Source organism: Coloeus monedula, assembly GCF_965178545.1.
Source record: "Coloeus monedula genome assembly, chromosome: 1".
NCBI classification, from domain to species: domain Eukaryota; kingdom Metazoa; phylum Chordata; class Aves; order Passeriformes; family Corvidae; genus Coloeus; species Coloeus monedula.
In genome coordinates, this window is record NC_138781.1 from 18319179 (window position 1) to 18391267 (window position 72089).

General features: G+C 43.3%; 2 protein-coding genes across 3 annotated transcripts in view; both read right to left on the minus strand.

Moving 5' to 3' along the window:
* Positions 1–16674: 16674 nt before the first annotated feature.
* SPAG6 (sperm associated antigen 6) lies at positions 16675–50877 on the minus strand (the record flags this gene model as incomplete). Of its 2 annotated transcripts, XM_082286061.1 has the most annotated exons (11): positions 16675–16801; positions 19013–19158; positions 21917–22033; positions 23239–23430; positions 25733–25885; positions 28208–28381; positions 29228–29433; positions 36133–36316; positions 39701–39867; positions 50657–50752; positions 50853–50877. In XM_082286061.1, 11 exons carry the CDS (start codon positions 50875–50877, stop codon positions 16735–16737), a joined length of 1527 nt encoding a protein of 508 aa, XP_082142187.1. The 2 variants fall into 2 exon arrangements, with proteins under 2 accessions (XP_082142187.1, XP_082142188.1); XM_082286062.1 differs by lacking the exon at positions 19013–19158 and having other exon boundaries at positions 16778–16801.
* Positions 50878–61011: 10134 nt separating this feature from the next.
* LOC309581521 (uncharacterized protein) overlaps positions 61012–72089 on the minus strand; it is a 15718-nt gene continuing 4640 nt past the window's right edge. Inside the window, exons 10-19 of the mRNA XM_082296159.1 lie at positions 66369–66626; positions 66096–66229; positions 65592–65688; positions 64830–64885; positions 64657–64707; positions 64286–64394; positions 64147–64192; positions 63488–63586; positions 63078–63158; positions 61012–62992 (exon numbers count right to left, since the gene is read on the minus strand). Of these exons, the coding sequence (XP_082152285.1) occupies positions 62663–62992; positions 63078–63158; positions 63488–63586; positions 64147–64192; positions 64286–64394; positions 64657–64707; positions 64830–64885; positions 65592–65688; positions 66096–66229; positions 66369–66626 (1261 nt within the window). The 3' untranslated portion in view covers positions 61012–62662. The remainder of the gene's footprint in view (positions 62993–63077; positions 63159–63487; positions 63587–64146; positions 64193–64285; positions 64395–64656; positions 64708–64829; positions 64886–65591; positions 65689–66095; positions 66230–66368; positions 66627–72089) is intronic.

Sequence of the window (72089 nt, forward strand, 5' to 3'; positions counted from 1 at the left end):
TAAGGTATGATGCATCACCATTTCAGGAAAGAGATACAGCAATGTAAGAGTAACACACTAGCAGACCTATGTACCTCCAAGTAATTGTAGTGGTTTAAACTGAGCCATGCAGTTAAGGGAACACGCTGTGTACGTTCAAATAGGTTCTTGGAAAGTTAGAGCGATATTTTGAAGATAATAAGTCTTTTGCAATTACTTGTAGACATTAATAAAAAAGCAGTCTCAGAGACAGGATTTGCAGAATAAAAAAATCCAGAATTGATATTTGCATGAACAAAAAAGGCAGGGATTTTTTCTGAAAAATTTCAAATTACACCAGTAAAACAGGCCCTGAAATACATAGCAAAAAGGGCCTGTATAACAGAGGAATTATTTTCCCAAGAAAATTACATTTGGATTCATTTATAGCCATTTAGGTACTCCAAGTGATTAAAAAAAAAAAAAAATCACATCTCTAGGTTCTTTACTCCATGTAGAACCTGCTTTGAAAAAAAGACCAATGACAACTTCCTAATTACAAATTTGAGAGCAGTTTTAAAAATAAGAGAAAGAGTGTCCCATGTAATCATCAAAAAGAATTCTCATCATTTCAGGAACAACAGCAAAAAAATTCAACTGTAGCCTCCTACCTGGTACACGGCCAGGGAGTTTTCTTTGGTGAGACTGTGGCAGCCAGAAGAGGCACAAAAATCATTGCAGCAGTAGCTGTTAAGAACACTAGCACGAGGGACAATTTTGTTCCTCTCGTCAGTGAAGAGGCCAGGCCATCTTACGTGGCTCAGTAAAGACTAGTGTGGCTCTGTGAGAGTGGCAGAAGAACTTCCATTTCTCCACAGGGAACAGCCAGAGTACCACTGTGGCAAAAGGCACCTGCCGTTCTTGCAACAACAGAATTGTAACTGGGGGCACTGAAATAATATTAACTAGTGCTTAAGCAGTGTTTTTTTTTGGTCTTCAGTATGTTTTACAAACATTAATTTGATTCAGCACTGGCTTATGGCAGCTTGCAGCAGCAGCCAGATGGGGCTCGCTGCCCCACCAGGCACCCACACGACTTTGCAGGGACGTCTGTACGGTGGGAGGTGCTGCCAGGGAGAGGACCTTGTTCAGGCATGTGCTGAGTCAAGGTATTTCTCTGGCAGCCTGTACCGGCAGAACAATTATAATGGCCAAAGAGTTATTTATAACTGTCCTCCCACAACAGGATTCTTGAGGGAGGATGTTGGTATGAGCACTTCTGTTCCATGTGCACACACAGCTACACACACTGCAGCTCTGTCACTATTCAATGCATGCAGACTACTCCTCTGACATAAGTCCCAGGGTTTATTTTCCAAGGAGGTCACTTTTACAGGGGGAAAAAAGAATGCAGCTCCAACCACAGTCAGTCCACACCTCATGTGAAAGCCTGGAGGCCTCCCCACAAATTGCCATAACTTCTTCATGAACTCATCAGGACTGACAGCATGGTTAAGCCTCTGACCATACAAACAAACCCTAATGCTAATGTGGCTTCACACACTTTGGCTTGCTTTAGACTCACCTCCTCTCAGGAAACAGCCACCATGCAGCTTCAGAAGCCCATATAGGAGTGGGGAGAAGGAAACTTTTTCTTGAAAAACTCAGGGCTCAAACTTCTCACCCTGCAGGAAAGCTACCCCCACCGGATGCAGCCAAGCCTCGCTCCCTGCTGGCTGCAACCCCTTCAGTTGCTCATGTGAAACAACTTAAAAAATCAGATCAGTGCTTAACCAGTTTAACTAGTAATCTACCACAGGTGAAGATTTACTTCCATAGTATTCTTACTTTCTTGTACTCTACAATATCGATGAACCAGTTAGAAAAAAGGAAGAATCTGAAACTGCGATGACAAATGCCTCATCTGCAAAATGCAGTGGCATGTATGGGGCCTCCAGCAGCAGCATGTCTTCTTTATTGTCCTGGCTGGGAGCAGGCTGGTAGGAACAGAAATAGTCCTTAGGCACTCCAGAATGTCTGCCTGTGAGTTTATTTTCTTTGTTTTGCAGTTTCCAATGCAAGCATGCAGCCTGCCTGTCTGCTGCGAGAAGGCTCTGCAGCATAGGAGACACTGCTTCTAGCACTGAGGTTTTGTACATTTTCGTTTTGCAGCATATCCCTGTGCAGGGGGAAAATGTGCATTTTGCTCTTTGTGCACAGAAAATGTAAAGAAACTGGGAAAACATGATAGGGTTTTTTACTAACTCTCTCAACAAGCTGACATAATGGTAACAGAAGACCAAAAGCAAAATCTCCATGAGAGAGAAAACAAAGCCTGTCTCTCTTCTGACTTGAATCTCAGGGTCCTGCCAGGCAGGCATGATGCTTCACACATTTAAAGATGCAAAGCACATAATAGGAGCTGTATCATAGGGGAAATAAATATGTCTGCATGCATTTCAAAGAAGCTAGGCCAAGCACAAGCCTTTCTCCATCGTTTTCCTTCAATACACAAATCTCTTTCTTTATGTACTACCACAGTGGTAGAAGGAGGAGCTGCAAAAGGGAGACAGGTGACTGATTAAAAAATTAGGATTCAAAACCTCTTGCACACAGACTAGAGATGTAATCTTTTGTATTGATGGCACTGAATTAAGAAGGTTTCATTCATGGTGATTGTCAATTTATTTCAGCTACACAAACACTGGTTTGCTTTGGGGGTTCAGAGAAGCAGGAAAGATTTCATAACTCCACTGTGTCAGAGTTTGACAGCTGGTTTTCATTCCAGACAACATAACGGATGTACTGCAGCTATCAAGGTGCCAGTATCAAAGAACCAGCAGATATGTTGCCCTTCAAAATTATTTTTATTCTAAGATTCATGTGCTTTATTGTACTTTCTTTTAAAAAAAAGGAAAAAAGAGGGGGGAAAAAAAATCCCTCTTCTTGGTGGCACTAAAATTAGCAATGCCTAGAATAGATACCAAAAATTGTCTTCTTCCCCATTTATTTTGCTCAGATGTGAATGACGCTGCATGGAAAAGGAGCATATTAGTCTCATTCTGCCGGAAAAACAAGCACATTACATTGCTGAAATGTCAAATTTCCACCATGCATTTGATAATAGACTGTGTGCTCAGTTTCTTGCATCCGTTGTAGCAGCTCACTGACGATACGCTCTGCCCCTGCCATCAGCCAGCTGCCCTTTGGATTGAATTGCTTCAGCCAACTGGGGCTTTACCAGTCGCCCTTTCAGGTGTGGCCTGGCCTGTCAGATGAGTGGGTATTTCAAAAATAGTTAATACTTCTTTTAACAACAGAATTCTACACCTGACTGATCTTTTTAAATTTTATTATCCCATTATTTTCCATCTTGCGCTCTTCCCACAAAGATTTTGGCTACCGTGACAGGTGAAAGGTCACACCTGGACATCATCCATCACCGCGGCATTTTCCCTGCACTGCGATTGCACGCGGGGCTGTTTGTTTTGCAGGCTGTGGTAAGCAGGTAGGAACAGCTCCAGTGAGAAGGGCTGTGTACTGCCGATGCAGGTCCCCAGACGACTTCATCATAATTTTAAGGCTCTGCATGTCATGAAATGCCCTGACATCAGTCTGTTTCAAATTATACCAAATGCACATAAATCTCATTTGAAGTGGTCCTCCTCAGACACAGGCTGTGACAAGCTCAGGGTGAGGAGAGCTACATAATTAGGAAGGATTGTTAAATCCTAGTTATCATTTGGGAAAAAAAAGAAGAAAAGTACTTAGAGTACCTTTCTTCAACTCAGTTACCAAAAAGCAAGACTGGAAAATATCAGTGATCATACACATCTTCTCTGGAAACTCTGGAGAGGAACTGGCTTCTAGAAATACCTTCCCTCAAGCTGTAGCCTTGTGAAACCTGCTTGTCTCCAGAATCTTACAGCAGTATTTGAACTCTCAAACTATGCTGTCATCTGCCTGGGTTTAGACACACTGCTGCTGCAGGCTAGAAAATAAACGTGGGGTCATTACCCAAGGGATGAGTGTGTAAGAGGAGAGGAAGGAGCCTGTATCAGTGAGAAGTGACCCACTTAAAGAGCCCCAGCCACTGCCTGTTTCTCTTCCCCCACCTTGCCCCCTCCTCAAGCAGCATGGGATGCTACATTGTGCAGAAAAAGCAGTGAAGGAGGAAGACTAACACACCTCCAGGCACCAGAAAGTAGTCAGCATCTCCAGGAACAGGAAGGGCTTAAAGAAGCAGTGAGCACAGAGAAGATGTTACCAGCTTGATGGAGGAAAGAAGCACTGTAAGAAAACAAGAAAGAAAAATGGACAAATTAGCTGAATAAATTTTCTGGTGAAAACAGCTGGATGAGCATCTCTGGAGACTAAGAAAAACTAGAAACAGAATGGAGAGATCATCATCTGTCCATGTTTATAATGATGACAGATATGACAACCCATCCAATGCAAGCATTCCCATTGTGCTGTGGCACTTTCTCTTCCCAGAACAAAGCTCCTTGGCAGTTGCATCGAGGACAACAAAAAATTGACGTTTTACTGCTGCCTCCTGTGTTTTTATTTATTGTTTGATCTTTCTTTTTTGCTTTTGTATTTTCATTTTTTCCTGTTTTGGTGATGATCAGTAAAGAGCATTACCAGCAACACTGTATTACCTGTGAGCAGGCACAAGAAAATTTTTTGCTGCCTTACAGTTTCTTTCACAAGCTGGATCCTCTCAGAGGCTTCATAGCAGCATTTGTCCCTCATCAGGTGTCACGTAAGACACCTCCATTAATAGCCAAGCCAAAAACTTTTCATTGCAGTGTTTCTGTAGCCCAAAGGGTCTGTACTATGTTATTCAGTTTTGTGCTCATGCCTTTGGTTAAATCCTGATCTATATGATTTGAGAGTATAGTCTCTCTCTTCCCCCTTCACTCCAATACATTGCCAACGCAGATATTTCCATCACCCTGTAGGGAATATCCCACCAAGTACCAATTATATATCAATAGCAGGTATGAGACCCATGACAGAAGTTGTATTACCACCTAATCTCTACTCATCTTTGTATTTTGCTGACCACTGTATGAGTAGCCATGTAAAATACCTTGTCCCTCTGGAGAGAAGAGCAGGAAAAATAACTGGCACCTAAGTACTCCCTTCAGAAGTTGAGCAACTGTGTTTTGAACTTAAAATAAATGAGTTACTGACACTTCCCTGGATAGTGGTTTCCACTCCTGAGAAAAGCTCCACTTTGTCCCTGACTACCATTCATCCACACCCCTCGGTCTCAGGCTGCACAGGATGGGGAGGGTAGCCCAGGCTGTCAGTGGGCTGGCAGCCTGCCATTGCAACTCACAGCCACAAAAAGGACTTCAGAAGGGGCCCTGGGAATTGCAGACCAGGAAGTTTGCCATCCATCCTTACTAATGGCAGGAGGGTCTAAAAAATTAAAGTAGACAAGGATAAACATGGTCTGTTGGGAACAAAAGTGTGGCTTCTGCAGAGAGAAACCCTGCCCCACCAACCCACCACAGCCCTCACAGTGCACCAGAAAAGACAGAGAGTGGGTGCAGCAGACACAGAACTGTCCAGTTTTGAAAAAACTTTTGATCAGGTTCTATACCAAAGCTTATCAGAGAAACTAACTCACCACATGATGGGAAGACTCTACAGATAAAAAAATTGGAGGCAGGACATGAAGCAAAAGATAAGGCCTTACAGCCGCTTTTCAGGGTGGAAAACAGGCATCAGCAAGATCTCCACATTTTGGGATTTATGGCAGGACTGGCTTTACTCAACATTTTCAGTGAATACCCGAACAGGGGAGTGTACAACAACAGCTTGTATGTCACAAAGGTCTTTCAGGCAAGTAGCTCTAGAAGGACTTCATAAAATTGAGTGAGTTGGCAATGGCTCTATAAGCAGACACTAGAAGAGTTAGGCAGTGATGAGTTCTAACATCCAAACCCAACCACTGGGGATGCTGGGGGAATGCAGAGAGGACAGGCTCACCTGCTCTCTGTAGGCAGCACTGTCAGATTCAGGGCTGGATGGACCACTGGTCTGATGCAGTGGTTGATGCCTTACATTCTTGATTGTGCTCCAGCACACCATCCCAAGACACTTCCCAGTTTCAGTGCACACTGTGATGGAGCAAATTCCCAGCCTGGCACTAAGCCTGAGATGTAAAAACCCATGGAGACCAATTGCTTCAGTCCCCAAAGTACTGCCTATTCCATCCACGTCCTCCTAGTAGCTGCCCAGCTGGCAGGCTGACCTGCCAGGCACACTAAATATAAGCCCCTTCAAGGACCACAAAACAGTTAAAAAGAGAAGGAATCAGATCCTGCAGATGTGCTTTTGCACACGTGCATTCTCTCACTTCCTCCTTCCCCAATATCAGACATTGCGGAGTAAAGGTCTGTTCAAAACCGACAAACACTTGACTGGAGATGCCGTCCTTCAGCTCTTCATCGTTCTGTGGATTTCTCTGGGGTTGGATGAGCATCCTTTTAAGGTCCAGGATCACTCACCATCCCATTTTTCCTCTTCAGCCTCCCGGTGCAGGAATGCCAGTCCCTGGGCCGGGGAAGGGGGGTGCTTTTCGTGGGCAAAGGCTGCCGGGGCTCTGCCTGTTCCTCCACAGCCCGGCCGCGGAGTTGGTAGGAGTCAGTGGCTCAACCAGTTCGTAGCCACACTTTTGGCAGCCAAACTCGGCCTGATTCAGTTCCAAAGCCCAGTCTGCCTTCTACCACGCCAGGGATCTCTGACCCCACGCAGCAGGTCCCTGTCCGAAACACCTCTAAGGAAAGGAGCCGAGCCCCCGCAGCGGCGGGGCAGCCGCGCTCCGGCTGCGCGCTGAGCCCCGCGCCCGGCGCGGAACCGGGGCTGGGAAAGCGAGATCAGGGCAGCAAGATGTAGCAGCATGTGAACCCTGTCAGCCCTCCGTGCTGTGTGCCTCCTGCACGGACAGGTAACGGATGAATTCTCTGTGCCTCCCAGCTCCTCCCGCTTCCCCCGTTGTTTGGGCTGTACTCTGAAGCCTTTCCTGCATTGCGTCCCATTTTTCCAATGCCCAGTTCCATGATCTCAGAGATCCTTGAGCTCACTTTACCGAGGGAGGACTGATGAGCCCAGACCGAAGAGAGACCTCTGCTACCACTTAGAGGAGCTGCATCCCAGCTCCCCTCCCCCAGCCCCTTCAACACCACCCACACAGCAATCCATCAGCATCACCCTTGGAGCATCTGGGGGCAACATGTAATTAGGAATGATGCTGTCTGCCATTTATAGACACACTACTGCAGGGAAAGGCTGGTGAAAGTAATACCCACCGACAGACATACCTCAGAGCGTGCATCGAACATTAATGGGGAAAAGTAATGGAAAGGTGGAAGAAACATACAGAGAGGAGAGGGAAGGATGAAAGCAGCAGTGTAATCCACACAGCTTTAAACCAAAGCAGTCATTAAAATATCCTCTCAGTGTGATTGTGACGTAGTTGTATGATAAAAGCTTATTTGAATAAATAAATCAATTCTGTAAAATAGGAGCATCCTCTCTTGCTGGGTAAGTAGAGCAGCATTTGCTCCATGATTCCTTTACTCAGATACAACCCAGCAGAAACTGCAGACATCCACACACTGCATTGCCTATGCACAGGACATCATGGGGCCCATGGTGTTTTTCTCTCAAAGTCTTTTACTGCAAGAGATCTTATTTGAGATTTTCCTGACAGCTGATACTGTGTGTCTCAAGCATGCCTGCTCCTCAGTTTGGGAATGTTTCTTTTCAATTATTCCCTATTTTGAATCACCATCTTAATTTTTTTTTTAAGTATTTGAAAACTTGGTTGTGCCTATCATGACACTGTAAGTATTTAATATGCAGGTTGTGTGTTCGCTCTGGAGCATACATCAGCCTATTGTCACAGCAAAAAACAGCTGTTTGTGATATGCTGTAACAATTCTGCCAACACTCAGTAACTAGCCTTGGATAAAGCAAAGTCAAACAAAAGGAGTGTGAAATATGACAAGCAGTGCGTGGAGTGGTAATTCAGAAGGGCTGAAGGAGATGTGAAGAGTAATTAGCCAAATAAAAACAGGGGACAAATTATTTAAGTTCCTGGAATCAAGGAACAGAGGGAGTATGTGAGGACTGGAAAAACATTGGAAGGAACTAAAGTAGAGATTCCTGCATTTGTTCCACAGAAAAAAATCATGTAGGAGATATGTGCATCAGTGAATTTCAGTTAAAGAAATGAAAGGGGGGGGAAGAGACAGAGAAGAGGTAAGGTAATCCAGAAGACAGTGGCTGAACCACTATTTTGCTCAGTAGGAGAAAGGGAAGGAAGCAAATGGACCAGCTGCCCACTTAGGGCACAGCAATATGGCAACAGACGACAGCAAAGACCTGAGTTCTGTGTTTTTGGGGCTATGGCAGATGCTCTTCTAATGGAAAGTTTTTCAACTGCCGTATGAAGCCAGATCAATTCTCTCCATTGCTTTGTTCTTTCACTTGGTTTGCTCATCTGCAGCAGTAGAACTGGTGGCAGTTAAACAGGATGGAATTTATATCAGGCTTAGAAATTGTACTTGCTGCCTACGATTTCCCTGCAGAACAGCTTCGAATTACACCGCACTTGTGTGAAGTTGCAGAGTTTTGTCATCTAACCAGCCCACCAGTCCAGAGTACATAATGGGAGCTGCACCATTGTCATCTGACTCCCATATGCCCCAGCCTGGAACCTTCTGCCAGTGCACAGCCACCCTCAGATCAACAAAAGCTTTTGCCTGGCTCAGGGTTTTCAGGACCAGCTCCCCAGACAAGTAGGATGGCCTGTCTGCACCATTAGCTGACTAACAACCATCTTTTATCTATTCTTCATGTGTCTATCACCACAGGATTCCAACACCACTAGCACCACACTTCATTCATCTGCTACAGATTGGAATGAACATTCAGCTGAAGTTTTATTAATTTACTTGTGGATTTTCATGAATTACCTTTTAGTGTTGTGGATTTTTGCAGTTCCTTCAATAGTTATCGCTTAGGGGTTTTCACACTATGATCCTGAGAGGTGACTTAACTCTGTATGAAAGATGCCTAGCTCTGTTCATTTGGACTGCTCACATTGAGGGGAAGGGAGAGGTATATCCTTCTTTCAAGATTCAAATAATATTCATTGAGATTACAGAAAATTACTTGTGGCCTCAAAGAAGAAGGAAAAAAATCCAGATTTTAGATTGCTTTTGTAGTTTTGTGCCCTTCCTTTAGGTGTGCAATGATGTAGCTCTGTCTGTTTTCACACAGAAGGAATCCAGCTGAGAGCATGTTTTATTATAACTCCAGATGATGTTCAAGAGGATGAAAACCTCATTTTTCTCAGGTGGTCAGAGAACAATTCCCAGTAAACTGACATTCTTTCCTCTCTGATCTGAATTCTGCAGAGGAATTCAAATTGTTTATAAGCCATGTGAAAGATGTTTAAAAAAAAAAAAAGGATGGTCCTAGACTTTACATTTTCAATTACTTTTCAATCTCTTAAGAACAGTCATTTAGGTCAGAGTAGTTAAACTGCTATAAAACAGCTGCTAAAGCAGTCTTCTATTGTAAATTAAATGGCAATTTTACCAAACATTTGCATTGCACGACTACATTAGAATAAACACAAATCCAGATTTTAAAAAACACTTAGGAGAGGAAGGGCTAGGCCTAAAGTAGTGATTCATGACCTCATGATAATTTGAGTCCTTGGCAAAAATTTTAACAGATTTTTTTACTAGTAGGTCAGGCATGATATTAAAAAAAATACAAAAATAAGGGGAGATGGTCCAAACTGGAGCTCTGGAGCTCCACACCTCAGAGGGAAAGCCAAGATTCTGCTCTTGCTGTCAGTCAGGATGATATATCACAGGCATAGCTGTAGCTTCTAAAATGGCAGCTTCTTAAAACATAGTCATCAAAGCAGCTCATTTTCTTCAGTTTAACCAAGGGAATTATCAGAGGAAAATGAGTTATGGTCACCTATACATTGATGGCACTGGTGAACAGTAACAACACGTAGAACTCATAGCAGTTTTCAACTTCAAAGCATTATGAATGTCACCCCTGGGACATCCTGACGAGGTGGAAGTCCTCACTGTACCAGAGCCAGCCAGGTAATGTTGGTGCACTGATGCCAAGTGGACATGGGATGGAGGCAGGGAGAAGAACTTGTAATCTCTCTGCCCTGTAGACAAATGCTCTGGGTATGGATATACTCTGTCTTTTCTAAGGCAGGGTGGGGTCTTAATCCATGCAAATTAAGGACAGATTTCAGTTACCCTGCTCTGGCTGTGACAGCATACAAGCAGCACAGGCACAAGGCCCACTACCCTTGAACCCTCTTCAGCCTTCCACTGCCAAATTTCCCTGTTTCTTGTGTGCTCGAAGACCTTGTAGCCTTCATAGATAAGCTGGTCTAGGATTTGCTCTGGAGTGACTGAAAGCAAGGAAGTTTCATATTGTTAAACTGCTTAAAAATCGCTTAAATTATCCTCCTTTCCATTTCCATAAAATAAAAGTGTCTTTAGGAATCACGATCCAATACTTGGCTGGCATGAGCACTGCCACAGTGCCACTGATGCAGTCGCCTGTCCCCAGAGCAGGAGGCAGAGCCCCATGACTGAACTCAGGGACAGCTACAGCAAGGAGGTGTTTACCCATGAAAAAAGATGGGAAACTTGAAGCTTCCTTAATAGCCACTTCCCAAAGCAGGTAAGAGCTGCAACACCAGCACATTACTGATTCTTCAAACCTCCCTTTCTATCTCATGCTCTGCATGGCTGCAGATTATGTTTCCAACACAGAGCATGAGCCACTCCCCAAGCCTAGAAAGATTTTCTTACCATTCCCTCATTTGAAGCACTGTTGGAGAAGAAAGGAGGGAAGTATTTTCTTGCTTCTGCTTTGTTTCCAGCAAAAAGCAGAGCTGTTCAGAGCACAGGTGATGCAGATCTAGTGCCCAATTCTCACTGCAATGGAAATCAGATGTGTGCTGCTGGCCTTGATGGAAATTAGTACCAAAAATCTGGCATTAGTGAGCAGAGGAGCTGCCCATGACCTGCTCTCCACCAGCCCCTACAGATACTTTACAGAGGCAAGTCTTGTGAAAGCAGACAGAAATAATTTTGATTACATTTTGGTTGACTATGCTTGTGAGTGTGTACATATGTGTATATAGGGAGGGGTAACATAAAGACCAGGGCAGACTACAAACGGGAGCTGTTCTTTCCAAATTTTATACATTACTTGAGTCACAAAATATTAACTGCACCCAACCCAGTGAACTCCCTTCCCTCTTTGTTCATATTCACTCTAGTATATCCATCATTTTTGATTCTCTGCTGATTTCCATTGTTGGGGCTTATTTTCTGTGACTTGAGAACCTGAAATTACACTATACATCTTTGTAGTTCATTGAACTAACCAGCATTTATTTTAATTTAGTAAGGAAACATTTGGCTGGGTGTGACCAAATAAATACTGTGTCTAAACCAACAGAAATATACTTTGCACAAGGCTATAAACCTGTCTCAGAGCTCTAATGATATTGCAAGTCAATGAAGCTTCAGTGTTCTCATTAACATGATTCCATCAGACCTCTATGTTGCATATTATTAATTTTTAACAATAGATTGTAATATAATTTATAGCACTGTGGGGCAACAAAGGCTGGATCCTGGTAGTAATCCAACCTTTTAGGTTGATAATGGCTTTAGCACTGACCTAATATTGAAAGGTGAACATGTACAGAGGGCATCAGACCTAATTATAAATAGGAAAACAGTCTGCATCACTCAAGACAAAACTTTCCTTGAGAGCAAAGGGCACAGTTCTTGTCACAAGATTATGAAGAGTTTTGCTGCTAATTTTGACACAAAAAAGCAATCAAAAGCTTTGTTTTAAAGAAATACGCTAACACACCTTTGTCACCTCTTGAAATTTAATTTTTGTTACGAAAGGAATAAAATACAGAACACCTAATGTTAATCTGGGTACCTATACTTTAACTCAATTTGGAAGCAGGAACAAGCATAGAATTATGAAGAAAAAGCAAGCCTTCAAAATCTCCGTGGAAATATGCTAAACTGATGACATTAGTACCCTTGCATTGTTCCTCTCCATGGCTTGCTGATGCATGAGAGTGAACACAACCAGTTTCTGCTACGGACAGTAGCTCCCAGTCCCTCAGCACCTCGCCGAGCACTCAGAGCCTCGTGATCCACTCTCCAGGCAGGGGGGACACAGAAGAAATGTGTTTAACCTGAGTAGGAGTAACTTCTCGTGAAAGGCAGCACAAAATCATTTCCTGATTTAAAGGCATTCTCATCCTCAAAGTGTGCCTTAGTATCGCTTATACATATTGTCTAACTCAGTCTTTTGTGCTGTATCTAGAAATACAGTACAGCAGTTACAGCAGTAGTAACGTAATTAGTATTTTCACTGGCTAAATTACAGCGCTGGCTGCAGAATAAAGCATAGTAGCATCAATATTATCAGTTAAGTATTATACAAAAATAACATCAATAGTTTTAGTATAATCACAAGATATAATAGTTTTCTCTTTCTCCATAATCCCTTTAAATTGTGTCAGATGAGGAAACTCGCAAAATCCACTGACTTTTAGTTCAACTCTAATTCTAAAATCAGCATCTCCAAGATTTCCTAGGTAAATTTTTATAGGTTCTTGAACAATATTTCTTTCTGAATATGGTATTAGCTATAAAGAACTTAAGTTCTGCTGCATCTGTCTCATATGAATTTAATTTTCCCAGCACTTCTGTAAGTTAACAAAGGAGTAGAACAGATACTTCACAGATGAAGATGATGAATCATAGGGATCTGTAATAATTATCTAAGACCATAAAAGCAATCCTATGTTAGTGCAAGAAGTGGAATCGCTGGCTTTGCAATCCAGTCCTATTCCGTATTTCCTTTCTCCCCTGGTCACAAAGGGAGAGCTAAAATTCCAGCAAGCAAGATACTGGAAACCAAGCAGCCATTAAGGAAGAGATTGAGGCAAGCACGCTTTCACAGATTCCTCACACAGTGAGACAATTGTCTGCCACCCCTACATACCCAGAAATCAGAGGACTCCAATTTATAACGAAGTTGAATGCATCCCATGGCATTTTCCATGCCTAAAACTCCCCTTCGGCCAAGCTAATTTACAGCCCCCTAGACCAAATCAAGAACACTTGAAGATCTACTCACACTCCATCCACTTCCTAATTGCAGTAACTTTATGCTTTACTTCACAAAATGAGATTCATTTCCTCTACCAGTTCCATTCAACTCCTTCAACATTTTGTTCATTTGTTTGTTAAGATGCAGATCTCCAGCAGATTGATCACTTCAGATGAGACAAAGCAATGCCTTGGTAAATCCCTCTGGACATGCAGAACATATTATATGCACAAGAGTTGAACTCCTTGAATTTCCCCTTTTCAGATCCTCTAGGTTTCCAGTCATTCAGATAAAGAATGGAGCTTTTGTAGGCCAGTTAATCCATCCACTGAATGAAATATGGTAAAAGTTCTACACATCCACATGTTCTTTCAAGGCCCTGGTTTACATCTGTAGATGTAATAATAACTGTAGTAATGCAGACAAAAATCATGGCTCGGGCCCTTAGAGAAGATCTTTAGAGACTTGAGTTGACAAGTCCCAATGCTGCAGTCAAAGGAACAGGCAAAATTATTTAAGGGCTTACATTTATTTCTGCCAAAGCACTGGCTTAATTTTCTTTGTGTGTCTTAATAAGCCACCTCTGTGAGAGGGACTCTTACTTGAAATGCCTGTACGTCCTAAGCTTCAAAGTAGGCACCATTGAGTGGGAAACCGAGACAAACATTCAAAGGCAGTGTAAGGCCCAAGCTGCAAAATGAGCCTGTTGTTCATCTTCTCTAGCACCACAGTCACACACTAGCATGAAAACAGCATTTGAATGAATTAAAATGCAAATCTACATTTTATTATATGAAATTGAGACAAATGATACACACTTGAAGCCTGCCAGAGTAGCTATTACAAACATTAATATAGTTTTAGAAGATGACTTAAACCAAACGAGATGATGGAATAGAAACACTGCAGAAACACCTTGTGAAACACTACAGGAAAAAAGCAACTCTTGCCATAGTTACATTAGTAAAACACAAATTAGCAATAATTCTGCTGTAAAGGGCCAGATCTGTCTTGTGCAGACATGTACCTCCAGGGAAGCCTTCTGCCACAAGGTGTCTGTGCAAGGCAGGGACGCAGCCTGCCAGCAAAGAACAACTGCGGGGGTCTCAAACTACGTGGGAGAGGACTTTGCACTGACGCAGCTTAATGGGATGTGGCATCGTCCAAGAGTCCTGCAACAAGAGGCCAAACAGCCACTGGCCTAGGCCAGAGCTGCCCAGTGGATGTAAAGATGTATTTATGCTAGGTCTGATTTAGATTGTACTCTACACAATCAGATCGCTTTGAAGGTTTGCCTTGTGCAATCATTTCCTTTGTCAGGAATCAGAAAAAGACTGTGAAAAGACTGTGAACAAATTGTTTAGGCATTGAAATTTAACCCTGTGGAATCCTTACAGTGTAGCACAGTGTGACACAGCAGGAGCACATTTGTCAGGGGACTGAAGCCTCTTTGCTCTCCCTGCACAAAACATATACATTAGCATTGTGTGGGGTGGGTGTGCTCCCGAGCACACGAGGCAGCTATGGGGACGCACAGCTCCATGTCTCTGCTGCCTCCCATCTGCACGCAGCCCTCTGCACCACTTCTGCTCTGTCAGGGAAAACAGAGGCTTCAGATCCTTTGAGACTGTCTCAAAGCCCTTCCATTGCATTTTGTTTCAGAGATTGTAAAAGATTTGATTTTTAAATATCCGTAATGCACATGAGAAAATTACTCTTAACAACAATCTTGTTAAGAGTCCCAAAGTTTTTCCACTAGTGTCCTAGCATTCAGAATATAAACATTAAAACCAAAAAGGCATTTGGTAGAAGCTAGTCAGTTCCAAGGCTTTTCACTGAGCTGTGAGCAAAGGAAAGAACTCAGCTGCTGTGGATTCTATACCAACATTCATGACACCAACAGTTTCTGTCTCAGTCTCCATACAGTAAGGTACTGTGCATCCCCTGCTCCTCCTGAAAAGCAGAGTCTGAGAGCACCAAGTACTTCACAGCAGGAGCACAGCCTCTGTAGAAATAAATTTTAACACAGGATAGCCCACCAATGTTTCTGTGAACTGTTGAAAACTATGCTGAAAAGAATTTTTAAAAAATAGTAATTCGGAATTTGGCAAAGCCACTCTAAATAATTTCCAACTGCAATCAGTCTTTGCTCCAGCTTTATAAGTAATAGATGAGACTATCCTTCTTTTATAAACCCATTCCGTTATGTTTAAAAAAGTAGACAAGTTTCTCTCCTGTGGAGGTTTTCAAATATTGTCTTTCCTTGTGGCTTCCAGTATTTTGATATCCCATTCCAGAAATATTGTTTAATAGTCTTTGGGGAAAAAAAAAAGAAATTAAAAAAACCACACACCCCAAACTGCTGCACACGAGAAAATGAAAAATGGTTAGAACAAAAAATGGTAAATGACAGTTACATATTAGGGAAGACTAGAGGGTTGTTTGCTGTGTGATACACCAGAGGAGTAAGCAGAATGTAAAAGTCTTTTCACTCTCCACAAGAAGGTAAAAATAGTTTCAGGATGTTCTACAGATGGGAAAGAGCTCATACCTCTATGTCAATGTAATCTGCAGCTTCAAGACTTAAGTTCCAAATGTGTTTCAACTCAAATCTTCAGCTATTTCAGCTCTTGAAGGACAAGTCCCAAAGCCACCTTAGTCCCATCACTCCAATCAGTGTGACCTAAGTGTGCTCAGATTTCCTCTGAATGTGCTCAGAACTTTGCTAACAGTGTTCCTGCAGCCACACAAATGTGCTGCTGACCCCCACGGAACCAAAACTCCTGCAGTCCTTCCCTTTGTGTTCCACAAAAGTTCTGACTTCACTCTGTCCTTCTCAAGTGGAACAACAATGCACAGGCCAAACAGCGTATTGCTCCTTTCCTCCACAGCGAATCTTGCCTCAATTAGGAGGACTTCTGCAGAAGATTTACTATCTACCAGGCCAGGATCACCACACTATCATATCATGCAGAATTCAGCCCTTGTATCATCTTCAGATCTGATTATTTCTTTCTTTAGCTGCTACTAACATGTTTGGAGATGTAAAATCACAACATTTTACTTCCTCAAAGGTAGCAGTAGGAGATACCTCAGTGCAGAAAAAACACCATAATTAGAAAAAGCACAGGGGCCAGCTTTTTCCACCCTCATCAAGCTTGGGAAGCTTTAAACAATATGCAAAGGCAAAAGGGGAAAATGGCAATAGTACTGAGAAGGCTAAAATTTGAATGAGATAACAAATCTTTCTTGTGGAAGGAAAAGGAACTGATTCTAAAAAAGCTTCTGTGATAAATCATCCCTCCTGCATGAAATTCCATTCATAAATGTGGGAATATCTGGTAGTAATGTTAAAGAAAAACAAAAGGGAACAAAAACTTAGCAACAAACAAGTTTATAAAGAACAAAATAAAGCTTGCTGGAATTTCTGAGCTTTTTCAGTAGTTCAAACAGTAGAAGGAGATTTGAGAATCAAGCAAGGCTTTCAACAGCTGTATTTGTATTACAGTCATAAAGGCATAAATGTGAAATGCAGCTCTAATAAAAGACTGAAGTTTATAAAACTGGTTGGTATTTTTCCACCCTTTCCAGAAGTATCTCAGAATATCCAGGGGAATAATACCTGAAAGAGAAACATTTTGTTTGTGTGTTAGACTACAAGGCATGTTCTGTGCAAAGTAATGAAACACTATGCATATTTCTACTGATCGGGAAAAAAATCCTAGCATTAAACACCAGTCAAGGAATTCTACAGTTACTCCCCTACAATGTTTTAACAACCTGCATTTCAACTTACATTATTATTTAAACTTGGAAGTCAGGTTTTTAAAAATATATTTAGCTTCTTTTAGGGCATGGAGGTAAGTGGCTACATTTTAGACAGGTTCAGCTTCAGCTGCCATAAGCATTGTCTTTACTAAGAAATGTAGATGTTGGGTTCTTTTGAAATTATGGCCTTTAATAAAAAAGCATGAGTTTACACAGAACTGTGGGCTGCCAAATGACAATAGTTCACTGCTGTTTGTCAGACATAAGCACACACCCCAAAACTCACGTGCAGTCTAAATCCGTGTGAGGGACACTGATTCTGGAACAAAAAAAATTGTCATGGTGACCTTCTCTCTCTAATGCCACTCAAGGATGGACATTATCCAGAAGTTCTCATTAGAGTAGGACTCTATGGTGCAATTATTGTCCTGCTGTTATTCAACTGGTTTTCCACAACAGACCAACTACATGCATCCAATATGCAAGCGTCAAAGCTGAATTTAGTTCTTGTTTTACAGGTTAAAGGCTATCTGAAATTTAATACTGTATTATTCTAAAAACATACATCTCAGTATATTTCTTGTTTTGCAGGCACGTAGATTGCCACTTCTGAGCCCTGAAAGCTTCAACTATAAAGAGAGAGGAACACACCTCCATGTAATGTAGGCCTAAAATATACTAAAAAAAAATCCCCAATGCTTTCCCTTAAAGGAAGATCCATTTATCTTGTTGATTTTCATTTTCATGATAATTTCTGCATAATTCAACTCTTTTTAAACCTCACATTACTTCTCTGATTGTAAAGCTAACTTTCCAATGCATTACTGTATTCAGCCCACAAACAGACTAAAATAACAGGTCTCCAGGAAAAACCCAGAGCTGGATTCTATCACAGCTGCTGTGCCTCAGGCAGCACAACCAACATCAGGCAGTAGCACAGACAGGCAAGCAGGAGATGCTCAAAGGGGCCTTTTTCTTTATTACATCCTAGGCTAGATGAGTAACCTTTTTTCATTTACAGGGGTGAAAAAATAGCTGTAACAAAGAAACAGTATTAATATCCAGAAAGGCATAAGCAAACGTCCTCTTTCCCTCTGAAGTACTAGCTGAAGAATAAATTTTCTTTGACTTTGCTTCTACCCATTTGACAGCCACTGGCTTTTCTTTGTGGAGACAAACGGGGCTACATTTTGTGTGACTTAGTTTGTAGCTACTATTGGCTGAAGAACTCTGCTGCTATAATTAAAATTGATGATGCAGATTTTCAGAGCCTGTAGAGGGAGTACATGAGTACAACATCCTTCTGATGTGTTGATGGAGTGAAGGACTGGTAAATGGATATCTAGAATCTAGGAGGGCATTTCTCTCATTATTACAATTTAGGATGGTGACATTTTGACTGTAAGCTATTTAATAGTGTTTCTGTATTCATTAAGGGCAAAGTTCAACTTGGTGCAGACAGCTGGTGTATGGTCCTTTTATATAACACTTAAGCCTCATGATGAGGCTCAGGGAGGAAGGGCAGCTGTGGGCAGACCAACTGTGCAGGAGAGCCTCTGGACCCTCTGTACATCAGAGGAAGTTTCAAAGGAGCCTCTGAATACACTAGTTCAGACACGTTATTAGGAAAGTCAAGGATGCAACCAAAGATTCACCAATACCTGTATTTTGGAGCCTAAGTAATCCACAAATAAGTTACCAAAATAAACTAAATTTCCCGCAGACATTCATAAATATGAGTGGTTGTACTGAAGACTCAGAGTCCATCTGGGCAGTGCAGGACTGACTTTTCTTCACACTTTCCTGCAAGAGCCTGATTATTTGGGCTTTGTCTACAGATAAAGAAATTTGATTCCAAATACAAAAAGAGAAAGTGTTCTAATGTATGTGTCCAAAGGTTGTGTAACCACTGGGGCAATTAACCAAATGTTATGCTTTGGTTTTATTAAAACCAAAATTCACAGAGGAGTTAAATTACTATTTTAAATCCTTCCTTTGTGTTGTTCCATTGAAAAACATCTAACAATGTTATAAGTAGGAATTCTTTAAATTTCATTTTCCCTACCTTACTATTTCCTCTGGATAGCAATTGTTAATAGTGTTGATATATTCCTGAAGAAGTGACCCAGGTTCTGCTTTTATTTCCTGAACCTTTTTAAGTCCACCAGTTGTTACAAAGAGACGACGTGCTTTACTGTCATGTGGTAACACCTACACACAGAATAGTACATTAAAAAAAATTAGTTTGAAGGAATCTGTATGCCACTAGATTCAAATACTGCTTATTTATTTTTAATTCAGAGGACAGATAAAATGGAAAATCAGGGAAACAAAATCTGTAATGACAACTGTATTGTAACACCCCATTGTATAGGGAAAAAAACCATAAACCAGCCCTTTATGATAACAACATAATTTAACATGTACTTTAAAACATAACATACATAAAATAATGAATTTAATATTTATCCTTACATAAATAATATTTCTTGTATTATTCCTACAGTGACAATAAGATTGTGGAGAATAAATAGATAATAAAAACAGAACACTAACATGGAATAACAACAGCATCTGTTCCACTTAAACCAAGTTATTCAGGTCTTTTATGTCAGTTCCCATAGTTTAATTGTAGAGCTGAATTTTATACCATTATAATGATCTAGTATAGATTAGTGCATGAAAACAATACTGAGAATTGTTGCAAGTGAACAATACAGCCTTGAAGCATTACATGCTACTATTAAATTTCTAGATATTAAAATCCTTTAACACACTGTAGCCATGGAAGCCTTTTACAAACACACACACAAAGCAAAAATGTGAAGTTTCTGCAGCCAAAGGGGATGAGAAGCAGAAATGATCAGACAATAACATTCTGTGCTCCCTGAGTGATGCCAATATGCAGCTCTGTCCAGAGGACTGGAGGGAGGGAGAGAGGGAGGGATGAAGGGAGGGAGGCGGGGGCTGGGCCAGGCAAGCGAGAATGACAGCATGTAGTCCATAGGCCCATAGGGCTGCAATATTATTCAAAAAAAAAAAGAGAGAGAGAGAGAGAGAGAAAAAAAGACAGAAAGATAATGCAAGATGTCAGCTGCATCTACAGCAAAACCAGATGCATTTAAAACCAACTCTGAGATTTACAGATTATGAAGGCAAAAGCATTTTGTAAGCTTCCACACTGGGCAGACATTAAGCCATAAGTGTGACTGTATTTCAGTGTAACACAAGAGCCTCAAATGAGGAAGGGAGTGCCTAAAAGGATGAAGAAAAAAACAAGATTTCTTCCATGCATACAGGCAAACAACCTTCATTTCTGTGGTCCCTCTAGGCTGTACAAAATCAACAGACAGGTAAAGAAAAAGCAGGAGAGCACAGAGACTTCTCTCTATTATATACTCCACAGAAGTGTCAGGAGCAACTGTGATCTTTTCGTTGTGGGAACTGAACAGACGTCTGTTTTCACATATCTCCCACAACAAGAACTGCCAAGAAGAAACTAGCAAGGAGACAGGATATGGCCCTTTCCCTGCCTTCCTCCTCCACACTGTGACTTCCAGGCTGGATAAGACAGCAGAAAACTCTATTGGAAGGGGCCCTAAAGAGAGAGAGAGCACCTCTGAGACACAGTCCCTTCCCCTAGTCCAACCTGAGACAGCACAGAATTGCACAAATCCTGAAAATCCTAATGCTAAAATGCACAGTCCAGCATGAAAAACAAATAGCACCCCATTTTGAAGCACAGCTTGGAAATAAGGCTTTTACTGTGCTATAAATAAGCCCTCAGAAGTAATAGACCACAGCTCTAAGAATAGGAAATTCCCAAGCTATGGTACAGGAAAGAAAAATGCTTTTACTACAGAGAACTTCATTTTAAAAGTATACTTCAGAAGAGCAAATGCCAGACAAGTACAGTTCAATAACATATAGGCAAAGGAGAAAAACAAAACAAAACAAAATATCAGCTAATATGAAGGGCATAAAGCCATTTCAACAGCAAGCAATGTTCAAATATACCCTGGGTAACCAATTGCTATGCACTTGGCTCATTAATAGCTCCAGTCAGCATGGAGAAGCAAAAGGGATTGGATTCTGTGCAAATCTCCACTCTTTGTACAGAATTAGCAATAAGACAGAACAAATTAAACTGTGGCAACATAATCAGGAATCTGCACTACCAACAGCAGGGCTTCCAGATCTGTCGTAATCAGAACTGAGTATCAAGAGTGTTTTATTTGGCCATTTCCACAAAGAACATCTCACCAATGGAACTTGGTATACCCTGCTAACAGGTTACACTGCAGAGTATTGCACAAAACAGTCCACAGTTGAACAGGATTCCCAACACATGCTGAACATGACAGACACTGCAGATGTCCCAATTAGTTAGCAATTACTTACAAATTTTAAATATTTTTATTAAATTGTATCACTTTTACATGCTGTGTTCAAATCAACAATGTAATTAACAACTAACTTTCAAAATTTTGAGAGGGATGAGAAAAGATTTGGAATTTTTACACTTGCTTGAGACTGAAAATTAATCAGGATAAAAAGAATGAAGCCTTTATATTATTGTAAAATACCTGACTTAAGTCACTCCTGTACAGACAGCTTGTACTTTATCTAAAACAGATGTGACTGGGATTTATGTGATACATTGGCTCAGCGAAAATATTTGCACATGAGTTAATATTCCACTTAATCTCAAGAGGCAAGGAAGAAAAAAACACCTTGCTTTTAAGAAACTGTTTTTCCAGTCTTAGGATGAATTATAACAGATTCCAAATGAAGCAGTATCCAGCTGTATCAGACAAAAGAACAGGATCCAAACTGCTTTTGAAGAGGATGCTTGAGCACCCTGAGAAAACAATAACACCTTTAGAGCGACTTCTTCTTTGGAAAGATAGCTTCCTTGCTAAATGGGAAACAACTAACGAATTACACACCAAGCAGTGCCTTTTCTTACCTTACTAAACTGCCCAATAATATGCTTCATAATATTGGGAGGAGCCTCATGAAGCAATGGTTCAAGTGCTGGAAGATACGTGCATTTCTGAAGAATGTTCTTTAAGGCTTTCTTAGTCTATTGAAATGCAAGATAAAATTTCTCTAGTAAGACATCAATGAAAACAACAAGAATTCATATATATATATATCACTGAAGTCTGATCAAAAAAGCAAATTGATCAGAATTTTCAATGAGCAATTTCTGAATAGAAACTATGGTATCTATCAGGTCACTTAATGAAGAATCAATTTTCTACTTAGATTTATTAAACCTCAAAACCTACAGTGCATTATATTCTTATTATGTTATCTACAGTCAAAGTAATGGCAATTTTCCTTTGACTATAATGAGCTGGAGTAGACCCTTTAGGTAAATTGAAGTACTCTAATATAATAAGAAAGTTAAATCAAAACACATTTTAAAAGATTGTATTTTAGAAGTGGCTTACTAGGAGAGGCTGCTGGTCTGGGATAGCAAAGTGCAGTACTGTCCAGGCAGGGGGGAAAAGAGAGAGTGAAACAATTGTGCATTGCTGCATATTTCTGAAAACAAACTCAATGTTGATCGATACAAGCAGTAGTGACCTTCTTGAACAAGATTACAGGTACAGCTAATTTGGCTTCAGTATTTTTGGGACCACTAGAAATTACTATATGAAAGTTACTTTACAGATCTGGAATGTGATATTTCAGTGGAATGTGCAGAAGCATAATGCAACATGGGAGATCATATCCTGTCCTATTATACTCTTCAGCTGGTTCACTTACTGTTGCTCAAAAGCACACTTTACTAAACTGCAACTCCACTAGCTCCCACACAAGGAAAGGCCCTAAACATGGGCAGTTGTGTGTTTTAAAGAGCAGAGCCTTGACTAGCTGTTACAGTTTTATTATAATAATAAAAATGTAAGCAAAATTTCTAAAAGGACTATAATATTTTCTACAAGAGCTTATACTTGCAAAAAAAGAAGTAGATAATTAGAAATGAGTCACAAGAAATTACAGCATTTATGGGTCTATGCAACTCTGATCTAAACTGGGAAAAAAATAAGGAATTAGACTGCGGTGGCTATAGCATATGATTGGGTATACACCATATGCACATGCATTAGGACCAGCCAGTCCCCTAATAAATGACACAGCCTTCAGACACCCTGCACCCAGGAAAGCTGTGACTTGGGGAGCATCAATAAAAACACATATAATTTAGTAGTTTTTAAACACTTAAACCTCTTGATTACAATTAATATACTATACTGCAAATACTACAAATATACTTGCTTTCATTTTAAGATCTTCTGAGCTGCGTGTGTCCACATAGATATCGAGCAGTGTGGGCAGCACGTTTGCTACTGCAACATGACGTGCATGCTCAGCAGTATGTCTTCCAATCTGTCCCAAGGCCCAAGCAGCTGCTGCCTTAATATGATCTTCATGTTCTTCTATCAAGCAGGCACATAGTGGTGGTATTCCCTGTAGCATTAATCAAAAGCACAACCTTTACAAATGTAGACCAGGGAATGACAATGTGAAGCAGATACAGATAGTTAGAAAATGTTTCTCTATTTACACCCTTCTTCTTAAAAAAACTGTAAGAGAATGCATGCTAACAGTGTCATATTTTTACATCATCATGATTAGCAAGAATTTTTAATAAATCTTAATAGACACAGTTAAAGAGAAACAGATTAAATGTTGTAAGTCAGAAGGCAGTTTGAAAAAAACGCAAATTTAAGGTATAAAAAGAATACACAACATAGTTCAGACTCTACTGAGTAAAGGTTGCAGATTTCTCAGACTGAAAAAAAAAGAATTTGTGCTTATGATTCTATGAAATCAGTTTAAGACCAGAAGGGCTCAATCACTGAGTCTTTCTTTTTTATTACCCAAAGCACTAAATTTCAACTTATCAACCTCTTCTTGAGTCCAGTAGTTTGACTAATCCAATCACTTCCAGAAAAGTTTCAACTCATGATTTGCAGGCATCAAGAGATGGAGATCTCACATCCAGCTCTTACTAAAGTTGTTCTGGTTCAGGGTCTTTATACTTTCTCAACAACTACTTAGCAGCTGGTATTTTATGCCAAAACACTCCAATAGGAAACATTTCATGCTACTTTATGTAAGGCAAGGCTACTAAACCTTTATCCCAAAAACCTTTTTCTCCATCCCATGAATCCTTCTTTAGTCGTTTCTGCACAGTTCTCTCCTTTGTTGTTTTGCTTTTTTTTCCCAAGAGCCTTTTCAAATACAGACAGTAGAACTATATATATTACTACCACTGATAGATTAACTTCTCTTTTCCAATAATGCTTCATCTTCTATTCTTTCATACCACAAAGGACTAAATTGTTGCAGGTTTTTTTGCCACTGCATTACAGCAGAAGACCACAATGAAGTGTTTGTCCAGTATGATTCCAAAAATCATTGCTCAAAATTCATCCTTTCTAGGTTAGAGTACCATGGAATGGAGCTATCACTTTACATCCTAACATCATCAGTGTCTAACTGCATGTGGTTATGGTTCCAGATTACCAAGCCCTGTCCTCAGCACTATGAACTGCTCCACAAGCTTAGCTTCCTCTGAAGCAGTTTTTTTTAATGGGTTTTGGGTTTATTCAGGTTTATTATTATTTCTTTTGTGGATCATTCATTAACATATTTAATTTCATCAAAGTTTGCACAGATCCCTACAGCAGCTCTCATGGCAGTTCCACTCAGTTATTACAGGAATCACTATTACTCTTCAAAAATTTAACACTTAGGGGCTTCTTCTAGAACTTAATCCTGGTTTCATCCCACTTAAAACACTCAACAGCAGGAGCGTATTTGCTCTAGGCATCCCTGAAAGTGGAAAGACAGACACATCCAGAGAAGAAGGGCCTCCAGAGAGGGAAAGAAAAAAGCATCTATTTCTTTAGTTTTAAAATACAGAGGAGCATTTTTTTGATCATTCCTACTTTCCTTGCATACTATATTACGTTATGTTGTAGCACCTGTCATTTTTCAACTTGCATTTCTACTAGAAGACACTTCCGTTCCTCTGTTTATATTGTTTTGTTGTTTCCACTTATACAGTATATTTTAAATGACTGACATAGTGTGAAAATGGGTCAAAAATGTTTGTGAAATAATTTCCTTCCTTCTGTCATTAGTTAGCATTATTCACATCAGACTACTATGCCAGGCACTAACTTCACCTATTACAAACATTGCAAATTCTCCCTCTTCAATATCATTGCCCAGCAGAATTTATTTAAACCTGAAAATGTTTAAATGCTTAATTTTACTCATTTGAAATGTCACTTGCACAACTGAATCAAACCACACTACATTAGAAACTGAGGTCTTTTCAAGTCTGGAGACTGCTGTTGCAAGATACTCTAGCAGTACTAGCAGAGTCATGCTAGTACAATGAAGAACATGCCATTAAACATAGTTGTTTCAAAGAAGGTTTTGACACATTTTAAGGGGAAGCAGACTACAGAAATTCAGTGTCTTATTTTCTATACCCATGCAACTGCAACACAGAAAAATCATGCACTGTAATACCAACTAGGGTATTTTGTAAAAGGTTCAACACCATAAAGACACCCTGTTATCAGGTTACCACATAATTTCACTCATAGCAAGCAGCAATATGAGGAGAAAGTGCATTCATCAAGAGCAAGTATATAATCCTGTCACAAAATACATTCTCTGCCTATGTTAATTTGTATCTGTACCACAGAATACTGCTGAAGAACCATACGAAGACAACAAAGTAATAGCTAACCTTGGAGACAATCACTGCCATTGACAGGTTCTCCGAATGAGCTGCCACATAACCAAGTGTCATGATGCCAGGCAGTCTGACAGTCCCTCTGCAGCTGCCAATACAATCAATCACAGCAGCAACTCCGCCTGAATTTACTATAAGCTGTGAAAGCTGAAAAGATAAACAGAAGAGATTAGATACTGTGAAGTATCAACAGGCATAAAGTACTACATCAGAGTAGTCTTTTAATGTATCGCTGCTGATTTACAAAATAAAGATAGAATAAGAGCAATGTATCATACAGACTGTTGGGAACAAAGTGCAGCATGAAGTTTTCAGAATGAAGCTAATTTGCCACTGTGTTTTTGAATGACTTTACTTCAAGGAAATCAGGGTTCTGAACTCTTGATTCTGTATAGCATTGAATGACATATTCTCAACTCCATCATCACATGCCAGAGAATGTGCAAATGACAGCCTATCACAAATGATCTTGAAGATGCACCTACTGAGCCAGATACTGTTTCATCCTAGTGCTCCCTCATTCCCAAGCTAACATCCTATGTTCTGCGCAGGATCAGAGGGAAAGGCCCATTCCTCCTCTTACCTGCATTCTAAATTACCTCTGTGACATAAAATACTTTGTGGATCCTTACACTGAGGCATGAAGCCAAGGACAACTATTCTGGACATGCAAAACCAACTTGGGCTGCACCACTCCGCCATGTTAGCATGCTCTGAGGGAAGTGTCTAGGAAACACACTTGATGGGCAATGGAGTCTGCCCCAGAATGCCAAATTACACAGCCATGCTTGTAAGCTATGCAACATGGGTTTTTTCCAAAAGGAAACTTCTCACGTCGGTTGAGGGACAGCAGTAGAATATGTATGATATCAATAATGCATAGAAATTAAAATTATTTCTTAGTATTATTATTATTTTCTTCCACATTTTTAGGTATATCCCATTCTCCCTACAGATTCCAAAGCAAAAGGTACATGTTCTTAAAAGTCAAAATTAAATTAACGAAACTGAGGCACGTGAATTCCCAATCCAGTTGATTTCTATAAATATGAAATCCACCTTTGTCTTAGAGCCTTTAAAAGGGGATTGTTTTCTTCATGAAACAGCCAGATTAAATTTTCAGTTATTACTTAGGAAAATCTGTTCACATGATTGTGAATTACAGCCAGTGGCAACCAAGTCCTACGTCCGGACACAGCCATGTGCACCTGCATGTGCAGAGCTCCTGCCGCGTCCCTCAGCGCTTGCTCTAAGTCCCTCTGATGCTGACCTTCACGGGAATTTTACTGCATTTGCACATAGAGAGCCAAGATTGAGAAGCCGTGAGTCTCAACTGACAGCCAAGTCCTCTAGAAATATCATTTGCCAGCCTGTCTCCGCTGCAACACGTGTTGCTTGAATAGAGATGGACAGTCATCTCTGTCACTCTGAAGTCAGACACGGACTGTGACCTTCCATTGGGAGTCACCAAGATCCTTCCTACTGCTCCTTCGGAGAGCTGCTAGCACGGCCAGTTCCTCTTGCATGGAGGATCTGGTGCTAGCAGCTCTTCTGACTTTACCTCTCTGGCTTCTGACTCTAGGGCGCCCTTTGATAATGATAATTTCTTCACTTCTTTGAGGAAGTGAAGTTGCATTGCCCATGAGGTACAGAGAGAAAGCAGGAAATGTGCCAACACTGTAAACTTTTATCACCAGTTTAAAGAGTGGCAGGCTGAAAAAACTGCACAACATTCATGTTTAAACACTACTCAGTTGTTAAGTTAGTACCATGATTTTGAAATGACTATGCTCAGCATTAGTGTGTTCCACAAATACACGGCTTATATTTCATTCCAAAGTCATATTAAGAGCCTTTTAATTATCTCTGTGGTCTGGCAGATTAACATAGTTATAATCATATGGTTTTCCTATTTATTTTGTATTGGCTTTGCCAAACATCCCCACCTTCCTATAGGCAAAAACACTCTAAATGCTCAAATTACAAACTCAAGTTACCATCAAGTTAATAATAAATAAAGAGAATTTTTGACCTGCGCTGTCATTGGAAAAATAATTAAAACGTGATCCCGGTACCCCTGAAGATTTTTAAAAAGACACACACCATCTATTATTGTTAAAGGATGATCTTGCAATTTATTAGCTGGTATCATGACTTCTGTGAGGCTTTTCTCATAATATTTTTAATATCTAGGACTGACAGTACTGTCAGTCTAGAACTCCCTCTCTATGCTGATATCTCATAGAATGAAGTAGCTAGGTATACATTTTATGACTCCCAGTTTCCTAACCCAATTCATATTCAATACACATCTCATAATATCAGCAAGCATTTCCATATTTTCCAATGAACATGCCAAACAGCTATTTGCCCTCCCTTTCGAAAAGCAAATGACAGAATAATCTTGTATTTTATTTAAAGTGTAAAATCTAATGATATGACCTTGTATTTGCATTTTCAAGGTTTTACCTCAGGCGTATGCTTTGCTATCTCTCTAATTAAAGTCGCACCATTTTTCTTGACATATTCATCTGAATCCTTCAGGCATGTGAGCACAACTGGGAAAATTTCTGCTTCAACCACCAACTCTGCAAGATCCACTGAATGCTTTGCTATCTGGCTTAGAGCTGACAGCACCTGACGCTAGTAAATAAAAATTGTTATAAAATCAATAGTATACAAACATCCCACAACACACACTCCCCCTGCACACAAAAATCTATTGCATCAAGGAAAACAAAGAAGGATAGGGAAAACAATTACAGCTATTTCACAATTCACTGAGTCAATTCATGGACAAATATAATGGCATAGAACATTCACTGGTTCCTGAATAAAAGTTTCTCTTTTGTTTTACCCCATTCAAGCTTGTATGTATTAAAAAATATATATACACACCATTTAAAACTGTAATTTAAAATTTAGTAAAATCTATAGAAAGTATTTTATTTGCATAAATTGGATCTGTCAGATCTTACATTAAGAAATTTTTGTGGCATTTTTATGTTGTCTTCTGTTTGTTAGAGCAAGACAGAAAACTTATAAGAAACAATTTTTTTGTCAATTAAAAGCTAGTGATTAAACCTTTGTCAACAGCTATTCACATCAGATAGTACATTCTAAAACAATAATAAGTTCACTATTAACAGGCTTATTGTATAATCTTTAGTATGCAAACCCTTTTTTGTAACTGAAATGTGCCAATTTTATCTATTTAAAGTATCTGTTGCATTCTTCATATACTACATATTTCTTAAAAAAACCCGTACTAGTCACTTTAAAGATTAGTTTAGCTGTTCCTCATAGAGCTGCAGTTTATAACGAGTAGCTAAATTTGTAAATATGTTCAGAACTCTTTGTCACTAACTACATAGTTACATTTTGTTAATACCCAAACCCAGAGCTTCTAAATAAATATGCACATCTGTGTCTCTGATTCAATCTCAAGTAATGGCTGGTATAATGGAGATAAAAAAAAATTAAATGTACCTTCAGTTTAGCATCAGGGTTCGGGATCATCTGAGCTAAGTGAGCGATAGCTCCTGCATCCACTACTGTCTGTGCTAACTCTGGAGAATGCTTTGAAATATCACTGAGAGTTGAAGCAGCAATCCTTTTCAAAGCAATTTCTGGCTCCTGGATACAGAGCACTAAAAGAGGAACAGCGCCTGCATCCACCACAGCTTGTGACAGTTCTGTAGGTCCAAGGAAAGTAATTAAGTGAGTATGGGTGACTGACCCTTGTGCAAGCCATTTTTCACCCTGACAGATACAGCAAAGGAAAAAGGGGAGGGTGTAGTTCACTGTCTCGACATCTGCATTTCAAATCAGCCCTCCTGGTTTCATAAACCGTGTGGACCAATCCACAACTGAAAAGAATGCAGGTCAATAGATGGACCCCCATTTACATGCACACATTTGAGGTAGATTAGGCTGAAATGGTTTGTTATTCTGTTTTCTTTTTCTTTTTTTAAAGTAAGCAGATGTCAGCTGTTTAAACCCTGGCTATTCTGCACTGATCAATAGGAAAGCATTTTATGCATGGCTAACAACAACACAGAAAGCCAAAGTACCAAAATTTTACCAACCAGCTAATTAGAGAGCATTTTACCCTCTTTAAATGATAAGCAGATATTAGCATAGATCAAATGCCAAAAACAAAAATACAAAAAACATACATAAAATATTTATCTTACATAAAATATTGGAAAAATGGAACTTGCTGATCAAAACTAGTCTTTGCTACCATACACAGGATGAAACAGAATTTATATCTTAATGACAAGAAAATGTTATCATACACAATTAGACAAATGAAAAATATCATCAGTGATATTGTGTGTCTGAGATTAGCACAACATCTTTAACTAACTGCACCTTAAACAAAAAAAAAAAAAAAAAAAAAAAATCTGAGCATGTGATTAGCTGACACGGACAAAAATTACACTATTAGAAATTCATTAACTCTCTCTGTGTATGCAGCATTAATCACAGTCCTAAAATGAGAATTACTGGATATCAGAAGCAAAATTTATATTATAACCAAGCTGTGCTATTTTAAAATAGTGTTGAAAAAGTGGTAAAAACCATAGGGGATTCAATAATCTATTAGCTTCTTCGTTCAGTTTTGCTACACCTTATTATGCATATCCATTATTATCTTTAACATTTATCTTGACTTACAGTACCATGGCAACATATGGCTGTTGTATTTCAAGACTCTAACTTAGCTTTTGATTTATAGTCCATCCATAAAGAGATTTTCATACTAAGAAAAATACAGCATACTTCATTAAATATACATAGACTAATATAGTTTTTCATGAAATCTGTAAGTCATGTCATCATTATGTTGTTAATATCCAAATAATGTTCCAGACCAGATTCGTTTTCAATTAGTGAGTTATAGCCACACACTGCAATACATGTGATAAGTCAAATATTTACACTGTATGTTATTTTATGATACAATATTTTAAAGAAAAAGTAAATATTACATCAAAAATATTAAATATAGCAGCAATTTTTAAACTAATACAATACCCTGAAATTAGCTTAGCTAGCTAGAGCGTTGTGCCAATAACGGCAAAGATGTGGGTTCAACCCCTGTAAAGGCCATTTACTTAAGAGTAGGACTTGATGATCCTTGTGGGTCCCTTCCAACTCAGAACATTCTGTGAATCTGTAAAATTAACTCTACAAAGTTCATTCTTCAAATAACTATTTGACTGAAAATGTATCACATGCATCCTCAAAATACACTCAGATCATAAGATTTCAACAAAACTCAAATGCTGTACCTTCAGTTTTACAAACTAGAAGCGAAAAGTACCTGAAATGTATCTAAAAACAAATCTGGAAACAAGCTAATCAATATAAGTGCTATGAGCTACAGTCAGCTTTTTGTGGAAAAAGCCACGCTCAGTTTCTTCAGATTATGCTTTGTTGCTGTACACTGACCAAGTGGAATACTTGGTGATCTACTGACCAACAGTCCGGACTAACCCATCCGATTGTGCCTCAGAACTTCAGACCAACCAGCTCCATGGCCACAGTCTGCTGGGAAATGCTAGTATCAGGAATCTGATGTCAAGAGGGACACAGTGCTAGAAGAATGGGCTTCTTTGATGTCTTAAGAGCTAAAATCATGAAATTCAAGTAGGGAGAGAAAGAGCAATACTTTCAGGTCACAGCTACACTCAGGCATGCAAAAGCAACCATGAAAGTTATTTCAAAAGAGCAAACTAAATCAGATTCCATTTAGATCAGCTCTTGATATTAGAAGTCTGATATCATTTAAATACTGATGGCTACTGTTGGTCATGGGTAATTAAACGGTTTTTCTTCCAGTGGTGTTTATAAGGTTCATGGCTAATAACTTACCACATGGAGCACTGGACCATGTGTCAAGACAGACAAGTCGTAAATGGACTGTCAGAAAAACAGAAAAGCTTAGGCAGGGAAGAAAGGAAATACAGTACTTCCCATCATGTTTCCCTGTAAATTCAGTGCAAAATTACAATTCTAAGTATTAATGATTCTATTATAAATTGTAATTCTTTTTTTTTCCCCGCAAGGAAAGGGTCAATTAATCTTCCTAGATATTGGTAGAATATCTTTAATGCCAACTATACACCAAAGGATTCATGAAACTTTGCCATTCAACTAGAAACACAGAGGTGGGAAAAAATTAAGACAGAGAAGGAGTTAGAGGAGAAAATAAACTTGTCAAGAAGAAATTTTTAAAACCAAATATTCAGTCAGAAAAAAATTAAAAGAACTGGAACAAATCACAAAGACTCTTCCAAATACTACGCCAAGGCTGCATTTTAAGGGCAAAGACAAGACCCATAGCTGCAGAGGATAATGACAGCAGAGAAAAGCTAATGTATGAACCTCATTTAATTCCACAGAAGGTTATGAAAACTACAGGCTTGGAACTCACACTGGGGTACAACTCAAGGAACTTGTCTGAGTACATGATGGTAAAGCTGAACTTCTCCCTATATGAGTGGAAGTAGGAAACCTAACTCTGTATGTTCAGAGACAAGAAAACTATGGCTCAAAACTGACCATAAATTAATCACTTTCACCCAGATCTACATGAGGAAGATTTTAGCAAGTGGAGAGACTGCAGACAAGACTCAAATGAATGTAGAAGAAAGACTAATAAAGACAGATTTTGGACTCTGAGATGCCACCAGTTCAACTAGAAGTTGTACTAGAGTTGCGCTGGTTTGTGTTAATATAAAAGTACTCATCAGGGACGAAGACATTAATTCTAAGTTGAAGCCTCGTCTGAAGCCTGGTCATGAGTTTACATGATCAGGAAGAGTGGAAAGCAAACAAAGTGGAGTCAACATCCTACCTACATACCCACTGAAAACAATGGGAAGTCTTACAGGATTATCTAAATTAGTTTAAGGTGTTAAAAAAAAAAACCCACTAACATTAACATGTTGGCAATAATAGTACAGAAAAAAAAAACGGATGAGGGAAAAAAGATGAAGGTGAGAAAGCAAACATGCAGGTTGTCACCAGAGAAAGAAAATCAGCTCAATATTGTATTGACAACATATGATATTATATCCACATAGTAGAGCAGCAGCAGTTGGAAGGAAATGCAAGTTTCAGTTCAGACCAGCGTTCTCAAACAGACCTTGCTGTGGTAGCAGGTGCATCCACAGGAAACAACACGTTTTGACCAAAACAACCACCAATACTGTATTTTTCTGAGGACTGTGTGGTCATTTTATGGCCACACAGAAAAACTCTAATTCCCACAAGTAGCCCAAAGGCTGCACTTCAAAATCAGAGGTTTATGCAGATCACTACAACCACAGTGCTAAAGATTCCACTGGAATCAGTGGGAAAACCTTTCATAATGAGAATGGAGGTTAGACACAAATGACTGAAGAGCTGAAAAACCCGCTCTAGTAGCTGATGCTGCTTTGAGGAGGAAGCTGGACTAGAGATCTCCCAAGATCCCCTCCAAGCTGAGCTATGATCCACTGTATGACAGAAAATGAGCAGAACTCTGCTCTTAGCAATATGCTTCAGTATGAATGGTGTTGTTTATTTTTGTTTTCCCATCAATTTACAGTATACTGAAGCAGGTATGAGACAATCAATAAGTTACACCTTTAATATAGACTAATAAAATGGAAAGCCAAATTATTTGCATACTTCAAAGAAAAGAACTTTGCACTTTAAAAGTAACTGAATATGGTATAAGTAAAATGTTACAAAATACTTTTCATGGACCTGATGGTATTTATGGTATTTGAAACACCCTACATTTCTGTTTAAACACAAATAGTACAAATAATGAATAGCAAAATCACAGCACATTGGTTTGTACACTTTGGAGTGAGATCAGTATCTGAAATTCAGCTCAAAGGGAAAGAAAGAGCAGAACTGCCTAAATTTTGGAATTGACCGGGCAAGATTTGTAGTGCCTTAAAACCTCATGAGACATTTGTCTTGACCTAAAATCTCACAGGCCTTCTGGAGATATCTGTTCACATAAGAACTGCATTTTAAGAGATTTTTATATGAAGTCAGTACAGAACTTGCTAACCAGAGAATGTTTTCATCAGAGGGGGTGGGGGGGGGGGGGGAAGCCTAGATTTCTCAAAATTGAAGCCTTTTCAGGGGAACATACACTGCAGTTCTTAGACAGTAGTTTTAGTAGGTCATGGATGCATTTCTGATAAAAAGCAGAGAGAGAGACCCTCACCATTGAAGTTATTGGTGAATGCCAAGAGCCTTTGATTGCACTCACAAAGACAGAAGTTCACATCCTGTCTAAAACAGATCAGGACTTTAACCCCAGAGATATGCCCTAATTATTGAACTTTTCTTCCTGGGGCAAACAAATCTCCCTACTCCTCAACCTTTTCAGGAGCGAGAAAAATTCTTGTCTTAATATTGTCCCAGTTCGGAACTGTAACAATTTTTGAAACTGAAAAACCTTTTGTGGCTGGGGGAAACCATTTTGCACCCAGCTCTATTTTTAAAGCTGCATTATGTGTCCACAGTCAGTCAATGACAGAAAATCATAACTGCCAAATTTGGTCATCAGGAGCATGTCAGTCTAATCCAGAGTTTCACGAACAGTAAACACCAGCTATTGATAAGAAAAAGTCTCTGTATCCCATTTCTCTATCTCTGTATCCCATCTCCAACAATATCCTGTTGCAAAGGCATGCTTGTAACAGTGTAAGAAACATATCATGCACAGTATAACTCCTCTACTTTCCATAATCATTTTAGAGACATACTGTGACTGTGTTATAGAGGCAGGTAAATCCCCTAAATTGGCTGTAGCCAGGCAATTTTTTCAGGGATCTTTTGGTGGGTTTTTGTTGGCATTCGGGGTTTTTTTTTACTGATTACATCTACTGATCTATGTCCTGATGCTTGCAGCTTGGTAGCACTCACAATTTCAACTTAATTTCTGAGGACGCTGTTCTTATTGTCGTTGTAAATTGACATAACGTATGCACCCATTCACCGTCAGTGAATAAATTATTCATAACCATGGAAGAAAAATTTGTACAAGGAATTTGTTGTCTTCAATACCCCCACATCACCTCCATCTTTGCAGACAAGGCTGTCACAGAGTGAACTGGATCACCCTAAAGCTCAGTCAGCATTCATGCAGTGAATAGCATGAAGGGCAATTGAAGTGAGTCAATATTGATTTACTGACATAACAAAACTGCAGAAATGTTCATGTTAAGAGTAACACACACACAAACACACACACACACTACACAGATTTATACAAATGAATGCTTTTGATATTTAGATAAATATCTTTCAGATGGAACAAACAATTATTTTCCACAAGGGTGGAATTCAATCCTGATGACCAAAAGATGAAAGATCTTTACCAGAGAGGTCTCCCAATAATTAATTTGTTCCCCAGAAAATGCAGTCTGTTAGAAAGGTGCTAACAACTTTGGAGACTGTCCCAGAAAGCTAACCCTCTAAGTGGGAAGAGGGGAATCTCCCATGCCTTCTCCAGTCCAACACACTGTATTGATTAAAAAACAAAGAAAATCACTTCCAAAATCAGTCTATGTACATTTTAGAGCCAAAACCAAATATAAAACCATGAGTTAATGTTATGATCCTAAAATTAGTTTAAACAATATGAACACTAACCATTTCTCCCACCCCTTCCAGCTAGCAGTTTCTTCCCTCAGTACTTTCATTCACAGTCTAAACTTTTACTTGAACTATATAAATAGCTGGTAAAAGAACTATCAACCACGTGGATCAGCTTTTAAATAGGAACATGACACCACCAGTGAGTTATACAACTGCCTGTGAGACAGCAGTGAACTGCTCAGTATTGGATTCCTAGGATCTATTCCTGACTCTCAGAGAGCAGTGTGGTCCACTGGCTAATGATAACAGTCAGTGCAATAAATTTGGCCTATTTATCCTGTAGACACTGCTGTAAGCTGAATGAAACTTGCTTCTCCCTAACCTTCTCCATTCAACTATGTATATAAAACAAGAACTAATGTCAAACAAAAGAAATTTGGTTCTGCAGTAACACTTAAACAATATATAAAGATTCAGAAATCTCTTCATGAAGAGTAACAAAGCAGAGTGTCCTTTCCAGGCCACAGGCCCTACTCCCAATCTCCTCTTAAAGCACCTCTCATAACTGGGCACTGCTGGTGTCAGGTATGCCAGTTTCCCACAAAAAGGTACAGCATTGTTGGAATGGTACAGTTACACTAGGGTTTTATCCCAAATTTAAAACTTTGCAACAGTAGAGAAGAAAAAGCATCTTGTTCTATTTACCAAAATAATGCAATTTATTTTAATTATCACATAACATTAAGCTCAAAGATAACACACGTGAAACTTGTTACCTGGATTGTGTCGGGCAATATACCCAAATGCCCAAGATGCACCTTCTTTGACTCCAGGGTCAAAATCTTCCAAGCAAATCACCAGCATTTCCAGTGCTCCACATTGAACTATTGCCTGAGCTAGCTGAGGAGAATGTTTAGCAATTGCTCTTAGCACAAATGCAGCTGTTCTCTTGTAGTAACGCTAGACAAATCAGAAACAAACATTCACTAACATTGAGAAGTTCAAAGCATAATATAGTACAGACATGCCTAAATTAGACTTTTTTAGTAGAAGCAATATCTTATACAGATCCAAATCAGGACCACTAGACATCACACAAACAATGAAGCTACAGTTCTTTGGGACAGCTCATGATATAAAATCTGCAGTAAGTGCATAAATGAACAGAAAAAAATGAGAGAGCTAAGAGGGGAAAAGACAGTAGTCCAGGTAAGTCTGTTTAAGTGAGTAGTGAACAACGAGCTGCAAAAACAATAACTCTTAACATATTTAACCAGATTACACAGGTTATGCAGGGCAAGCTCCTAAAATAATTCTACCCATCTGTAACACTTACAAGGTTTTACACTTTCTAATACAGATACCCTCACAACATCTCTATGAGAAAACACTACTTACATTTGCAAACAGGAAACTGACACAGAGAGAATTAGATACAATAAAAGAGTTGAGGATCTGAATCCTGAAATGCCTAAATACAGCTAGGATACTGAAAACCCATCCCACCAACATCCAATATTGAATAACCCTCCATTTTGACCTGCAATTTTACTCCTGCATGTGTCCAGACAAAATCTCACTTTGAACAAGACTAAGCATCTTGGCCCTTCTGTCATAAGAGCAAGCAAAGTCTAAGCTCTTGTCTCAATTCTACCCATCTCCCTCAGTGCTGGACCAAATACATGTTTTCAGCATGTACATATAACACATGACCCTGCACACATCATGGGGCTTCCACATAAACTGCAGCAGTGATTTCTTCTAAAAGCACAGTTAAGTCCTCCTGCAAAAATGTCACATTTCAGTCTCCTCCTGCAGTTTTATAACTGCCATTAGGATATGGAAGCTGAAGATTAAGTTTCCTCTACTGCCTTACATTTTCAAAATCCAGAGCCCAGTTAAAGTACTCTGGCCAGAGAAAACCACGTTGTGACAGTTTCCCTCCCTCATGAAGGACAAGCTTCATGGGGACACAAGTAACCTGCTGCTGTGTCTGTGTGTCTGGAGCATACCCTCCAGCCTGGGTACTGACAGATCATCCCTATGGACAAGCTCTAGAGGACTCTCTCTCCATATGCCAGCTGGCTTTGATCTCATCCCAAGATGCTTGATTCTCCCCTGCTCTGCACAGGGAGCCTTGGCAGTTTACTTTCTACTGTCAAGGTACCCAAAATGTAAACAATGCAAAGGCCACATTCCCTCTGGATCAAGTCCAGAAAAACAAAGAACCATGTGAGTGCTTTTGTGCATCCTGTAAGGTACCCAAACATCTTCAAAAGTCTGACTGAAGCACTAAAATATGGCAACAGAGCAGTACCTGCAATGGCCCCCCAGGCAGTAAAATGTACCCTGGCCCTAAAGGAAGGTGACACAGCATAACACATCCATCCACCTAAACTCCTGTTTCCTCAAAGCACAATGGCCTCATCTATTCTACTGGAAACTGTCCCTGCCTTGTGCCTTAAACCACGTCCAAGCATTGTTGAGTAGTTTCATGGCTGGCATTGGCTAAAACCACATCAGAGAGCATGCTACTGATTAACAAGCACAGTCATCTTCCAACACATGCCCTTACCTTCCTTAGTTTACCAGTACTGATATAATTCCTTAATGGCAAAAGTCCAGTCTTCTAAGTTAAGGCCTACAAGCAGGTACATTAAACATAATTTACAAGCAAAGCATTAAACCTCATTTAGGGGGAACAGAAGTTAAGGGAAACACTACAGACAAATGGTCAAATCCCTAGATAATGTAAGCTACTGTAAGTTTTGCTGAACTCGATGGGGCCATAGTTGTTTGCATAAGTCTATGTCTGTACAAATATGGGTATGTTGTTTCTGTTCAGTAATTATGCTCCTGGCAAAGAAAAACACTTCTTTGTTTTCATTATTCAAAACACATTATTTACAAACAAACCATATTCACACGCACAGTCAGAACACACTGTAAAAACAAGGTTTTCCCCGTGTAATTGATAAAACATTGATCTGGGATGTTACCCTGTGACTGTTCCCCATAAATCAGTAGAAATAGTATTCACTGTGTGCTCAGAGAAACTCATCCTTAAATATAGATGATGATACACTAAGAGTGAGTGGAATGGAAAAGGGTTTTTTTTGCCAGTGGGAAGTGACAAACTGCTTGCTAAACTCTGCATGAACTGGATGAGTTTCCTTCACTTGCCCTCAGTCACAAGGCATAGTAGGCTTTCCATGACCTCACACAAGTCTTGCTGCTGTTTCCCCTAATTACAGCTATCTCAGGGTGCTCAAGCTAATTTAGTGAGGGTTGCAAGTTGTAGCAGGGGGTAGTTTCCATACCAATGGAGGTACAGTTTTGTTCCACGTCTTCCCTTAAAAATAGAAATAAAATAACCAAAATGCTTATAACCTTGTCTAATTAAAATCTTTACTTTCTTTTCATACTATACCACCATCTTGCCATCAAAGTTTTTCTTTAGCTTTTTCTTTTTCAATTTTAATTGTATAGGCAATGATTCTATATATACAAAAAGTATGCAATGAGTACATTTACATCTTCATTTTTCTCAAAAGATTGAAAATGAAAATATATAGTTTTCCAAATTATATTTCCATTGAAAACCTACTTTTCCTAAATCAAAGCTGCAACGTAAGTATGGTTGTGATATCAGTACACTTAAGCCTTCAGCTGTCACTTTCCAGCTGTTAGGAACCCTAGTTGAAAGTATTTCTGTTAATCTAGGTTAGCATCATTGGAAAAATCAAAGCTGAAAGAGACACAGAGCTTGAAGAAAAATGTGAGGAAGGGAGTAAAAGAGACCAACAGATTTATTTGCATTGCAATTGTGACTGTACTTTGTTTGGTTTTGACAAATATGAAGACGAAAACCTTTCAGTATATTTTCCTGTGTCAGAGGTTTGTTATTTCTCATGCTACAGATTTCCAACAGCCTATGTTTGGGGAAATTAGGTATTTCATTACAGAAGCTCAGGTTTTTTATATGTATTTTACAAGTGTCTGGTATTATTGACAAAACCTAGTCAATTATCACCACAGCTTCCAAACTGTCTCCTTTTTGAAAAGGGACCTTTTACAAAGCATCACTCAACATTTTAAAAATGTTACAGTGCAATGAATGTATTTCCTATAGTGCATTAAACAGTAATATGATATTTTAAAGTCAAGCTTATTGAAGTCAGACTTAGGCATACAGTACACAGTGGTCTCTCATGGGTTCAAACATACATGCTGCTCTGACTTCAGTACATTTAATGTCCTATTAGAATAACAGCAGATGCTGATATTACTTTCCCTTTTTAACAGTTTAAAAAAATATTACTTAAAAGAACAATCATGCCTTACATTCTCCTCAGGCAATGCACATATGAGCTGTGGAAGAATGCCTGCCTTCACAACTGCCTCTGCCAGGTCCACGTCATAATCAGCAAGTCTCCCAAGAGCCAAGGCAGTAGTCTGTCGAATACTTGGGACAACATCCAGCAAAAGAGGTCTCAGCAAACACACTACACCTGAGTTGCAGCAGAAAGAGAAAAGCTGATTTGGTAAGTGGAAGTTTTTGTAAACATTTGCCTTTATTCATAAAAACCTATTAAATTACTCTTCCAGCTAATAAGAACATGTAGGAAATCCGGGTGCTCCTCTGAAATGAAGTCGGCACTTGGATAGCACTGCTGACATATAGCAATGTTTCTGCCCATTTCTCATCGGTACAAAACAATTCTGAAACATAAAAAAACTCACATGTAGAAATAAGGTGTAAACAAATATCTATAAAATATATCTTAAAGTACATGAGAAAATAAGGTACATTCAAACATACATAAAATGCACGTGTTACTGGGTGCACAGGAAACTCCATCTGGACATCCTGGTGAGAAGACATTGGCATGTCCCTCGTTCATCATGCCAGAAGAACCTCTACATTGAATTATACCAAATTACATTTCATCTGTTATAAGCAATGACTGATTTGAAGACCAATATCCATAATATATTACACTCCAGATAGCAAACTTGTAGATTTTCTTATTATGTTATTATTTATGATATGTTTTCACTGATGAGTTCACAGTGTTACCAGCTAAGCATAAAGAATGTGAAAGTAGCAGCAAGGGAAACTATAAGCATCTACAGACTGAATGACTGGATGACAAAATGGAAAGTGAAATGGAGCTCATGCAGGGAACCCAACTCCAACCTCATATATGCAGTAGTGGACCCCAAAGAGATTACTACCAACCAGGAGAAAGATCTTCCTGTTAGAATGGACAGTTTCCAGCTCTTGCTCAGTAGTAGAGAAGAAACTTTACCCACAGAAGCATACAGAGTGCTCATGATTATTTGTAAAGGGGTAGAGGCTAAAGCAGGGGTCATCACTATCCTACATTTAATACCTTCCACTAGAGTAGAACTGAAAAAGGTTCAGTGAAAGGAAACAAGGATGATCAAAGATGATCAATATGTACGTGGAAGCTCCTCCTGTTAAACTAAGACTCTTCAGCAGGGATAGAAATAAGACCCAAATGGTTACATAAAAAATGTGATTTGTAAGGTCTGGGAAGGGAAAATTACTTGTATTGTGATCCCGCAAATGTGCTGTCCCTGTAGCTGCATGGATTAATACTTTGGAGCTTTATACCTCAGCCAGAAACCAGTGGTCTCTGAAAACCGAGCTTTGCTACAACAGAACAGTGAACACTCAGAGCTACAGGTATCTTTGTATCAGCTTCCTCAGCCCATTCCACTAAATTTTTTTACTAATATAAAAATGTAGTTGAGTACAGTGAAAGAAAGCAAGATTTCCCTTCTCAAGGGCTTCTATGGTTATTAGCACTGAACAAGGCCTTTTGGTGCGATAGTCCCACAACAGGGGGATCACTGCCTAATGGCAAGTAACAAAACACCCAGGTGTTCAACAGACACTCCATGACAAGGAAAAGCTGAGGACCTCAGTGCAAGGAATAGTCCAAAGGGATGGAGGCTATAACAAGTTACAGCTGTAGCATACTTCTTTCCCTAAAAAGAAAAAAAGTAAGTTGAGCAGCAGTAAAATTCTCACCTTTATTTTACATCAAAACCAAATTGCTCCCAGCAAGAAGAAAATAGCCAAATCATCTATACGTGGCTCTGAAGGGGCTGGGAAGGAGGACACACAAAACTAACCATGGAGGCCATGCTATCTATTAACAAATTTGTAGGAAGGACAATACTCCAGACAAAAGCTGCACTGTCATGAGAGGTACAGCCTCCCAGCATGTTCACAAGACAAAATAACATAGGTTTCAGGGGGACATATAACAAAAGCAGAAAAGTAAAATGAACCTATGGAAACAGGTCTGTAATATAGCTGGGGCCTCCTCACCCTTCTGTTAAAGCCACTGGGAGCTGAAAGAGGCCTCCTGTGTACCAAATGACAGAAGATAGATCCTCCACTATTGTAAGATCAATGTGAATTCATTTAGCACTTTGCAGAAATCGCTACTTCAGAATGTGGTCATTATACTGACATCTTCTCACAAACTCTCCATAGCAGGTATGGTGTCGTTAGCATGTTATGCTTCATGTCGAAAACCCCTAAATACTTTGTATGACAAATTAAAAGTAAAAACAAACATATGAGCTGGGGCCAACACCATGTATCATCTGTTATTTTCTAGCCAGTCATCTGCACCCTCTGTGGGAGGGTATTTTCTTGTCCTTCCCTCTAACATCAGTTGCATGGTCAAATAGCTGCTGAAATTCCTAAGGGGACCCCACACTGTTCTTACTGTCTAGATTGAAGGTATTTCAGTGAAGCAGGAACACCTAGAAATAGTTCACTTATATTTAATGTACAGATATTACATTTGAGCCCTTGTCTTGAGATAATATGAAAACAAGATTATTTAATAAATAGAAAAGAAAAAAAATAGAGGGGGAAAAATAGTTTTACTGATATAAAAGAGGCTGTTGCAAGTAGTTGAAGGAGAGGAAACGGAGCACTTCAGCATGCAGTGCCCTGACCCTAAAAAAGCAAAGAGCCTGATGGCTGGGACATTAAACTAGGATGTGTCAGACAGTTCAATTCTGATGATCTTGAATCCAGTGAAATTTAAACAGATTAGAATCACTTTACCTGGGAGCTAGGTCCAGACCACGTGACACATTTCTGACCTTTATGACACACTTAGGCACTGCAAAATGTAAAACCACATTTAACAAGGTTTACATACATATATGCTTTAAGTTGTTCCAAATGTGAGAGTTAATTAATTTGTATTTTCAAGATTAGCTGATACAGCTTTCACTTTTGGAACAGCCTAAAAAGCCTTCAATCTGAAAATGCTCCCAAGCAGCATGCCTCCCCATGACCAATGCCTTTCGTCTCATGACAGTATAAAACATGTAAAGTTTGGTGATGACATTTAAGCATCAGCACAAAATGTTCTACTGAGAATTACTTTAGCTGGTACAACTTATACTGAGGAAAGAGATGAAAAATGACATGGGAGTTACTGTTTGAAGAAAGACACAAGATGCTACAAGAGGGTTAGAAAAAAAAAGAACAGGTTTAGAAATAATAGCAACTGTGCTGGTCCTCAAGGAGACTATATTTTCTTAAAGTCATGTTTGAATATAAGAAGAGACAGTGTACAAATAATTATAATGGAAAGAGTTTTGGATAAACAAGACATCGAAAAATCAATTCCTGTTGCTGTACAAGCCTTATATTGACATCAAATTAACTGAGAATTGAGAGAAGTGTATAGGCCTAAACTATGCCTGTGCATTGAACATAATTAAAAGCTTTTACCTCTACTTTCCACCTTCTCTTAAAACCACTTTCTTTCTCTGTGTCAAGATGCTTTCCATCAGCTCCAATTACTCTGCAAGACCAACTGCTTGAGGAGTTTTCACCATTGCCATCATTTTTGCATCTTCAGCAAACCTAGTATTTCTTTCTTTATAGCACTCAGGAAAAAAAGAATTCATTCTCAGAGTGTGAAAACAGCTACATAAAGATTCTACAGTCTATAGGACTATAGACTATAGGAAAGCCAAGATATCCAACCTTTTCGTCTACGACCTTTGAACATAATGCTGTAAAGGACAGATGTGCCTGACACAGGATAAGGCTTTTCTGCACTGGGCCCAACCCAGCTCTTTGTTCCAGACACAGCTGTATTTGGTCACCTCCTCTATTTGATCTCTTCCTTTCATCTATCCTGTTTACAGCAAAGTCTACTCCTCCAAAGAGGTCCAAGCCAGGATCCCTATCAGCATTTTTAATTAACTTCAAATGTATTTAACATTACTTAGCCCAGGAAAATAGGCAAGAACCTTCCAACAACTTCCTTTTATCTGGACCATTCACTCAAGTGAACAGGGCCATACAGATCAGGGAGTAGCAGTGTCTTGTTGCAGAAAACTTTAGAACTCTTTGGTCTTCTTCTAAATAAGTCTGTTGTGACAGAAGTAGGAAATTCATTAACTCTAGTTCAAAAGCAACCACACAGAAAGTAAACTACAAAATAAGGCGTTTAGACTATTGGACTAGATTTGTTTTGGAAGAGTTCCCACTAGCACTCAGAAACTGAGTAACAGAGAATTACTGCCAAATATTCTCTCTTGCATCACAGAACCTCGACTGACTTTGGGCAAGGAACGATTCCCCTTTCTATCCTCAGTTTCCCACTCAAATTTGTTTCAAAGAATGACACACTTTAGAAGCTGAATCACTCTTAACACACACTTCTCAAGTGGAGCTGTTACATACAGGCCTGATGCACTTTCTTTTAGCAAGCAAGTGCTGGCTGCTGCCTATCTGGAAAACAAACAAACAAAAAAAATCACTCAGGGCAGCAGCAGGTTCCAATTTTTTTCCTTCTAAGCTTCTGTAGTAAAAAACCAGTCACTATTCTGGAGATAGCAATCTTTGCTTGGCCATTTTGATTTCTTGAGGAAAACAACCTGGAATTCATGCAGAATACTTCTACCCTCCCCCCATCCCCATCGAGTCCTTGTCAAACTTGACCAGTCACAAATCAGAGAAACATCACTACATTGGAAATTCTTTTCATTTCTGCATCTAAAGATGACTACTCCTACCTTATCCTCTTTCCTTAAAGTAAAAATAATTTCTGTTTTAAAATGTGGAAATAAAGTCATTCTACACTACTGTTGTCTCTGGACGCACTCTTGTCTTGAAGATGCTGCCCTTCTAATTTATGCTTTGGACCAAGACAACATCTTCTCATTTTTGTGCACTCCCTGTTACATTTAGAACATTCACAGAGCTAACACTAGTACTCAAACATTCATAATATCAGCTTGATTTTTCAGAGCTCCTCGTGTCAAATTCAGCTGACTTAACAAGGAAATAAAATGGAAAATGGAAAAAACCTCTATCTTCAACTACCCTTTTCTAGGAGCTGCATAGCAGTGAGTTTTAAGTCCCCTACTTAAAGCAAACTTTCCAGAAGAGCAGTGAGAGAGAACTTTCACACTCACTCATCTTGACACAGCCTCTTCCAGAGACAGCAGAGTATGCACGCCTTGAGTATATACTCCTCAAGTATGACTCATCATGAGAAAGAACTCCTCAGAGCAACAGTTCCACGCACAGCACAACTACAACCCTTCAAAGATCAAAGGGAACATGAATTCAGTTTGGTAACAGACTCTGGCTAATCAAGTAATTCATACAGCAACTACCAGATGGTGTGGGACATAATGAAGATTCAGTTTGACAGTATCACTGAAGATTCTTGAAGGATCAAGGAACAGTAAGTTTCTCCTCCTTAGATGCCAGACCCCGTTTCTGCATTAATGAAGCAGAACTAATCCTGTTACAAGAGGACAAATTTCTGAAAATACCCCTTACAGGGCTATTAGTGGCCACCATGCAGTCATGAACAGACACACCAAAACGAAGGTGGTCACAAGGAGCTGCTTTTTTTTAACATCCACTCAATTAAGATGAGACTGAAGTTTCAAAAAAATTCTGGTTTTGACATTTTACTTGCAAATCTCCAGACAGGCCAGGAGACTGAGAAGAGGAGGTATCCTGGAACAGCTGAGCTTTCAGCTGACTGAGTTACAGAAAAAGTCAATCCTCCAGCTTCAGCTGCATTTATTTTCTCCTTCTTTGTCATCTCTTGTGCTTTCCTTAAAACAGCCTCCTTATTCCCTTCATCAGGCACCACGATGTCAAGCCTTTGGGAAAGCCACTCTCCACACCTGATCTACTATAACTGCAAAGGCAACCTTTTGCCTTTCATGCCACATTGCATAATCCTCTCCCACTTCTCCTGCTGCTAAAGCTCAGTAAAGCTTTTAACTCAAAATAAACCCAATTTTTTTAAAAACACAAACCCAAAACAAACAACAGCAACAAACCAACCAACCAAAAAAAAAAAAAAAAAAAAAAAAACAACAACAACAACAACAACAAAAAACCCCAAACAACAACAAAAAAAAACCCAAAAAACCAAAGCTGTGTGCATCCTTTACAAAAGAGGGTACATAAACCCCAGTGTTGAAACTGGCTACATGGGGGCACTGGTGTCTGTCCATGCATATCCACTTGCAAGGTCCAAATGCTCCCAGTAGGCTTTCTATTAAGCACTGTGCTATCAAAGCACAGTCTTTAACATGATATGAGATATGAAACTATATCCTAAAATCCGTTTCCAGAGTCTGATTCTAATTACACAGGGTCAAGTGTCCAAATGTCACATTCAAAAAAGGTACATTTAAAGAAAAAAAAGTATAGCTAAAGAAAGAAAATTTGAGAAAAGCATGAGCAAAAAGACTCAATGTAACTCAATGTAATGGAGGAGGGAAATCAATTTGAACAGTATTTTCTTAAAAATAAAGGCTCCTTAAAGCAATCTAGAGATTTGGAAATACAGCTTTTAAAATCTGTCGCCAGTGGAATAGGTCTGGAGTCAGGAGAGAACTAACACTGATAACAGCACTCTTTACCTACAGAAAGACAGACCACGAAACAGGGGAAAGTCTGCCATGTAACAAGGGCTGGTGGTGGAGCCCTAGTCTGACTCAGATAAGCCCTGCCTCTAGCCCTTAGCCTCTTGCCAACGTGGACTGTGAGGAACAGGTACAGGAGAAAATGCCCAGAGGTAAAAGGGGAGGAGAGAGCTCAGTCCTGGAGTTTAAGGCCTGAGAAGCAGCTTGATACCAGGCACAATGGAAGGGAGACCTGGGCTCAGGGCTGTGGGCTGAGGGAGTGGGAAGTTGGAAGAGATTCACTGGGAAAGGGTCTTTATTTACAGTGATATTTTGGAACTTTCCTGGAACCCTGCAGACTGGCCAGCAAGCCAGAGGAACAGCAGTTGAAGTTATCTGCCTGAGATGATAAAAATATCTAGCAGCAATGTGAAGGGAACTCAGGTGTGCAGGGCCCCAGCACACAGGCTGCTGCACCACACAGCTTCAGATTTGTTTTTCCATGTTCCATACTCTGCTTTCCCAATGACTTCCATAGCCATTATGCTTAAGAATGTGATTAGCCCCAAGAAAGGGGTTAAAGAGCTGATCTTGTAATATCTTTACAGTCAAAGTAGCAAGACTAAACTGTTTCTTAATCACAATGATAGCCTTAACTCACATACTAAAAGCAACATTCTCATCACTATATGTTCTAATGCAAGGTAAATAAATAAAAAATAATCAATCAGAAACGAATACCCAGAAGTAATTATTCTGATACAAGTATTAATCCTCAATTGTAAATGCCTCAAAAAAAATCAAAACAAAATGCAATTTCAAAGGGTTTGTTTATTTACAGAGCACTGCACTTCACAAGGAAAAAAATGAAGAACTAGACCCTCAGTGACTACCACTCTTACAAACATACTAGAAGCACTTCAAATTTTCACCTAGCTCTTCCAAAACACAGAGAGCTGCCTAAATCTCAGTGCAAGAATGAGAGCTCAAGTTCATCTGCCATTATAACCGAAAATAGCCTGTTTCTGGGATTTTAAATTTTGGGAGGATGAGGGGGTGTGAGCTGAAAAATGCATTTCAGTACCAAACTTCATGGGCAGTAGCTGCCAAATGAATAGACTTATTTTTAAAAAGTATATTTAAAGTAGTTACTACCAAAGTAGCTTCTCCCATTAGTCAGCAGCCCTCAAGAAACAAGATTCGATAAAATGTCTGTCATTGTTTCACATGTATATTTACTAGATAGAAAAGGTCTAGGAGTTTTGGAGCAGACTTTTTTCTCCAAGTATCAACTAATTAAACATTCAAAGGACAAATCCTGCAATTATTCATGGTAGTATTTAATCATAAGGAACAACTTTATCAAAGCAGAGACTTGGAAAACACACAGGAATGAGTTACAACAAAAGAATCTCTCTGATCATTCCTTGCACTTTCTTGCCACCAGAAAGCTGTTAAGCTCCCAGGCACTAACCCCCGAGGACATTCCTGACCAAGAAAGAGTGCCATGCAAATGTGTCAAAGTCCAGGGCTAGATTCCAGTTCCCTGGTTACAACATCTTCAAGATTTCTGTTCAGTGGGAAAAGCAGCTCCGGAACTTGATGAGACACAGAAGCTTCAGAAGACAGATGCCCTAAGAAAAGGTGGGTTTCCTGTTGGCCCTCTCTGACCTTCTTTGCAGCTTCTCATCAGTTTTCCTTACAGGTTATACATAGGAGTCTCCACAGTAATGGTACCTTAAGGTTTCTCAACAGTCAAGCCAGCATACGGGACTCATGCCTCTGATCCTGACTGCTTGCTCCCCTCCAGGCTGCAGTCTCTGAATTTGCAACAATACCACTGCTTGTACCTGGTTTAATACCACAGAAGCAGGGCTTACAGGGTAGTAAAGAATTACTTTTTCAACACTTCCATCTTTCATGATGTTAGCATGGTATCCAGAGACATCCCCACAAAGAATAAGGTCTCAAACTAGTATTTATTTTCCTTATAAGACATTAAGTATTTATCAAAAGGGCTTCTAAAATGGGATCAGATACTTGATTCCTTGAGCACTCATCTTTCACTCTTATTCCAGGAATATAAACTGAGGCCATTAATACAAGAGTACATCACAGTACATTTTAAGGATATAATTTTGTTCAGATTCAAGTCACTGTAATCTTGCCTTCTGATTCTGCCAGAAAAATACTAAACCCTGGCAACTTTTGAGATCCAACAAAAGAACCCTGCAAGGTGCCCCTGACTCCTACAGCTAACATAAAATGACAGCGGGCAAAGATTTTCCTCATCTTCTTAAAACAGTGATCTCCATAAGGTATGCCTAGAATTCTTATTCACCAGAATAAGAAACAAGCCCCAAATCCTTTTAAATATGGATTTATACAAAGAAACACATGTAGACAGACATCATTCTTAAATCACGGCTCCAGCACTCACTAAATTAAGACCATAAAAGGCACAGCAGTTATCTGCTAGACAACTATGTCCCAAAGTATTTGTGTAAGTGTTTTAATAAAAGGACCAAATCACATTTTATTTGATGTGAGGTTTTAAAGAAAAACACTCAATCACATATAATTTAAGAGGAGGTTTTAAAACTTGTATCTAGCACATCCAGAAAAAGCCAAAACAAACAGCTCTCATTGCAATTATATAACTACAAAGTATTTTGAAAGACACAGGTGGGAAAAATGGTAAAATATTTTTGGCCATACAAATAAATTGTAACAGCCATCTTTGCAGACATTCCCCTCTTGTCCAGCATCTGAAAAACTAAAGCCTATGGAAAAGCAGCTCAGTACCAGAAATAGCCAAGCAGGAAAATCTGTGCAAACGCACATTTCCACATTACCACCCAGAGCCTGATCCTTGCAAAATTAACCTTCAGACGAACACCAGCTATGTGCAGAAGGAAGTTTCAGGCCTCTGAACCAATTATTTGTTCTGCACAAGCAACAAATCAGTTCTGAGGTAAAGTTACCAACCAGATTACATAAAAATAGTTATTTTTAAAAGAAATACAATGCAATTAAAGTTTGCTTAGCACTTTGATTGCATTCTTAAAATAGAAACTTTCTGCATTTTTAAAATGCTGAGCTGCAAGAAGCCTGCCTATATGGGATCTCTCTCTGGGAGCTGCTAAAACCAGGACTGTAAAAGGACACAGAGGGACCTCTTCATACAAATAGGGCATAAATTATTACTTTAGCCTAGACGTCCCTTTGGCAAACAGAGATCACTTGTATAAACTACAGCAGTGGGATTAACTCACCAAAAGATGGAAAACAAAACAAAAAAATCAAGATCCACAGCAAGGTAATACAAAAGGCCTGGTGTCAACATGCCACTCCCATAATGAAAGGAAATGTTTCCTTAGCAAGAATTTAAGTGCTAGATTTTTTAATAAAACAATTTTAATAAACAGTTGTAAATACAATAACAGAAAGCTGTGAATATTTACACCATTGGTTTTCTTTTTCGTTTGCTTGTTAGATGCCATTGTATTTGAGAAAAGAATGACAGCTTTACTAGATCTGGGAAACAAGTATTAAAAACAAAATTTAAACACACCGAAACATAATCAATTCATGAATACCACATGGCAAACCAACCACTGATCTATAGCATATTTTCAAACTGTCATTCAGGTAATCAATTATCAAGCACATCTTTTTCCTCCTTTAAGCTCAGGAACTTTGGCCAAGTGGAGTGGGTCTGCCAGATGCCAGCAGCACAACAGCTGGTAGAAGTGCTCCCTCAGCTCCTCTTTCTAAAAACGTTCAATTTGGCTCGCGACATCCCATGACAGCAATATAACAAAAGCAAATCCCTCCTAAACTGAGCCAATCTGCCGGCAGAAAGCATCGAAGAATTTAGGAACAACTTGTAAAGCCAGTATAAAAATAGTTTATTCTAAAAGTAGGATTTCCTTGGCAACTCAGTGCTGGCTTCACCACGAATTCCAGTTTCTGTACTTTATATAAAGCTATATCGGAAGCACGAGGAAATAAATTTTAAAAAAGGTTATACTGAGAAATTTTCCTTGAAATAAACTTGAGGTCACAGCCAGAGACATCCACCCCCGCACAGGCAGGCGGGGCACCCGCCCGCAGCTGACCAGCGCAATTTACTTTCCCACCGCATCCACGGGGACTCGACAAGCAGGGCGGGGGCCAAATCCTACTGGAAGAAAAAAAACTCCGGAAACTGAGCGGCCAACGGGGGAGGAGGGAGATAAAAAAAAAGCAGACCAAGGAAAGGCCGCGGCGGCTCCGCGTCGTCCCCGTCCCCGCGGCGCGCAAAACCCCGCGGCCGCGCACGGCCCGGCCCCGCCGGCTCCCGCGTACCTGCACTTTGGAGAGTGTCGATGCTCTGCGGGCGGGCGGCGAGGTCGGCCACCGCCTGCGCGAACTGCGCCCGGGCGCGCTGGTACTGCTCGAACACTGCGGGTGGCAGCGCCGGGGCGCCGAGTCAGCGAGCGGGTCGGCGGGCGAACGCCGCGCCACCCCCGCTCCCCCAGCCCCGGCCCCCGGCCCAGCCTACCTTGCAGGACCTGCCGCTGGCTCATGGCGGCGCCGGGCGGGCTCCGCGCCCGCGGGGATTTCCGCGCTGTGGACGCGTCTCCCAGGCAACCGGGCGGAAGCCGAGAGGCGGAGGGCGGAGCCTCACTGGTGACGTCAGCGCGCCCGCCCGCCGCGCCCAGTCCCGCTCCGCCCCGCGGGGCTCCGCGCGCCGCCCTCGGGCCTTTCTCATAGGGACGGGACGGGACGGGACGGGACGAGCTCAGCTGGGATGGGATGAGATGGGATGAGCGGCGGCCCGGCGGGCTGTGCCCGGCTGGCGGCAGGTCGCACACGTGTGTCACATGTTCCCTGCTGGTACAGGTGTGGGTATCGGCACTACAGAGGTTCGCGGGGGCGTGCGGACCAGCAGCTCCGCGGAGAGGGGATCGCCGCTGTGTCACGTCTATAACACACACACGGCACCTCAGGGGGTGTATCAACATTACGTAACATGAAAACGCGTACAGCGGGTGTACGCACTCACCTCTCACCGGCAGGCAGCTGCTACTCTCGGGAGCGCCGGGGAACGGATGGGGACGGGCAGGGAACGCGCAGCGCCCGCGGAGCTGTGCCGGGCTCATCGCAGGGACGTGTCCGGGCCACAGCCGCGGCGCGTCGCCGAGTCCCGCGCAGCGGAGGCTGGCGGCGGATTATCAGACGGCCGGGCCGGGGCCTGCCCGCCCCCGCTGACATTTGGGAGCGGCGCCGGGCCCGCCCCGCCGGTGCGCATCGGTGGGACGCGCTGCTCCGCCGGGGACGCGTCCCTTGTCCCGCTCCGCTGCTGCGCAACTTGCCAGGAGCCCAGCGGGCAGACAGGGAGAGCGTCGCCGCTCTGGTGAAATCCAGCGCATCCCCCGGCAGGTCCTCTGGGGTCCACCTGCCTGGCTCCCGCTTCCCTCCGCTCCCTGGGTGCGGAGGGAAAATAAAAATTAAAAAAGAAAAATAAGGGCAGCTAGGAGCTGATCGCCCCCCGCCGCGCCTTTATTCTTCGGGAAGTGGGGTCCTTTGATTTCAGTTTTTTCTTTACTTTCTCACCACCGACGCAATTCCTCCTCGGGGATCTCCGCTCTTGCCTTACGCCGCCGCGACGACCCACGCAGGGGGTTTTTGCGCCGCATGGGGAATAAACTTGTCCCGCGCAGGGCCGCGGAGCCCCCCTCCACTCACGGCCGCGGAATGCGGCGGGGCAGTGTGGGCAGCGTCGACGTGCAGGGTCGAGCCCGTGGGCTACAGCCACCGCCTCCGCCGGGAGCCACGGGAGAAGTGCGGCAGAAGAAGCGCCGTGTCCCGCTGGAAGGAAAGGCTTTTCTCAGACGATACACAGCGCAGTTAATGATCTGCCCAAGCGCACCCATCCGCGCAGAAGACCCGCGCAGCGGCAGCTTCCCGCCCCGCTCGGCCGCAGGTGGCCGGGAGCAGCATCCGCCCTCTCCGTGCAGGGGGAGCGGGGCGGGAAGGGGCATGGCGGGGAAGGATGGTCCGGCAGCAGCCCTCTGGTTCTGCCTGGCACAGACACAAGTTATTCCTGTGCACAATAGTGGGGGGAACGGGTGGTGTAATTTTTTTTTTTTTTCCAATAGCGTATCATTCTGGTAGATAAGATGTGCACTGCCTTCCGCTTTTTCCCATCTTGGTGTCCGGCCATAAGGACTAATTGCGAATAATTCTCTTTGTAACCGGTCGGCAAAGACATGGTTGCATCTACGAGTAAACACAACCTTGGAGGGCTGTATAGCAACTAATGCAAACGGTGGGACTGGAAAATTGCATCAGTGTTATCGGGGTTTGAAGAGAAACAGACTCTACATCTACCCCAGTGTCTTTTGAGGGCGATTCCCAAGACGCGGGATACTTGTGAACGAAGGTAATAGTTAGTTCTGCTATCGATCAGGCTGCTCCAAGTGAAATTGTGATCCACAACAGAAAATCAGAGTTAATATTAATAAAGAATGTCGCTTTCTGTAGTCACACAGTATTGCATAGTGGATTTAGGATTTCATAGGCTGGTAATTTGCCCTGCAAAGCTCTAAATGTACAAAATCAGACGACTGACACTATATAAACATGTTATCTGATAGGTAATATAAAGTTTTGTCTCATACCTTAAAGTTGGAACGCTGAAGTTGCTTCAGCTGCCTTTTAAAAGTTTAGAAAAGTGTAAGAGATTTTTTAAAAAACCATCTGAGTTTGCTCAGCTGAAAAGAGAGGTGCTAATATACACAATATCATGGTCTAAAATGAGCTATGTGTTTCCGGGAGTATTTAGTGTAAAAAAAAAAAAAAATCTCTTTAAGCAAACAAATTAAACAGGCGATGTGCTATTCTTTACAAATAAAGGAGACAAATAAAATCAGATTGGTGAGAAGGTCGTTTGCCACAGAAAATATTTTGGGAAATTATCACCATGTGTACTTGAGAAGGGAACAGCTGTTAAACACATTTCTTTATACTTATTTCTGTTCCTAAGTTAAATAAAAAATAAACAAATGGTGATTAATTACTTCCAGAGGTTTTTTTGTTATGTTAAAAAAAAAAGCAGATGTGTCGATTACAGATAAATTGATTTATCTGTCTAATTAAGTCTAATGTTTGCATAAGGAACAACCAAACGCACCCTGAGTACCACCAAGACTTGCTGTTACACTTCGTTGCTTGATACTAAGTCTGTTCACATGGTTAATAATAATAAAGAGGAATAAACACCATGCAAATGCGGTCTACGGAAATGTCACCGGTTCTCGCAAAAGTACTGAAGACGGAAAATCATTTATGGAAATGACGTAGTTGTGAGACTTCATTGCCTACTGCTGGGGTGCTCATTAGTAGGAAACCTGTATCCTTAAATGGGTAGTGTTAGTAATGACTGCGTTACCGCACACGTCAGCTTAAAAAATAAACCGGAGACCAGGGGAATAGGCAACAGTTATCCAAATGAATAATGTGCCTTCGCTTTCTGGTGGGTGTTCTTTAATCTCAGACTTTGATTCACTCGGAAATACTCCCGGAACGGGGCGGGGAAACATCATTTTCCCCAAGATGGGGAAGGGCGAAGTTGCCCCTGGAGTTTTTTGCAGGGTGAGGGTCGCCGAGGGTGTGGGTTTTCGGTCTCGTCCCCGCGGGCGCGAGGCAACAGGTGACTCAGCTCCGGGAGCTGCCGTGTCACCCCCGCAGGACCCCGCGGCTGGAAAGGCACTGGATGCCCCGTCCAGGGCCGGGCTCTCTGCCCCTCGACGGCTCATGTCCCGCTGTGCCTCGGCTGGTCAAGCCGTGGATGTTCCACTACGGCTTAAAACTGCACGACGCCCATTAAAAGGTGAGGTCTTCCCGCGCCTCGGTGCGGCGGCTTCCCCACCGGCTTCGGGAGACACCACCCCCCCCCCGCCCCGGGACAGCCCGCTGGGGCTGCGGGTCAGCCGGGACCCGTCGGCGGGGCGCTGGCTCTCCCCATCTGCCTCTGGAGGGTCTGCTTCTCCTGCCACACGCCTGGCAAATTGTTCAAGGCGTTGAGGAGATATTCATAGGGCTACAGAAATTAGGACTTTTAATCCTGTATTTGCACGACTCAGCTCATTTGGTGGGAAGAGCAACGCGCAAACTCTCCCATGGATCGGAGTTGAAAGTCCTGGGCTTTTGAAAGCCAGGAGTTTGAACGTGGAAAGGTTAGTGGGAGTGAATGGGATGTAGGTAACTGAAGTGTTCTCTCGAAGAGTACACTGAGTGAAGAATCTCCAGCTCCACGTGTAGCCTCTACTAAAATTAATTTGAATCCTTGAATAGTTTATTTCTCAAATTTAAGTTGGGCTGTGCCATTACCTGATTTTAGCAAAAACTCTGTCAGAGAGACGGTGGGAATGGAGAGTTCTCTCTTTTTTCTCCCTAAGCTTTGGCTCGGAGCTGCAGGGACTCATGCCATTCTGGGGTCCCCTCTCCAGATTTTTGGTGGTGAGTTTAGTTTGTAAGACCTTCCTATAGAGTAAATTATTTCTGTGAGGCGCAGACAGAATCGTCGAGGCACTTCAGACGCACTAGAAAGAGGACTTCTCCTTTTTCTTCACCCAAGAGGACGACGCTGGCATTTGAGCAGATATTTGTAACTGTAAATGTGTAAACGGTACAGATTTGGCTAATGGAGATTGGTGCATCACCATTATACTAGGAAAGGCTGAATAAAAATTTTAAGGGATAAGTAAGTCGGAAAAGGGCAAAACATGTCAGGTTGACTTGCAGGATGGGACCGGGAAATATTAGCTGGTAGGGCTGAGCCCTTTTTACCACGTGCATATGGTTACACCTCTGGTTTCCTGCGGAACTGTCAGGGCTTGTGCAGTACCATTAAAAAAAAAATATTTTTGGGACGTTCCAAAACTGAAAGCCAGAGCTTAATTTATTCTGGGGACTTGAAAGGAACGAGGTCTTCCTTTGTGTCTGATGCTCCGGGGGAGGGTGTGTGTTGGCTTGGCGCTGAACGCTGCCCGCATCTACATATGTAAACCCACCAGCGCTTCTTCCCCCACCCCCCCACCCCCCCCCGCCCCGCGCCGGTCGGATTGCAGCTCTCAACAATGCTACCACACAATGCGAAATGCGCGGAGCCTGCGCGGCTGCGGCTGAAAGCCAGTATTTAGCTCTTGGTGTGGAAGGACCAAATCTGCGCGGTGCCCAGCGGAGCCCGCAGCTCGCCCCGCGGCCGTCCCGTCCTCTGACACCATTATTGTCCCTGGCTGCTGCGGTTAGAGGGGTGGGAACAGGCAGCAGCCAGACGACAGTATCCCGGTTTGCAGAAGAAGGTGTAACGAGAGGCGCTGGCAGCAGCAAAGGCTGCAAATCGCTGTCGTGTGGTTGCTATTAGCAACAAATCAGCTGAACAGCTTGCAAACCCCGAGCACCTAGGGCGGAGGTGGCAGGGAGAGCGCCGGTGCTGGGAAGGCTGGGGATGATGGGCGCTTTCCCGAGGGGACCTCCCGTGCCGCCCCGAGCTGCCTCCCTGCAGGACGGCCGAGGAGGGGCAGGGCAAGGGGAGATGCTGCCACCGCCGCGCACTCCGCTCCAGGAGAGGGGAAAGCCAACCCTCTTAAAAGACAAAATGGCAGCTCATGGCTTGTAGGCATCCTTCCCGGCGCCGAGCTCTTGTCTCGCCTCCGCCGGTCCCCCCCTGCTGCCAGCTCCTCCGTGCCCGGGGGCTCTCCCTGCCTGCCCGGCAGCACAGCCCCAGCCCTGGGAGCAGCAGCGCGGTGTCCCCCGAGGCTCCAGCCGCAGCTCTTCGCCCTTCGTAGCCAGCCTACCCAACCTAGAAATCGAAGTGCCATCCCTTCGGATGGGATACGTCCTGACCGGCTGCATCGGAGCACCCGGTGGCCGGGCGGAGCTGCGGCTCCGCGCACCGCGCACCCCAGCTCGGCTCGCGCGCTGCCGGCGTCGGGAACCTACGGAGGGTGTGCGCAGGCTCCGCACCCCGCGCAGTGAGAGCTGCCTCGCAGGGGCATCACTCACTCAGCATCCCTGCACCTTGGCCATGCCAACACCTTCCTTTCAGCACCCTATTAACACAGCTTTCTGGGTATCTTGATTTTAGTTGTTTGGGCTTTCTTCTGGTTTTCACTTTGTTGTTTGTTTTGTTGGACGTTTTTTTCCTCGTTTCCCCTTCAGAGTTTTGGGATTGTGTATGCAGAGTTTTTTGGTGGTTCTTTGGTGGAGTGTGGGGTTCTGATTTTTGTGTTTGGGTTTGGGGGGAATTTTTTTTGTTTGGTTTGTTTGGTTTGGTTTGGTTTTGGGGTTTTTTTTGTAGATGCAGTCCACCTCGGAGGCCTCCATCAGCTGCACGGTGTTGTCTCAGAGATCAAAAAGTGCCTCGTTGAGAAGGCAACTCTGGAGCATCCCCAGCACATGGAGAAGGAGGAGTAAGAAATGCCGCCTCTGGCAGCAGTGCCTGGAAGCTCTGCGCTCAGCGGAGGCCCCAGGATGCGGGACGGCTCCTCCCGGCCTCGGCCTCCTCCACCGGGGATGCGGCGGCCGAGAGACAGCGGGGGCGCGGAGCCCGGCGGCGGGCGCGCCGAGGGGGAAGGGTTGCTGGCTGCCTCTGCTATTGGAAAGTGCCTCCCTGCCACTGCGGAGCTCTCACCCGGCCGCTCCCCGGAAAATGTACCCCCTCCACACCGTTGAGAGCATCTGCGTGGGGAACGGGGAAGGCATCTGCCTGTGCCCAGCGACAGGAACATACATCCCTTTGTCTCTCTAGGCGACGTGCGATATTCAGCTGCGGGCCATGAAAATAGATACGCCAAATGGCTACCGCGACCCCCTCCTATCCCTCGGGGAGGTGGGCGCGCCCCGGGGCCCCACCGTACCCCCGGGAAGGCCTCAGCGGGAGGCCGTGTGTCTGCGGCAGGAGGGACGAGGATACAGGACCGCGGCGCCCCGCAGCTGCAAAACCCGGAATGCTCCCGTCCCGGGGCGCATATCCCCAAATGTCCGGGCTGGCTGGAGCACCCTAAAAGCCAGGAGGCGTGGGAAGGCAGAGGGGACGCAGGACGGTGCGGAGCCTGCGGCGGCACCACTGCGCCTCGGCGGAGGGCGGCTGCTGCAGCCGGGGGTGCTGCCTGCCCGGCGTGCCCGCCGCCCCCCGGCCGGACCCGGCACGGCCCGAGAGGTGCCAAAGACGAGACGGCGCACCCGCCGCGGCCGCCGGCGGAGGCGGATGAGGCGGCGCTGGCGGGGCCCGTGCGCGGCGGGCGCGGCGCGGAGCGGCCGGCGGGTGCCCCCGCGGGTCCCGCTCCGCGCAGCCCGGTTCGAATCTGGCGGCGCGGGGGAAGTTCCGCGGGCGCGAGAGGTGCGCAGGCGCAAGATGGCCTCTGCCCGGGCGCGGGGGGCGCGGAGCGGGGCGGCCCGCCCGTGGAGGGGCAGCCGGCGGGGGCCCGGCCGCGCCCGCGGCACCGGCGGCACCGGGCGCCACGTTTCCACGCCGGCCCGAGCAGCCGCGTTCCCGCCGGCGGAGGCAACGCGGAGAGAAACGCAGCAGAACCGCACCTCCCGGCTGGGCTCCCGGGGCGGGCGGCGGGGAGGCCCGCGGGCTCCTCGCACCCCTGGGGCAGCGCCCGCCGCCAGCACCGCTGCTCGCGGCCTTTCCGTGACTGCCGCTGTCTTGCCCGTCGCGGCCGCGGCTTCGCAGCAGCGAGCGGGGATGGAAGTCCCTCTCCCTGCCCAACCCCGGCAGGAAAACCTTTTTTGCTGTGGTGTTACGTGTCCTTCGTGCTCTACCCGTTACTGACATTGGTGATTTTTTTTTTCTTTAACCCACATCATCACTGTTAAACAAATACAAATATCCCGTCCCCAAAGACGGCGAGACCGAGAATTGCCTGGTCCACACCGGGCTTTACAAGTTTTTCTGTTGTCTGGCGGGACTCCTCTGTTGGTCGCAGGGAAAGGGAGTGAGGGAGCCGGAGTTGGAAAAAAATCCTCGCTGCCAGAATCCTTGCCATCCTTGAGTTAATAAAACACAAATCAACCGTGGGTCGGAGTTCCCGGAACGGGGCAACGACATTGAGCTGCGGAAAGCGGAGGTCTGCAGCCCTTGGGACGTGAGGGCAGGTTCTTCTCCAGGCGTCCTCCGGGCAGGAGACGGGCAGAAAAGATGAAAAAGAAACTGTTTATAGTAAAATAAAGGAAATCCGTTTCAAGTACCCAGAGTAGGAGCAAGAACGTTAAAAATTAACAACGGAAACAGGAAACACTTATCTGAGTAAACATTGTCTCAGAATTTCACCGTTTTAAAATTGGGAGGGCGCGAGGTGCTCGGCGGGGCCGCCGTAACTCTCCTCCCGCTGCGGTACCTGCGGCGGGGGCCGCCGCCGACCGCCCCGCGCCGGGGCCAGAAGTCGGAGCCCGGCACGCCGAGACAACCCGATCCTCGTCAGCCGGTTTGGTGGCAAAGATCGGAACTGCAGGAGTTCCTGCGTGGTGAGAGATGAGCAGTCCAGAAGTGATGTTTGGAAGGCAGGAGCATTCTGCCGCCGGGGCAAAGGAACCGGCGGTTCGGGCCCGCAGCGAAGAAGAAAAGCGCAGGGTTGGCGGAGGCGGAAGGAAAAAGAATTCGCCCGGGTACCGGCCATGGGAAGACTTGCTTTGGCTGCCCTTTGAAAATCCCCAGCGAAACGAGCGACTCCTGGGGCAGCGGTGCGGCAGCGGAGGTGACGGCGGCGTCCCGGCGGCCGTGGCCAGAGAACCAAAGGCATCGCCTCCTCCCTCCGGCCGGGCGCCCGCCGCTGCCGCTGCCGCTGCCTCCGTCGTCGGGTTTCTGTGTCCCCCATCATTCAAAAATCGGGGAGCGTCGTCTTCGCGCGGCATTTCGTGGAGCTCCCCCGGTGCTGCACGGGTCCTCGGCACCTCGGCGATGCCGCCCGCCGCTCCCCTCTCCTCCCCACGGGACGCTGCCTGTGTCGCAAATATGCCGGCGGTACCCGTCCGCCAGCATCGGTTTTCTGGAAGTCATGGGCGCAGGTTGTTGAGAGAAATGGTCAGTGCTGGGGAACAACCATCTCGACTCACCAAGCTCGTCATGCTCCCCTTTCTCTCCCGACATGTTTCTGCATTCTTTCTCCCTGTTTCTGCCCGTCTTCTCCAGATGCGTATGGAGCTTTTCATGCTCCCTCTGTTGCTTTCCCCGGGGCTGGATCCCGAGTCGTGCCGGACACAAAAGCGCTGCTTGGAGCTGCAGGCAGCTGAACCAGGGCGGAAAATTTGGTCGGACGAAGGTAGAAAAACATGCTTTTCCAGCGGGCACAGACTACCCTTGCCTCTACCCTTGACCAGATTGCTTGTTGAACAAGCTCAGGAAAACGCAGCAGACTTCGCCTTTATCCCTCCATCTATATAAACGCAACGTTGGATAATGAAAAGATTCCCCTTACATGTACCGAACGGAGATTTCTTTCCTATCAGGGAGAGAATTTAGGTACTTGCGAAAGGAAAACCTGTCAGTATGTATATGCAAAGGAAAATATTGTGAAACCGGGAAGGCTGACATAGCAGCTTCACAAGTAGAGCACCAAGATCCTATCTTTGATCGTCCTCCCAGTTGTGCTTAGCAGTATATACGCATCGCAGTGCCATCTGCACAGGACCAGCAGCAAAACAAAAGTTTCACATGGCAGCACGAACATCCTCGGCGGCTTCTGCAGCTCGGCAAGAGAGCTATGAGAGCGTTTGTTCTTGTTCAGACAGGAGATATCAAATTGGGAGATGTCGAAAATACTGTAAGAGCTTAGTAAATCTCGGAGGGAAATATCCAACTCCTGTTCCACTGCCGAGTGCTTCACGGGCACTCCACAAAGACCGAGAATAGTTCCGTATTGATGCTAAAAGTCGTGATTAACGGCTACTTCCAGTAAAATTAAGCACATTTTCATCAGTGTGCTAGCGTACAAGACTCTGCTGCAGGTTCAGGGCTGTTTTTTAGGCAAAATAATTCAACCAGTACAGTGTGATTCACTCATGTAGCTGAGGGAATCGTGCCAAGATAGACATTCGGTCGCATTGAAAGATATCTTTGTATTAAAATGTATTTAGTTCCACTGGGGCTTTAAAAAGTAACCCAGGGCAGCACAGGCAGAACATGGCCCTTGCCATGACAAAAATCTAGTTCTTCCCTGCCCAGGCAGTGCAGTTTTAACAGGGGCTAAGTTTGAACACATAGGAGGTAAAACCTGTGGCTGACTGGGATATGAGGATGCACCACTTGCTTATTTTCAAGAATAATCGGGGTCAAATAAAGAACAGCAAATTTCAAGACAGGCAACCAAAACAATCACTACAATTTCTAGGGTTTTTTTTTTTCTTTGTTATTTTAGAATGCTATAGTGTTCTGTTCACTAAAATCTTTGGTACACCCAGAAATACTTCCCATAAGAACAAGATGTTTGTCCTGTAACACCACATTAGCAACAGAGGTAATTTGCTACTTTTCAATGAATTATCCCTTTTATTTGTTTATTTCTTTGATCAGCTATAAATGAAAGTTATTCGTGTATATAAAACTGAAGTTTTTACTGTTGAAATTGAACTGTACATGTTTACTACAGGAAAAAATATCAACTCTTGTTTAACAAGACATATACATCAATAAGCAATAATCTTGTGGAGGATTTGCAATCACCTGGTCTATAAAAACAAGCAGGACAAATAACAGCAATTTATATGCAAAAGTAATGATTTAATGACTATAAGCAAGACAAAGCAATAAGAATTGTGCTTCTTTTGCAGACTGGAGACAATGAAATGTTTAACTACAATTTTTCCGTACAAACATGAAACAATATCCATATAGAATAAACACCCTCACAAATGTATAACTGATGGGTGATGAACACACACAAAGTTCGACCAAAGCAAAGCACAAACTGAAAAGTGTTCTGGGCTGTTCATACTTTATGGTGGAAAAGTTCCTCCTATTGAAAAAACCCCACCCTTAGAAGCCTCTAATAAAATGCACCTACTTGCAGGCCATTAAAGAGAAGGCATTCTCCACAATTTATTGGAAATATTAAAGTACCAGTTAAATTTTAATGAAGTTAGTACTGTACCATATACATATATATTAAAACAAATTTAGATAAAATGCCTTCATCCAGCCCTTGCTGGTTCCTTAAAATTTATATCAAATAGTTTATGGCTTCTATAATGATTCCATGTGCTTTTAAAAACACAGTCCCACCACACCAAATAATAAAAAGGTAATCAAACAGGTCTAAAACTTCCATGTCCCTTGATTTTTTTTTTTTTTTTTCACTGTATCGCTTCAACATTTGGTAAAGTAAAAATATTCCATTTGGAAAAAAAAAGACAAAGCGAGTAAAATCCTTTTAAGATTGCCAATTGCCTCCAGGTTATCAGAGACTTGACTGTGCTTTCCCAATACTGTAGCTCTCACACACAACGTGTTTCTTGCAGTATGAGCAAAGCTCAAACAGGCGGCATCTGCAAGGGTCGAACCAGTTTAGAAATTTAACAACCATATCATGAGTGCATGAAACACAATATTTTCTTTATAGTATTTATAAATATATCATACAATACTGTTTCCTGTTATGTCATATACCAATATGGCATTGTACAATAAGCATAATGCCATCTGATTCTTACAAAAGCGAATCATTTAAACAAGTCAGTAAATAAAACGGTAATACCCGCTTTTAGGCATACAGATTGTAAAACTGAAGTTTACTTTTCTTTTGATCGGTTCTGCGCAGCAACAGAGAAGTAAAAGATGCAACATAAGAATCAAAATGGCTAATACGCAAAAATTGTTATTCACAGTGACATGGCTACATATATGCATTTTTCTATGCATATTCTTTCAATTTTGTTGGATTTCAAGATGAAAAAGCACTTGCTTTCTACAGGTTCACAAAACAGTATAAGAACAATAACAATCGAAGAGAACGCAACGGAGGAGTTAGTCTGGATTAACAAACTACTTCCCAGGATTTGTATTGACTTCTGGAGTCTCCTGGCTCCAGATGATGGGGACAGAAACAACTCCACATCATTCAGAACAGGTGAAGGTGTAACTTTTGTTTGCTTCCCAGTCCTCTGAAAACAATTTACATTTCAATCTTGCGTTTCCATTAACGTCCATCCTGAATGTCACCTAGTCCGCCTTTTATAGCCAAGTTCAGTGTTACTACAAAAGAAAGCAATTTGGATGATAGTCACATGGATTAGCATCTATAAAGCTGTAATGGCATGGAGAGATCTATATAAAGGAGGGGTGAGGGTGGTAGCCTGGTTGGCGCATCAACCAGATGAAGTGGCTGAGGAGCCGTTTATTGATGTTTTCCGAGCTCTGTTGGTAAAGGAGGACTGGTGGTTGCTGTTGGGGCTGCTGCTGGTGCCATTCATGGTGCTGGAGATGTGGGGGAACTGGGGGTGAGGAGACTGGACTGGCGTGCTGGGGCTGGGCAAACAGGAGGAGGTGGAGGGGATGCCTCCTGCTGGGCTGCTCGCCTTGTCGCTCCCAGAGTCACTTTCCAGCTCCCCACTGTTATTCAAGCCTTCCCTCTGGTGACTGATCTTCATCCTCTTGCAAGTAGGTCGGACTCGGTATTTCAAGGGCAGAGGCCCATTCTGCAAAGCAAAAGGAAGACCCTGGTAAGTGCCCTGCCCAGGCCATGACCTGCACCCTCCCGGGAGGCACACTGGAAATACTCACCCGCCTCCAGGTATAGATGTAGGCAATATCCATTAGGGTGTAGTAGTCCTTCAAAGGCTCCTCTTCATACATCACATCGATCTGTTCAAGATACGAACCCTTGCATTAAAGAGCATCCAGGCATTTACCCCTAGCACATGACTGCTCTGAGGTAAAAGTAGCCCCACTGTCACAGATATCACAAATACATCAAGGAGCAATTTCTTAATACTTTGGTATTTACAGCACTAAAAAAATTACAATGTCACCAAACTCTACAGACAGATATTTTAAACAAAAACCAAATAACGTATGGCACACACCAGAAATACTTGGCTGTTACCACTTGCTGGGACTAGCTGTAATGAGAAAATGAGTCCTACCAAAAAAAAAAACAAAAAAAACCAAACACATTTTTTCCCCACGGGTACCTGGAAAGTGTTAGGTATATCCATCTTACTCCGCAGGAACTTTCTTAGATGCATCACTGTCATTGCTGCTGGGCAGCGCAAGTATCTTTTGTCATTCACCTAATGGCACAGTAAAGAAAATCAGTCTACTGAGAACGAGCAATTACTCCCACCAGTGTTGTATTCTAACGTTTCATGTTGAAAAAAGTGCACCTTACTAAATGACGAACTACTTTACAACAATGCCTGCTGTCTTAGAGGGCACATCAGAAATAAGCGGCAAATTACAGTTCTAGAGAAAGTCATTTAAAATTGTAACTAAATTTATATGTAAATATTTGTATTATATTTAATATCTTTTTAGGTTACATATGCAATGAATATTATTTTCTAATCAATAATTTTAAAAAATTTGTTAAATATTTTTCTCTAACTTTGACAAAAAATCAGATTCTGCTTTAAAAATAATACTACAGGTATTTTTAATTTTAAAAAGTTGCCTGCATATACAGATGTATGAAGATGTTTTACCTCATCTGTATCTAGTGCCCTAACAGCAGGTGTGCTTCCTTTGCTCTAGATACACATACCTACATATTTTTCTCAGCTACAGACCTGCCCCAAAGTTGTGTGTGTGTGTGTGTGATATGTTTCCTCTGGAGTAAAAGAAAGTTATTTACCTCTTCCTTTGATTTTTCTTTGTCCTTATTTCCTTTTCGCTCCAGTCTGTGAGAAGAAATTACAGAATTACAACAACAACAAAAAAATACAGGTGCTGCCAAACAGGTAAACATAAAATGTTGCCATTCTGGAACTTGCCTATTCTGGTCAAAGAATTCAATGGATAAGCTTATTATCTCGTCGTCTGTTATAATTCTTTTGTCTTCATCAGCCACTTCTCCTCTGTCTTCATTAGAGCCATTGGCAGCTGCACAGAAATTTCCACAATAATTTACATTTTGAAATTCAAATCAGGAAGAACGGCTATTCTCAGTAACAAGAAAAAAAGATCTTCACAGTAAGATAATGAATGAAAGCTACCTGACTGTTAAAACAATAAACTTTTATTATGCTGGCTTAACTTCTTAAAATTCTGTGACAGTAATATATCACTTGTAAGTTAAAAAGGAAACAGTAAAACATCTAGATCAATGCGACATATATTAAAGTTGCGAATAAGAAGCTTTTACCATCAGCCGACGGATGAGCAGCATAAAAATCCCTTCTTCTTTTCATTTCATCTAGATGGAAAAGCATATATTTTTCTTTTAGTAGTTACAGAGTAACTCACGGTATTGACATAGGATAGCGGTTCTGGTTTTGTTTTTCTGCTCTTAAGAAAATACCTGATTTAACTACTTACTTTTGAAAAGGCCTGGTACTAGCTTGTATACAATATCTTGGAGAGTTTTATCTGACCTGAAAAAAGAACAACCCCAAAACAAAATTAAGCAGATGAAGCAATATTTTAATCCAAATGGCAGCTCCTCACTTATAAACTTTCACAACAACGAGGCATCTTCTACAAAGTGGGAGGCCAGTCATAAAAAGTTAACTTACAGGACCTTGTAATCAAGCTAACCCTGCTCTAGATACCAGTCTGAACCAAAACTCGTCTGTGTTACCACAACTGAAAAAGAACTCTCTCAGACTGAAGGCAGGCCTTAAAAACTACATGTCCTCCCTAGAGAGCAAAACGCAGTGCTGACAAGAAAAATGTTTCTGAAAGGCAAGTGATACTTTAAAGGCTTTTGCCTCTTAGTTTGGAAAGCTGCAGCAGTTTTCATGACTAGGAGCTGAGGTTGGAGTGATGCATGTCTCGTAGATACAGAAAGTAGAGGCAAGAACTGTCGGGGTGGTATATGTGAGAATGGGGGAGAGGGAAGAGGCATCAGTGACTGGCTATGCTAAAAAAGACCAACAATAACTTTCTGTCTCACATCTAGAGGCATCTTCAGTTTCAATCAGTGAAGAAACTCCAAAGTGAGCACATACACACGAGTTAGCTTGTAAATTGACAAGCCCTTTCAGATTTAAATTGCAGACGAAGAGATAACATTGACACCGGTCTCCCCATATAAAGCAAAACGAGAGATGCAGTGTGCACTTCGCAACTTTCTCCTACCTTATATTCAAAAGCGGTCGAGTTTTGTGAACTTGGACATCACAAATAGGACAATACTTGCTGGTCTCCAAGTAACGCACGATACAGGTCTTACAGACTGTAAGTCAAACACCACAGGCTTTTAGTGATGCTCCTAGGTGCCACTCAGATATGCATAGATAAAGGTGCGATTTTCTAAACTATGCAAGCTAGAGCAAATCGTCCATTGTCAGCAACACACAGCTTAAGCTAAACAACTACCCAAATAAGCTGCAATTACCATGAAAAGGAGACGCCTATAGTACATATATTATTACTTTAACAAAGACCGTAGGGCCGTCCTCAGAAAATCTGCACCGCGGCTGGAACACCTACTTCCCCTCCCGTCGGGGAGGAGGAGGGCGGCGGTCCCGAGCCCCTCGGGGGCTTTGGGCTTGGGAGGATTTTTTTTCGTGTGTGTTCCCGGGATGCCGGGAAAGGAGGGAAGCGGCAAGGGAAAAACGCGGAGCGCCCGGTCGTACTTACAGGAGTGGAGGCACTCTATGATGGTTGTTGCATCAATGAAGTACCCGCCGCAGAGCACGCACATGAGATGGGGGTTTAGCTCGGTTATTTTGATTCTGGTTGTTCGGTGCATTTTGGCGTGGCGAGGAGCGGCTCTGAAAGACACACACACACAGAGGACCGGTCAGCGGGGACGAGCGCGGCGGCGTCCCAGGTGCCGCGGTCCGGCGCGTCCCCTTCCCCCGTGCATCGCATCGCATCCCCCGGCGCAGGGGAAGACCAAGCACTGAAGACGAAGGGGGCGGCGGCGCGGGGCCGGGCGGCGGGCGAGGGCCGGTCCCGAGGCCGGCGGGGCGTCCCCGCACCGCACCGCCCCGGGCCGGCCTGGGCGCAGCCCCGCGGAGGGGCGGTCGCTCCGCGGCACCCACCGCGCCGTTCCCCGGCGGGCACGGGCCGTTCCCCAGGCGCGGCGGCACCAGCCGGCTCGGGCTGCGCTGGCGGCTCGGCGGCGATGCGGCGGGGAGCTCCGGGGGCGACACGACGGGCACCGGGCTGCCGGCGAGCAGCACAAAGGGGAACCAGCGCCTCCCGGTGCGGCTGCCCTGGCATTTCCGGAGAGCGGGGAGGGGCGGCGGGGGGAGGGACGGCGGGGGGGGGGGGACACACACGCACCTCGGAGCGGGGCCGGGCACCGGGGTGGCGGGGCCGGCCCGCCGGGGGGGGTCCGGGCGGCTGCCGCTGCGGCTCGGTGCCGATCCGGATCTGCTCCGCTCTCCGAGGGGGTTGCTATAGCAACTTACACTTACACTTGGCATCCTGCCACCGCTGGGAACACACGAGAGCCGGGCGGGGGGCGGCCGGGGGGGCGGGCCGGGCCGGGCCGGGCCAGGGGGTGGGACGCGGGGCCCGGGGGCTGGCGGAGGGGGTAGAGGAGCCAAGGAGCCCGCGGGGGTCTGGGAGCCCGGCTGCGAAGGGAGGGGAGGGGGAGGGCGGGAGCGGCCCGGGCGGGGTCGGCTGCCACAGCCCGGAGGGTGCCCGGGCGCGGTGCGGGGCAGCCCGGGCGGCGGGGGCGGCCCCGGGCTTTGGGGTCTCAGCCTGGCGGAGGCGAGTGCCAGAGGCTCCTCCCGAGCCTCGGCCATTTCGGATCCTCTCAGGGGCCTCTCTCCACGTCGACTCGGTGCGAGGAGCTGGTCTGAGATAGCTCCTCTCCCCCTCTGCTCCCTCCCTCCCTCCGGCGAGCAGAACCGTGCCGCGCTCCCGGGGACCGAGCCCCCTGCACCGCCAATGGGGTGCCGAGCCCCAGCTCCCGCTCCACCGCGCCGGTATCCCCGCTCCCTCCTTCTCTGCTTTCCTCACTTTTCTCCTTCCTACCCTTCTCTCCCCCCCAGCTCTTTTTCTTTCTCCTTCTTTCCTTCTCCCACCTTTTGACGCTTGTTTGAAAACCATCCCGCGGACGAGGCGAACGCGGTGCAAAGTTTTGCAAAAGGTGTAAAGAGATTTGCAGCACCAGAGTAAGATGCTTGGACGGGAGAAAACAAGTCTCCGGATCCTTAAGCAACCCCCCTTTTCAGCAATAAACCACACCGAGAGGGGGGAAAAAGCCCAAACCGACTTTAAACGGTACATTAGTGACAACATGCGAAGGACCATGTGACCAGATCATTCCTAAAGCTAAATCAACACCTTGTCAACACAATGCAGCGACAAGAGTGAAAAACAAATGTCATTTTCACAGTCTGAAACCCATAAAACCCCATCGCATGTACTGGCACCAACGCTAGATGCACACATACTGTTTAAAATGAGAGGGAATAAGAGATAAAGGGAAAAGTACACACGGGGAAAAAGCCCTGTCAGACACGTCAATAGCAGAGCAAATTATTTTCTGTCAACCGGATCCTAAAAAATATAATATAACAGCGTTGCTCCAGTCCAAGCTATTAATTTCCCCAGGTCGGTGCTCCCAGCAATATCAGCTCCTGTTTTTGGTCCCCTCTCCTCCCGAGGCAGAGCTAGCGAGCCACCTCTCACCTCAGCATCGTATGCTCGAGATGTGAGGTTTCCTGCAGCCACTCGCGAACTTCAGTGTTAGGCAGCGAAAAAAAAAAAAAAAAAAAAAAAGAGGCAACACACTAAGCTTTCTAAAAGCTTTGAACGTCGGCCAAACTGCCCAGGACAGGGGTACAATATTCGTCAGAAGTGTGCACAGCGCCAACGAGCGACCCCGACCAGGAAACTTCTCTGGCTGCTGCAGGAGAACCCTCGAGTGAGCAGCAGATAAAACTCCCCAGCATCAAGCCACAGCCGGCCAGCACACAGAAAAGCAAAGTGCCAGAAGTACCAAGACAGATCAGGTCCCCAAAGCTGTTCCCAGCACCGTGCGGGAAAGCAAGACCCCCGCTGCATTGTACTGCGGTTTAAATGTCGCTTCCAGGGTCCCTGACCCTCCGCTTCTTCCTTTTAAACTGATACCGAGGTTTTGCTTTTCCCAGAAAAGGCAGAGACGGCGTTTCTGCACGCCTCTCTGAAGAACCCAGTGCCCTGAAGCCGGCGGCTCTGGAGTCCCTTTAGGTACTTACACATGGACAGGCTGCTTTCACGGTTCTGTGTCTTATTTGTTCAAGTCACTACCTTATAATTCATAAATATCTAAACCAAAAAAAAAAAACCCCAGCAGTGACCGAGGTCACACAAGCCGGCTGACCGAGAATTCCTTCCCAACCCTGACAGACTAGGACAAACCTTTCAAGACATTAACGCGTTTATTTCACGCAGGCATAGCCCCTTCCTAAATGGAGGGGGATTAAATTCAACCGTGAAACCTGTTTTGTCGAAGCAACCCCTAAATGCGGGTTATTTATTGCCCAAAGTTAGCACATTTTCAGCGCACTATGAGCTATCTTGAAAATCAGTGATTTTCCCCAGCAAGCTGAACTAGACACCCAATTTCTCCCCAAAAGCGACCCGCACAGGCACACGCGTGTCTGTGCCTGCGGGGATGTAACATGAACGCAGCACATTTTACTACAGCAGCCTGAGTTTAATATCTTGGTACGAGGGAAACCCTTTCAGATGTTTTTTCTGCTCCTGCTGATCACACGGTGAATGCCAACACAGAAATACAAATAGCCTCTTAGCCAGGACAATATATATTTACACATTGACACATGGAACAACTAAACGTAAAATATACATAGATAATACTTGCTAGAAGTAAACGCTGCCAGCCAACCGATTATACAAAGGCCTTAAACAAGTTATGTCAAAATAAAGAAAAACAGAAGTGCATTCTCCTGCTAAGAATCACCTACATTATTAAAAATCCATAAAGGCAATAAGCTATCAAACCTTGCTCGACAGGTCTCTAACAGAAAATACATACATAAAAAATAGGAGCATCGCTCGGGTAGGTTTGTGTACTTTGCACCCATCTCCTCTCGGAAAACTCTCATCAGGAATAAAGCAGCCGTCATTCTACATCTTCACCCATTATCAGCCAGAGCCACTTGTACTATCGAGCCTGTTATTACTCTTTCGCTTAAGAATGGCCGCATACGTTTTAAAGGAGAGGACAGTAGTTCTTTCAGAGAAGGCACACGAAGCTCAAGTATCTCTGCCCAACTCGCTGCAGCGAGAAAAGACCTGAATATTGGCAACAGAGTGCAAAAGGACTCCAGTCTCTTAAATCACCTCCCTGGGACTAGGCATAAGACACAGTCTGTCTACTTAAAAAAAATACACTAAAATGTTAATTTTGTAATAGCGATCAGGTAGGTCAAGACTTCGTGTCTCTGGCAAAGTGCAACACAAGTTTCAGTTTCCAGGACGGACTGCACAGAGTCACTCAAAGTAGTTTTACTGGACTGTACTGAACATCCCTGGTCTTAAGGACAGTCCCATAAGAGAAGCTGCTCTCACCACTACAGACTACGCAAAAAAAAATTCTTTTAGTACCAAGCTTGCAAATGGGCACATATGCCCAGGTTTTCTTCAACTTTTCTGGAGAGTGGAGGAGTGAATCAAAGTTTTTAGAGGCTGAAAAGTTACTACCTCACTTTTATGGAAATGCAATTTTTTTCCTGCTTATTTTCACCTGATTATTTGCAAATGTTTACAGCAATCACACAGAAACATCCCGCTTTATATATTGCCAAGGCCATTCAATTATAAAAACATAACACCAGCAGCTTTCAAGTACTGCCCATAAGCAGCACGAGGAGCCCACTCGTGACATCTTCAAGATCTGACAAAATATTTAATGTAAATCTACCCTTCCCGGGCTCAGGGGGAAAAAAAAATACCAACCAGAGAAAAGAAATTCACACACGCCACCCCCCCTCCGCGTCCCGCAGACACATCACCTTTGCTCCAAAGGCTCCAGCAAACCGCACGCCCCAGCTCCCCAAGACCGCATTAAAAGTGCTGTCCTTACCCCCCAAAAAAGTTATTTCTCGGCGTTGACCACCCCTTGCCTCTCCCAGTAGGCACAAACCCCTAAAGTTTACCATTTAGAGCAGAAATGTAAGAGGAGACATTGGAAACAACTGGGAACCGCCATCTTACAACCCATCCAATTTCACAGAAGTACTTGTCCAACTTAAGTTAATAACATTTTCTGCTGGGTGCCCCGGCGCCTAACAACCCCCCCAGGAGGATCGCTACCCCCCGCTGGCTCCGTCTCTATAAAATGGGTGCGTTATCTGACATTTTAACCTCCCCCAGACACATTTCTTTCGGGGAGGACTGAAATCACTTGACCCAGGCAGCTCCAGATTTCACGAACGTCCCTGTTTAATCAAAATCTGCCTTTAAACAAAGGGCGCTCGGGCCGGGCTGGCAGCAGGGTCGGGAAATATAAATATTCTCCTCGGGGGCCATGTGCACAGAAAGGTTTTAGGGGGCGTCTGGAGAAAGAAAGGAACTAAAATTTGCAAATGTGGGTGCGTAACGCGAGCGAGTGCACAGGCTGCTGCTGCTGCTGCTGCTGCGTGTCTGTATGTGTGTGTGTGGCTAGAGCAGCCTGTCAGCGCTTTTCCCATACGGAGAGCTCGGGGGACACCTAGGCGCCCCTTTGCAGCCCCCAAACCGGCCGAAAACCGCCGCCGAGCCCCCTTCGCCCCCCGCCCTTGGTAAGGCGACACCTCGCTTCATACGTACCCGGAAAACGGAGCCGGTGGGTGATGATCAGAGCGGCCAAAAAAGACAATGAAAGTTAAAAGTCGTTCAGCAGAAAATGAATGTGAGCCAAGCGGCCATCTTGAAATGAACTGCAGACGCTGTCAATTGCAATAAGCTTATTGCCGCCGCCGCCGCTGCGCTCCGCTCATTTTAGTTACAGAACGCCCGGGTCTCCTCCGCTCTTCGCGGGCCCTTCTCGCTCGCTCCCTCGCTCTCTCGCTCCCTCCGAGTTGGCCGCCCGGGCGGCTCAGGCGCTGGGAGCGCACAGTCTCCCTGGTCCGGATGGGTCCTCTCTCCACCAGCCCATTGTCTCTCCCTCTGCCCCCCGCTCCGCCTCGCGGCCTCGCTCGCGTTCCTTCTTTTATTATTATTGTTATTATTACGAGTATTATTGTTGTTGTTATTTCATAGTTGGTGGCGGGGACCCGGGGAGGGAAGGAGGGCGGGCGGGCAGGCGGGCGGGAGGAGGGCGGAGGAGGGAAGAATGCAACGCTGAAGGCACACAGTGGAAACTGACACCGTCCCCAAAATGGCTCGGAGTTCGCCCGCCCCGCCAGCGTCACGTGGGGCGCCTCATTCCTTAAGGGCGGCCTGGGAATTAGCGGCGCTGCCGCCGGGGCCCGGCAGCCTCCCCGTGACCCAATCCCGCAACCCGGCCGCCTCCTCCCCCTCCGCCTCCCCCCTCCCTCCCCTCCCCCGCCCGCCACCCCCTCCCTTCTTTCCCTCCCTCTCTCCCCTCCCCCCGGCCCTGCACGCGCTCGCCCGCGCGCTGCCGATGCCTCCTTTTCCTCCTTTTCCTCACCGCCCGCCCCGACCCTCGGCCCCGCTCCGCGGCTG